General features: G+C 47.8%; 2 protein-coding genes and 1 long non-coding RNA gene across 3 annotated transcripts; all 3 read left to right on the top strand.

Annotated features, from left to right (window-relative positions):
• The first annotated feature begins 29,020 nt into the window (after positions 1-29,020).
• On the top strand, positions 29,021-41,875 carry ATF3 (activating transcription factor 3). Its single transcript, XM_043923934.1, has 4 exons — positions 29,021-29,224; positions 35,413-35,656; positions 38,971-39,078; positions 40,409-41,875. The coding sequence occupies exons 2-4, from the start codon at positions 35,417-35,419 to the stop codon at positions 40,604-40,606; spliced, it is 546 nt and encodes a 181-aa protein (XP_043779869.1). The 5' UTR covers positions 29,021-29,224; positions 35,413-35,416; the 3' UTR covers positions 40,607-41,875.
• Positions 41,876-46,825: 4,950 nt separating this feature from the next.
• Positions 46,826-49,044, top strand: FAM71A (family with sequence similarity 71 member A). Its single transcript, XM_043924484.1, has one exon. It carries the CDS (start codon positions 47,179-47,181, stop codon positions 48,934-48,936), a length of 1,758 nt encoding a protein of 585 aa, XP_043780419.1. The 5' UTR covers positions 46,826-47,178; the 3' UTR covers positions 48,937-49,044.
• A 2,912-nt stretch (positions 49,045-51,956) lies between these two features.
• LOC122708321 lies at positions 51,957-64,654 on the top strand. Its single transcript, XR_006345116.1, has 3 exons — positions 51,957-52,049; positions 54,516-54,678; positions 64,094-64,654. It is a non-coding gene; the product is annotated as an uncharacterized LOC122708321 (long non-coding RNA).
• Positions 64,655-70,981: the final 6,327 nt, after the last annotated feature.

Here is a 70,981-nt window from a genome sequence, read left to right as displayed (position 1 = left end):
TCTTCACTTGGAACATATTCGTTGTCTTCTAGTATCTATTGTTGTCATGAGAAGGCTGCCATCAGACTAGTTTTCATTCCTTTGCAGGTTAATTCATCTTTTATCTCTATTAACTTTGGACTATCTTTTTCCTTAATGTTCTGAAATTTTGCTACCATGTTTTTAGGTATGAATTTATTCTTATTTCCATGCTTGGTACTCAAATGTAATTTTGATTTGAGATCTTCAAGTCTGAATGTGTCTCAGAATGATCTCTTTAAATATTGCTTGACTGTCCCCTCTGTGCTTTTCCTTCAGGATTCCCCTTAGATAATGGTCAATGAGTGTCTCTTAATCAATCCTCCACACCTCTGAATGCTTTCTTTTTCTCTGCCTGGACTCTGGGTGTGTTCCTGGCACCCTTTCCACCTTACTACTGTGCTCTTTAACTTTACTCAGACCATAAATTTTCTCATCCAAGGCATCTTAAATTTCAATGATTGCATTATTCATTTCTGAGATTTCTAGTTGAGTCTTTAAAAATAATAATAAACCTGATATTGTTTTTATCTAGTTTGTTTTATAATTTCCTAATCTTTTTTATCCCTCTCTTTAGATACCTTAGATGTACTTATTCTAAAGTCTTTGTTAGGGTGATTTATAAAGTTTGTTTCAGTGTGGAATAAAATCTTGTCCTGATTATCGACTTCATTGTCTTTCGGAGCACTTTATTTCTCCATGTATTTTGGAATTGAATGTGCAGGCTCATTTCAGGTGGAAGTCATGTTTGTTTTGTTTCCATTTTCTTTCTCTCTCTTCTTCACTCATCCTTCCCTTTTCTTCCACTCTCTCAGTTCTCCCACTCAGTCCTCCACTTCTCGACTTCAAACCAGAGTTTCTGCTGGCATTTCAGGGTCACTGCTATATGGCAATGACAAGGACACAGCAGATCCAATCACTGCCTCATTCCCAAGCAGCAGGCCATGTCTGCATCCTCCTACACCCCTAGGCCTGCAACTTCCAGCAGTTAGAGCCCAGGCAACTCCCTGCAACCTCAGCCTCTCTTCCCAAGTTTGGGAAAGTGAATTCCATTACTTGTTGTTGTTCAATTGCCAGTTGTGTCCGACTCTTTGCAACCTCACGTACGCCAGGTCTCCCTGTCCCTAACCATCTCTGGGTGTTTGCCCAAGTTCATGGCCATTGCATCAATAAGTGATGCCATCCACTTATCTCATCCTCTGACACCCTCTTCTCCTGCCCTCAATCTTTCCCAGCATCAGGGACTCCATGTACTTCCCCATCATAAAATCATAAGCTCCATAAGGAGAGGGACTGTATATATTTTGATCACCACTGTATACCCAGTGCGTGAAATAATGCCAACATCTAGTAAGCTGAATGAATGAATGGTGACTAACATGTTGTGCATGTGTGCATGCTAAGTCACTTCAGTTGCGTCCCACTCTTTTTGACCCTATGCACTGTAGCCTGCCAGGCTCCTCTGTCCATGGGATTCTCCCAGCAAGAATACTCGAGTGGGTTGCCATGTCCTTCTCCAGGGGAACTTCCCAACCCAGGGATCGAACCCACGTATGCCTGTGGCTCCTGCATTACAGGCAGATTCTTTACCCCTTAGCCACTGGGAAAGCCCCAGTATACTGTAAACATGACTAAAATTTTGGAGTTGAACCTGGGACTTTGTTTATTCCCAGTCCCCCTGGAGCATGGTCAATCTAATACAGAGGGTAACTTGCATCTGTTAAGAAGAGAAGGGACACTGGTGTAAGAGTTTAAAGACCTTGGTTTCAGGATGCCTCTGCTCCTTGCCTAGCTAAGTCAGTTAATCATCCTAAGCCCAGAATTCCTCTTTTATAAAAGGAACATCCATGGTTGGATGGCAGCACGCTGCGCAGATGGTGTCCAGCTTCGTCAGCCTGGGTTTCAGAGCGAGAATAATAGAGCGGATCTGCAGTTGATGGATGTGTAGTGTGAACGAGAAACAAAGTCATTGTTTTTAAGGCACCGAGATGTTTAGAGTTGTTTGTTACCTAAGTAACCCAGGCTATCCCAATGACAGAATTACTTACCTGTATCCCTCCTCTCCAAAGATTTTGAACTATTGGGGGGAGGATCCTCTTTTTTTCCCTACTGTTCCCCAGTATGCAGTTTAGTATGTAAATATGATAATTGTACTTCATTTTCACTACTGAGGACAGGCACATTAAAAGCCAGTAATTATCCCACAGTTGCAGTCTTCCAACTTTCTGAGAAAACTGTGACATTTGTCTAGAATCCTTAGGACAGTAATACCATTTTCAGAAGTGTCATGGTGCTCTTCACGGAAACGGGAAGACAGAACTTTTGACCTGAACATAATTTAATTTTTGCATGATGACATGCAACATTATCACATGCCTCGGTGACTCAGTGATGCCAGCAGGGACCAACACAATGTGTGGGCCTGCTGGCCCCGACAGGAAATGCCCTCTGAGGGTGATGCTTGGTCCTGGGTTTCTGGGGCAGATGGTTGTGTGCGGCCTGGGGTGGAGAACCCCTAACTTCCTAACTTGTTCCCCAATGTTCCCTCAAGGTGGAGAACAAGAAAACTAAGAATGCAGGACAATGACTACACAATTCAGTTCTGAGTTGATATCTACAAAAGGTTTAGCAGTGCCCCGAGAAAAGTGCATATGGCCCAAGGCATCTCTTCTGGATGTGGTGGACTTTTGTTTCTTTGTTGTTATTTCCGTTGTTGTTTTTACCAATGGAAGCATGCTTCATTGAATTTAAAAGGCAAAAAGTACTTGTCATTCCATAGATGTTTGCTCTGCTATAAATATTAAACTTCATGATATAATTGTTAATGATTTGAGGGAAATAATCAACAAAAACAAAATATGGCTTGCTTTCCTGTTCAAGTCACAAAAGTCTTCCTCACTGTGATTCTCTGCTTATATGGGCTTCCTAAGTGGCTCAGTGGTAAAGAATCTGCCTGCTAATGCAGAAGACACCAGAGATGGGGGTTCCATCCCTGGGTTGGGGAGATCCCCTGGAGAAGGAATTGGCAACCCACTCCAGTATTCTTGCCTGGTAAATTCTATGGAATTTTGAGATAGTCAAGTGGGAATTTGAGATACTCAGCTAATAAAATGTTACATGGAGTCATCTTTTGATGGAGCAAGTTATAAAAAGCACAGTGATTTTTGAGTAAAAGAGAGCTTCTAGAATGTGTATGAGGAGCCAGAAAACAACGTTCTCTTAGGCCAGTGAAACATCTCTCTTCCCCACCCCACAGGGCTTCCTGATTTAGTGAATAAAAACACACAACACCCACGTAAATGGGAATTTGAGATACAAATGAAGACTTTTTAGTGTATCCCACATAGCACAAGCATGCATGCTGAGTTGCTTAGTCATGTCCGACTCTTTGCAACCCCATGGACCGCAGCCCGCCAGGCTTCTCTGTCCGTGGGGATTATCCAGGCAAGAATACTGGAGTGGGTTGCCATAGCATATAGGATATACTTAAACTAAAACCTTTTTGCTGTTTATCTGAAATTCAGGCTTACTTGGGCATCCTGCGCTTTACCTGGCAGCCCTTACCCACCTCACCTCACTTTTTTTTAAGCCTCGCTTTGCACTGTCACCAGAAAAGAAGTTGGCCAGCCTCTGCCCAAACTCGATACTAGTGAGCTTGCATGAATGTGTTTTCAATTACACATTGTGAGGCTTATAAAGAGAACAGGATCGCCAACCAATGGGTCTCAAACCCACTGCACCCTTGTAAAGCAATGCAACCTCTAGAACTTCTCTGGGGGAGGGCTGTGTGGGCTGGCCCCATAACGCCCTATTTTAGTCACTGTCATTAGTGCTGGAGAAGAAACACACTGGTCATGAGATTCACCTTGGGCCATGTCACAGGAGAGTCAAAGCTAAATGCCTGAAAGAAAGCTTGGGAGAAAAGATCTGTCTCCTGAGCCGGAGTCTCTGGACTCCTCCTTCTGAAACAGGCCCGTATTTTGTTGGCAGTCAAACCCCCTGACAGCTTCCCTGCACAGAGATTGAGCAGCATTTTTTTTTTAACCTAAAAAAGAGACTGAGTGATTTCAGGGACGTGTTCAGGCCACAAGACCGGGACTGGGGAGAGGTAGGAGACACCTACTTTACTGAGCTGGTGGTGTAAGTACCCGGGGGGTGGGGGTCGATTCACTCCTCACTCCCTCCTGCTGTGCATGGCCCCACTTTGCAAATCGGGAAACAGATTTGCAAACAGTTCTCTGAGCTGAAGCCCCCTTGCTCAGAGTCACATAGCTCCTAGCAGAGCTTGGATTCAAATTCAGGCTCCTGGGGCCACAGAAGGCTAAGCCCTACTTCCACACCACCAGTATGCCTCTCTGGGAAGAGGGAGGTCTAAAGAATGCCAGGTTCGAGACTGTTCTAGAAGAGATTACAGGGTGTTATGGGGGTAGGCTCATCCTAATCCATTTCTGAGAGGGGAGTAGAGGTTGTGAGGTAAAACAAAATGAAAACAGGCTTCTGAGCTAGACACACCTGAGTTGAAATACTGCCTCCACCACCTTTTAGTTTTGTTACCTAATTTCTCTTCATCAGTCAGGATCCCAGCAGGAAAATGAATTGCACAGACACGGGGTTTAACAGCAGAGAGTTTAACGAGGGAATATTACCTGAGGCACCGGCAGCATTAAGGCAGGGGAGGCCGAAGGACAGAGAAATGGTACTAGCAGGAAGCTGATCCGCCCTCCCCCGACCCAGGCCTGCTGGGCAAGGGAGGGAAGATTTTATTGGATCCTGTTGAAAGTCGAGACCATAAAGTAGGGGGGCCGCCTGACGAGCCACAGCCCCAGAGGACAGAGTCACTGTCGGAACCATACACTGGAACAGAGGTCTTAACCTTGGCCTCTCCTTCTCTGGCCAGAAGCCCAGGTTATCTCTCGGTAGAGGTCATCTTCACGGGGCCCAGAGCAGGCAGACATGGATGGAAGGGGTGGGGGTGGGGTGTTGTAATCAGAGAGCTCAAGCTGAGCATCGGTTTGCTTTTTTTAAAAATGGAAATCGCAGTCCTGAGCATGTGGCATTGCTGTGAAGATGAGGAATAAATCGACTGACGGAGTCAACAAGTATTTAGCAAGCACCTACTGTGTGCCAGGCTCTCTCTTGCAGACGCAGTGCTGACCGAAACAGTATCTCTGCCCTCGTGGCGATTATACATGCAAGAAAGCCAGACGTTACATAAGCACAAGGGGGAGGAGGTAACACGTTACCAGAGGGTACTCATAAATAGTAGCTGTAATTATTTTTTCAAGTCTCATGTCACATTATACTTTTCAATTTCTCACAACAAAATTTATTAACAAATTTTACCATCAGGCTAGTTTTCCCCACTGTGTTACAAAGTTCTGAGCACCCTGAAAAGAGATAACAGCTGTTACTATCTGTATTAGTTGGGGTTCTCTAGTGAAACAGAACCTATAGGAGGGAGAGAAAGGGAGCAAGAGAGAGAGAGATTTATTATAAGGAATTGACTCGTGCAATCATGGACACTGGCAAGTTCTCAGATCAGCAGTCAACAAGCTGAAGACCCAGGAGAGCTGATGGTATGGTTCCAGTCTGAAGGCCAACAGGCTTGAGACCCAGGAAGAGCTGATGTTTCTGTTCAAGTCTTAACACAAAGGACTTCAACTGATTGGATAAGGCCCACCCAAGTTAGTAGAGCAATCTGCTTTACTCAGTCTGTTGATTAAAATGTTAAGTTCATCTAACAACATCCAGAATAATGTTTTGACCAAATATCTGGGCAGTGTGTAGCCCAGTCATGTTGACACAGAAAATTAACTCTCTCATTGCTCTAGAGTCAAAAATTCTTTAAGTTGCCCCTCTGACTTCTTCCTGCCTAAATCTGACCTCTGTCTTTCACCTGGAGTTTCTCCAGTTGCAGATTCCGGGTCTCCTGCATCAAACTCTTGTAGGAGTTGGTTAATTGTATAGACGGCAGGGCCCCATCCAGGCCTCCTGTATGAGAATGTCTGGGAGGGAGACTGAGGAGTCGGCCCATTTTTAAGCCCTTTGACCATCTAATGGTGTCCCCTCTCTGACCTGCCAGATACCAACAAGGGGAGGTGAAGAAAGCTCTCCAGGGGAAGGTCTGTTCTGAGGACCAGGGAGGCCTCAAAAGGCACAGGGGAGAAGGGCTTCTGTAGTGAGGCAGGCCTGCAAGCAGAGTAGGGAAAGAAGGAGGCTTCTGAATGAAGCCATGGGTTGAAGAAGGACTTCTGTTTGTGGCGGCTTTGGGGCTGCTAACAACAGAAGCACTTGAAGGCCCAGCTGGATCCGCCTGCTTCTCCACAACTCCAAACTCACCTTGCTCCCTCCCTTGCTCACCACCCTCGTCACACTGAACTTCCTGCGGTTCCTCAAATAGCAGACCTCTCTCCTGCCTCAGGACTTGGCTTGTGCTGCTCCCTCTGCCTGGAGCACTCGTACACCTTTCTGTGTGGCTGGCTCCTTCTCATCCTTCATGCTTCGCCTTAAACAGAGCCTTCTTTACAGGGCCCTCAGCATCCCACCCCATCTAGCACGGATGCTCCCTCTCAGCCTCTGCTGTACCACCTGCCTGTTTCCCCCAGAGAATCTATGAAGATGTGTGATTTTTAAAATCTACTTGTTTGTGAAGCAGGAGCAAATTTTATAGGCTACATACTTATAGGTGTAAAATGTAGTCAATTACATTTTGTAATTATTAATTTCTTTGTCACAAGAAACATAATCTAGTCTTCTTGGGATAAACTTGCTCAGCTTAATGATTATGGAACAATTTCAGATTATCCATCCAGTCAAATTTTGCACTCTGCCCTCGTGTCTCTTTCTCAAAATATTGATTTTGCTAAAGGGTAGGATCCCCTTAGCCACTGATCACTGACATTCATCACCCTGGCTTCCTCCCAAAAGATCCAAGTCTTGTTGTGGCCTCCCATGGTCTCTGGCATCTTCCTTTCCCCAAACTTCCTGGTTCTCCAGCCTCTCTCAACTCTCCTGGGTCCTGCCTATGGGCAGGAGGGTCTTGGCGGCTCTTTCTGCACCACTCATGAGTCTGTTCTGGGCCCGTGCTCTATGCATCACTCAGCCACACTTCCTTACCCTCACACACAGGCTTCGCTGGGAAGTTACTTATGGTAGGGGGTGCAAGTCTTCTCTTTTCTGAGGTTACCCAATTTTTCATCGGGTTTCTCTGATTTGCTGAGCCTGGAACCTGACTGGAGATGGAGGGAGACCCACAAGGCAGCATCCCCATTTCTCCGTCTCCTGATTCTTTCTTCTGTCCCGAGCTGGCAGAGTTTTATCTGGGGTACGGGCAGGTCAGTGGGCAGGAATACTCTTCTTGGACTACAGTACATAGTTGATGGTGCAGAGTGGATGATACAGAGTTGGTGGTACAGGGTTTCAGATGGTGCTCATATCAGTATGAATTTTCTATCTTGGAGGATAACTCCTGCCCAGAATAACCTTGGAGAAAGTGCCAAAGAACTTAGTTTGGTGAGAGTTTCAAATGTCCCCTGCGAAGTAGTCATCCCCTCTCCTCCTGAGTGAGAGCACTGCTCTCTGAGAGCCGGGAGTGAAATCAACACACAAAGTGTTGCACTGGCCACAAGCTCCAATCACCTTTGAATTTTATGGGAAGGCAAAAAATAACCATCGGTTATCAGCCATAAGCCTTAAAAAACGGACTCTTTGTTCATGTTAGTGCTAAAGACTCAGAAATCTCAAAGATAGCTGATAAAAAGCTTATTCCCAGTTTCACCCAAGTCCCTGCAATACCCTAGAGAAAGCATGACGATTACTTTCTAGAAGGGCCCTCCCTGGGCACAGGAGCCCTCTGGGTGCAGCGAACATTCTGGGGACCTTCCATCTGACAAATGAACATTTGCACTGACTCTGACTCCGGCTTCGCTTCTTTCTCTTAAGGTGAGGTGGGTGAGTTGGGGGAAGGACAGAGGAAGAGGGTTATGTTTGGGAAAGGGGTGACCATCTGGAAGTTAAGAACAGTGAGAGCCAAAAATTGAGCAAAGCGATATATTTAAAAGACTGTGTTTGACAAGATCTTATGATGATAATATAGTTCTCAAATCACACATAACTGGTGTTCAATAAATTTGGGGCATGAGTACATTAATAAATAATGAATATTCATACCTATGAGCTTAAGAAAGCTGGCCTGGAAGCTAGAATATTCCTTTATTATACTGTTTCTATAGAAAAATATGTTTTGCCTTCCAAACAACTGACTTTAACTGAATTTTTGCAGAAGTTGGGGTTGCTGCCATGGGGGTGGGTTACATGACACAAACCACAGTCTCTAGCCTGGGCCTCTTGTGACCAACCCACATGTTTAGAAGCCTACGGGGTCGGCTCAGGGAAGTAGCCATTGGCTGAGGGACAAAGTATTGCTTATAGGGTAATACCCTAGGATGTAAACTCACAACAGAGAGCAGGAAAATAGTAAATAAAACCCAGCCTTTCTGCTTTAAAGTCAATTGCAACTTAGTTAACCATTAACCATTCATACACTCATTGCTCATTCAAAAATAACTGGGCAATCTCCATTCTCTCTCTCCACAAACACTTTGAAAATAACACCAAAGGGATTTTTAAAAATTGCATTAACTTATAAGGACAGAAAGGACAGAATAATAGATAACAACAGAGATATCAGCAGAATTGTGGAAGACAGAAAGTGGGTGTGGGAAGGGACAATTTTTTGGCACATGTAATTATGTGAGAGTTGGACTATAAAGAAAGCTGAGCGCAGAAGAATTGATGCTTTTGAACTGTGGTGTTGGAGAAGACTCTTGAGAGTCCCTTGGACTGCAAGGAGATCCAACCAGTCCATCCTAAGGGAGATCAGTCCTGGGTGTTCATTGGAAGGACTGATGTTGAAGCTGAAACTCCAATACTTTGGCCACCTGATGTGAGGAGCTGACTCATTGGAAAAGACCCTGATGCTGGGAAAGACTGACGGCAGGAGGAGAAGGGGACGACAGAGGATGAGATGGCTGGATGGCATCACCAACTCAATGGACATGGGTTTGGGTGGACTCTGGGAGTTGGTGATGGACAGGGAGGCCTGGCGGGCTGTGGCTCATGGGATCACAAAGAGTCGGACATGACTGAGCAACTGAACTGAAGTGAATTAACTTAGCAGAGCAGAAGGAGCCCAAGTGAGGTGCTTATTGTAGAGGGTGACAGGGGGCGTGGCGGACGTGGGGGTGGAGGTCTCTCTACAGACCTCTGTGAGGCTCAGCATCTGGGGGCACCAGTTAGCTGGAGTAAGAGTGAGGGGTGAGGCTGAAACCAGGGAGATAACTTACAAATCTGAATCAAGAGGATCACCCCCTAAGTAGCTTATCTGATCCCCAGCAGCCAGGTGACTACCGTCCCACCCTGAGAAGCTTCTTTTAAAGGAAAACTGAAACTCGGGAGGCTCAGGACATGAAGATTCCAGGCAGGGCATGGACTTGGGTGAAAATTAGCAGCTTCAGTGAGGCTACGCACATTCTAAACTTTGGGATGCTTAATACCACTTCCTACCCTGCTCACAGACGGCCCCCATCAGAGGGACGTTGGAGAAAAGACAGAGTTAACATTGAGGTCTTCCAGTGAAGAATCCATCGCATCACCCTGGGGCATCACCACCAGGCCATGCGGCTCCCCCCTACGCAAAAGAGCCCCTACATCCTCTTTTTAGCTCCTCTCTCTCACCTGCTAGATTGGGTCAGCAGTATCTTGAAAGTGAGATGAGAGGGATAATTACTCTTTTTTCAAATTTAATTGTAATTCTTATCAAATTAATACATGTACAAAGTTTTAAAAGTCCAACAATACTACAAGGCTCCAAAATGAAAAATGCAAGTCTCCCAGCTCAGGCAACCCCCATCCCTGACTTCTATTCCCCAAAGGCAATTATTTTCCATTCTTTTAGCCATTTCTTCTCTGTATTTATAAATAATATGCTTATTCTGCTAACTTCCGTATTTTTCCATTTTTTGGATGTTATGTATTGATTCCAACTCTGGACGTTTTGGATGTAGCTCTCTTCCTCCACCATCCACATAATCCCTCCTTCAAATGCTCAAAATAATGCCACATTTTAGTTGTCTTCAAAGTTGATCGATAGCTTCCTTTTCAAAAACGTGTAAACATAGTTATATTTTTTTTTAAAAGAAAGTGATTGTCTGAACTTGAAGCCAGATAAACATAGCATCACTTTGAGCAAAAGAGATAACCCAGGTGACTGGTTTGACTAAGCATTCATGTTTTCCGTTTAGTGGCAGAGAGGTGGTGATTCTGAGCAAGCAGAGAAGGAAATATAATACTAGCAGGTCCCGGGCATCAGTACAGACAGTGTCGGCTTATGATGGTTCTATGTAACAACTGTTCAACTTGATGATGGTTTGACAGTAATATGCATTCCATAGAAACCATATTTCAAAGTTTAAATTGTGATCTTTTCTCCGACTAGTGGTACACAGCATGTACTCTGTCCGAATCCTGGGGAGGGGCAGTGAGAGCCGCAGCTCCTATAGCCACATGATCACCGGGGTGAACAGCTGATACACTTAAAACCATTCCGTTTTTCACTCTCAGTACAGTATTCACTGTATTACACGAGATATTCAACCCTTGATTATAAAATTGGCTTTGTGTTAGACAATTTTGCCCAACTGAAAGCTAATGTATGTGTTCTGATCATTTTTAAGAGTGGCGAGGCTAAGCTATGATGTTTGGTAGGTTAGGTGTATTAAATGCATTTTTGACTTAGGATATTTTCAACTGGTTTATTGGGATGTAACCCCAGCATAAATTAAGGAAGATCTGTAATCTTAATTTACATAGTTGCAATAAACCCTGTCTGTTAGGTTTTCACCCTTGAAGTCAAACTATCCACAAGGCAAGGACGACTTATGATGGTGACAGAGCTGACTATAGATGCTTTCCTTCTGGATGTAAAGGTAAAGGCACAGATAGCAGATAAAGGGAAGGAGAAGAGAGAGGCTGAAAGACGGGAACTGGGCTAATATCCTCAGCTTATGTTGCAGAGGGTTAAAAGGTACTGCATAGGTGGAAGAGAAACTGGAGGAGTAAGCATGTATCAGTGTACAAAGGGGACCAATAGAATTAAATTATAAATCAGAAAGCTGGGGGCAGGGAGTAGGAAGCTTACGTCCTTGTATTTTATGTAGAGGAGTCAACAAGAGTCATGTCTTAAACTGATCAAGAAATCGGCTTTTTTAAAAACCTGAATGATTTTTAAAAATAATTTTTAAGACAGGCAAGTGAAAATAGTAGTCTCTGAAAAATGGCCTGGGTATCAGGGTAAACACTATTGTTTTTCTTTAAAAACACTCCCAAACTATTGGAAAAATTTTTCATCTTGTGCATACCTTACTTCAATGTTAAAAATGTTAAAAGAGGGAAATGCCTTGTAGAAGCACACCTTTTTTAAGGTTTTTAAACCTTTCATTTTATATTGGACTATAGCTGATTAACAATGTTGTAATAGGTTCAGGTGAAGGGACTCAGCCACATATTTACATGTATCTATTCTCCCCCAAATTCCCCTCCCATCCAGCCTACCACATAATATCTAGCAGGGTTCCATGTACTGTACAGTAGGTTCTCGATGGTTACCTATTTTAAATACAGCAGTGTGTACATATCCATCCCAAACTCCCTACCTCTTCCCTCCATCCTTCCCCTTTGGGCAACCATAAGTTCCTTCTCTAAGTCTGTGAATCTGTTTCTGTTTTGTAAGTTCATTTGTATCATTTCTTTTTAGATTCCACATATAAGGGATGTCATGTGATATTTCTCCTTCTCTGAGTACTTCATTCAGCATGACAGCATGGTTTCCATCCATGTTGTTGCAAATGGCATTATTTCACTCTTTTTAATGGAAGAAGCACACATTTTTAAAAGTTGAATTCAGTGTGAACACAGGAGCCCAAACTACAAACGTTCATTTTGCAATGGCCATGTGTCACTATTCCGTCAAAATCCACACACTTTCCAGGCACTTCTTTAAATGGTAATATAAGCTTAATGGGTCTCTTGTTGAGAGGCTTAGGAAGTTGCCATTGGCTATGGGCAACATTCAGGGAGCAGGATAATGATTTTCCTTGCTCTTACTTCTGGCTACAAGAGTTGACCGCTTATATAAGGAGGAGAGGTGTACAGAGTGAGAAACTTCTCTTTATTATGAACCTGGTTCCTTGTATCAGGCTCTATTTATAGTCTGGAATCTTCTTTTAATTTCTAAGCAGGTGTCTCTTACTTGCCCTGGTCCCACCCAAACCTGCAAAGCTGGGTGGAGGAGGATTAGAGAGTCAATGTGTAACATATCACTCTGGACCCTACAGCCAGGTGTCCCAGGTTGTACACTGGGTAATCGCGTCCCTTCATCATCTTTCTTCTCAATCAAACTTCTTAGGAGGAAAGGGGCACAGCTCGTCTTTGCAAAGAATGTGCCCCTTAGTAGGCTCTCAGTTTATTGAAAGGATGAAATTCCTAGCAAGACATATAAAAGCATCCGCCATCTGATACCAGCTAGCTTTTCCAGCCTCTTCTTCCCTCCTGGGTCCCTGCACCTGGAGACATTCTCCTCTGGGCGCCCAGGCCTTGGTAGATCCTGACTCCTCTATCTGGAATGCCTTTCTCCATTGTCTTAAGGGTATGTCTACAAGACTCACTTTCTTTAAAGCAACCTCTCCCATGAAGCCTCTTCAGGGACCTTAGGCAACAAGGGCTCCTCCCAAGTGTTTTTGACAGCTGGTATCATCCTGTTGCTCAATAGAGGTTCTTTATATTCAGCAATCATCACCAGGCCACTATGGCAAGGAAAAATCTAAAGCAATATCTTGGCTTATGCTTGTGGAAAAAATATAATCTAGAAGCTCATCAATCTGGTTGAGAAAGGTATTAGGTGTCCCCCTAAGGGCAGAGGTCAGGAGAACACTGTCACTGAGGGATGCAGCCTTGAAAGAGCCAGCACTCCTTAGAACGATGTCCTATGGAGCATCCCAGGGGATTCGGCAGAAGAGGCTCTCCAGAGCCCTGCTCCCAGTCCGTGGTGGGTGCCTTTCCAATCAAGCTGGGCCCAGTTACATTTGCTGACAGATTTGCACTGTATTCTTTTACTCTTGAGAGCTAGACATTTTAAAAAAATTTTTTAATGGTGTGATTTTTTCAAGCATGTTCTTACAGATCCTTATATATCCCATTACCCAGCCTTAACAATGATTAATATTTTGCCAGTCTTATTTATCTATCCTTCCACATGTTTTTAATGGGAGAGGGGAAGGGAGAGTAGGAGCATCTTAGAACATGGGTATCTCAGGGTGTATCTTTTCTTTTCTTTCTTTTTTTTTAATCTTTTAGCCATGCCGCATGGCATGTGGGATCTTGGTTCCCTGACCAGGGATCAAACCCACGCCCCCTGCAGCAGAAGCACTGGGTCTTAAACATTAGACCACGAAGGAAATCCCTTAGGGTATATCTTTAATAAATAAGTACTTTTTAAAAAATGTGGTAAAGTACACAACCATACCTTTGCCATTTTATCCATTTTAAGCACACAATCCATTGGCATTCACATTGCTGTGGAAACATCACCACCATCCATCTGCAAAACACTATCATCCTACACTGAAATTTCACATCCATTGAACAACAGCTCATTCTCCCTTCTCCAGAGCCCTGGTAACGTCTGTTCTACTTTTTGCCCCTGTGAATTTACCTGTTCTACACAGCTCATATGACTGAAATCAAACACTATTCGTCCTTTTGTGTCAGGCTCATTTCACTTAGCATCATGTTTTCAGGGTTCATCCATGCTATAACATGTATCAGAATTTCATTACTTTTTCAGACTGACAAGGACTTTTAAAATAATAATCACAACATACCTAACAAAATGAACACTGATTTTAAGTCATCTGATGAGCTAGGCTGTGCTATGTTCCTGGCTCCAAAATTATCTCTTGAACTGTTATTTACAGTTTGAATCAGGTGTCAAAAGTCCATGTGTTGCTGATAAGTCTTTCCAGTCTCTTTTAATCTATGATAATTCCTCCTTTTTTTTTTTAATGCTATTTATTTGTTGAAGAAATAAGGTCATTTGATTCATAGAATTTCCTCCATTCTGACTTTTGCCGATTGCATCCTCATAGCATCATTTAATTGTTTCCTCTGTCCCCTATCCTGAAAACCAATGGTCAGATCTAGGGTATTATTAGATTCCAGTTCAGTTCCCTTGATGCGCTGTGTGCTTCCTAGTACATCACAGCAAGAGGTGTGTGGTGTCTGGCGGTCCCACTTCTAGGGATACCCTTAAGATCAGTGGGTTCAGGTGCTGCCAGCCTGACCCTCTCATTGATAATATGGCATTTAAAAATTAGTGTTTCCCCCTCAAAAAAGCTAGTGTTCTCAAGTCTTTGTAAGGGATCGTAAGCATGCGTTATCTATGTCTCTCTGAGTGTGTGGTTTTAGTCACCAGGCTCAGCCTAGAGCTGTAGTTTATTTGTTCTGTAGATCCTCAAAGCTCCCCGTAGTCCTGCTCAGTCTGTGATACTGAATAGCCACTCCTGGGACTCTTGAGCTCTCAGATTACACCCAGGACAGCTCTCTATTTCCCGTTAGTCCTTGAGTTGCCTACAAATGGGTGCACACTCAGAGCCGCACGAGTCCTGAAAACGAGTCCTCTCTCGGCCGTCTTGATAGCCGGTGCTAATGGTTAAGCTCTCATGAGAGTAAACGTTCCTTCTGCCTATTCTAGCCCTCTTCCCGGAGTTGAATTCTGTTTCCTCTAGTTTAGGGCTCAGGGGCACTGACAGCAGACGTTGCAGACGGGAGCTGGGGAAATGATGCCCCAGGCTGAGACCGGTCCCGGGAGCCTACATGCTTCACGAATTCAAGGAAAGATTGGCAAGGATGAGAATATGTTTTATTGTAACTTCCCAGCTTGTGTTTGCTACTTTCCTTTTCAAATTAAATATAGGTTAAGTTATTTTTTCAAAGTAAATGTCCAGAGAATATTCTTTAAAAAAAAAACAAAAAAAAACCTTGATAACTTTTCAAAGTTGATGTAGTGCTTATTCTGTGCCCTTAAAAATTAGTAGAAAGCAACAAGCATCGGGCTTAAAAGTCAGTCTGCCTCTTACACATTCTGTCCCGTTAGGGAGAAAGGATGGAGGATCAAGGAGGGAGAAGGCAGAGGAGGGACAGTGGGGTGGACGAGCCTCAGATGAGGGTGGCCAGAAGGAAGAGGAGAGCTTGAGTCTATAGACAGAAACAGAGCAGGAGCCAGGATGCTAGCTCTCGATCAGCTACCCCAGAGAAATAAAATACGAACCATGAATGTGAGCCGCATAGATGATTTTTAATTTTCTAGTAGCCACATTAATAAAAGTAAAATTGGATGAGTGGCATTCATTTCATCAATGCATTTTATTTCACTCAATGTATTTAAAGTGTCATTTTGATGTGCAATTAACGTAAAAATTAATGTGCTGTTCTACATTCTTTTTTTTTTTTGTCCTAAGTCCTCAAAATCCAGTGTGCATTTTACACTTTTAGCACATCTTTATTTGAATGAGCCACATTCAAGTGGTCGATGGCCACCTGCAGCAGGCGGCTATTGTATTGGACAGCGATGCTCTAGATTTTGACAAAACTGCCCGGACTTCAATTCTAGTCTGTACAACAGAGATAACTCTCCCTTCCCAGATCCGTTCCCAGGGTTGTATGGGATACACAGGGGCTAATGGGTGTAGGTCCTTCACAAGCCCCTACCTGAGGAGAAAGAAAACAGTGTTGTCGGCACCTGTGAGCAGAATTAATCCATCAACTTATCACTGGGTCATCTGGACTCAGCATGCACTAAACTAAGTGGAAGTACACAGTGCCACAAACATAGGCTTCCCGATTCCCAGTAAAGAATCGGCCTGCAATGCAGGAGACCCCGGTTCAATTCCTGGGTCAGGAAGATCCCCTGGAGAAGGGATAAGCTACCCACTCCAGTATTCCTGGGCTTCCCTTGTGGCTCGGCTGGTAAAGAATCTGCTTGCAATGTAGGAGACCTGGGTTCAATCCTTGGATTGGGAAGATCCCCTGGACAAGGGAATGGCTACCCACTCCACTATTCTGGCCTGGAAAATTCCTTGGACTGTACGGTCCATGGAGTCAAAAAGAGTCAGACACGATCGAGTGACTTTCATTTCACTTCGATTTCACAACAAAAATCAGAGGAATAAAGATGAGGTGACCAACTGTGGTTTCTCCATCCACTATCACAATCATTCTATTTGTTTTCAAGTTGAAAGGATATTTCAGTACTATCCCAAGCACCCAGGATTGGTAAGATGAAACCAACGAGCTTCTTGCTCCCAAGGAACTCATAAGCAGTGAGGGAACACATACACAAATGTATAGGAACCAAACAGATGTGTTTCCCTGGGATTCTTGTTTGCAGGTGTCAGAAAACCCAATTCCAATGGCTTAGGCAAAAAGGAGGGCTTTACTGGCTCAGATAACTGAAAAGTGCTCGGTACCGGTGACTGGAGGCCCACCTTGCTGCACAGCCTCTCACATTCTCTATCTCCTGCTCCATGTGACAACCCCAGCAACCTCTGGCTCACAGCAGTCCCCCACGCCCCTCACTGACACACTCAAGTCTGGCAGGAAAGGGAGTGAGTCTCCGAGTTGCCTCAGTCAACCGTTCCCAACAGCTCCTTAGCTCTGATTGGGTCCTGAGCCGGTTCCTGGACCAAGCACCGTGGCCCTTGGCAAGGGGCGTGGCTTTCCCAGAAGAAAACTAGGAAACCTAAATTGGGGTGGATAGATGTTGAATGGCCAAGAAACAACAGTATTAACTAAGAATTATGGGAACACAGAATAAATGTTACCAGGGCTGGCTCCATGAATGTGTGATCTGCCATCCCACTCTTTAAAGGTCCCACGCTTAAAGCTCCGCTGTCACAGTTTGAAATTCTTAATCATTTTTGAACAAGGAGATCCACGCTTTTGTTTAAATTACAAATTCATAGCTCATCCTAGTTGGAACTAAAAATACATACATGAGAAAGTGACTTTGGAACTGGATTTTGAAAGATAAAACACAATAGCAATTTTCCAGGCAGAGAGGGCTGCGTTGTGGGAAAAAGGAGGAAATTCCAGGCAGAAGGGTCAGCATAAGCAACAACTTAGTGATGTGAAAGGCTCAGTGAAAAGCTGAAACTACTAGCACCTCAAGTGGTTGGGATGTATAGTGCTGGTGGGAGTGACCCCAGCTGAGCTGGAAAGAGGGGCAGAGAAGGACCTGGAGTGGCAAGTCAGGAGGTTGGCACTCAATAAGTATTCCTTAAATGAATTAATAGATACAAGCCAAGTGAGTTGCAACCTTAGAGAAAAAGTATTTTTAAAACCTATATTATTCCAAATGATCCTTACAAAATAACTGCCCAATTTTCCACCTTATTCTTCTGCTCCAGAATAAGGCTAACTTTTCACTGTGTAATATTAGCATCTACTGATCCTTATCATCAGCGTGTTAGCAAGGTTAGCATTCCACCTCTGTGACTTCACGATCCAAGTATTTATGAATCAGAGAGATGTTTCTAAGAACGTGTTTTCCAATTGTTTACTTTATAGCAATAGTAGTGTGCTTTAATTACAAAGATGACGTTTTTAAATCTAAATAGAACCAGTCTCAATTGTGTGGGAGTGCATTGCTTTGGTGATAAAGGAGAAACACAGACAGTGACTCAGGTAGAACACTGTTTCATTTTCATTTCGTGTTTCCTTTAGTTCTACATGTCAGGACATGTAGCAGAACCAAAGCAGAGGTGTGCTGTGGGGAATGTGAAAGTTAAAACTAAAGCTTTCTATGGAAGAATGAAAATACACGGTCCCCATTCTCCCAGCCTCTCCCCTTTCGAGGCCAAAATGAAAGGGGAAAAAGAGGTGTTGGCTTCCTTCCAACACATAGACAATGAGCTGGTAAAGGTCAGTATTTTGTTGCCTAATTCTTTTTTAAAAAGTGTGATGGAGACAACATTGGTTCTTCTGAATTGAGAATCCTTTTGAGTTTCCACACTGGCCTTATTTTACTTGAAATTAAATGTAAGAAGATAAATCAATGTTCAGGTATCTGCTAAATGCCAAATGTGGCGCCTTTGTCTGCCTTGTTCTTTCTTGTCTTCCTAGCACCTTGAACAACACATGGTATGAAGCAGGCATTTGAGAAATATTTGATGGATAAGTCAATGAATTTATTGCCCACAGTAATCTTATGTGGCTGTGGCAACTTTTCAGGTCAGAAAACAGAGGCCAAGACTATGAGCTGGAAATTGAGGGAAAGAGAATCTGCCTGGGCAGGGGGTGTGTCCCAGGCTGGCAGAGATAACATGGGGCTTCCTTGATGACTAACTTTTATGCAGTCAGGCAGGCATCTCTTCTGTAGAATCCTCGGTCAACAGAAAATAACATCAGGAGAAAAGGGGCTTTTAAAGTGTCACATCCCCATTGTGGTCATCATCATCATCATTGACTGTAGACATAGAGCTTAAGATCAGAGAATTGAAGAACTGTCAAAAAAATTCAAAATTTATACCACTATATTTATATAAGTGAGGTAAGAGACCTGGGTTCAGTCCCTGGGTGGGGAAGATCCCCTGGAGAAGGAAATGGCAACTCCCTCCAGTATTTTTGCCTGGAGAATCCCCTGGACAGAGGAGCCTGGTGGCTACATGGAGTCCATGGGGTCACAAAGAGTCAGCCAGGACTTAGCGGCTGAGCACAAGCACGTGCAAGTGAGGGACAGCCCTCCAAAGGGGATAAGTCCCACATTCATGAAGGAACTTCAACTTTGCAATGGAAAGAGGGGACTAACAGTGAGTTCACTTTCAGTACACATAAGGGCATTATGGTTCGTGGATAATTTTTATTTCGGATGAACAACACACAACAGCGGGGTACCACCATCTCCTCGGTTCACCTGGCCTTCCATCCTGACCAGTTGCGGCTTTCCGACGCCTCCACCTGCAGCCTCCTCTCCCACCCAGTCCCCCACCCCCCCCGCCCCAGTCCTGTACCAGCTGTTTTCCTAAACAGCATTTGCCATGTCTATCCACTGCCAAAAGACCCTGTGACCCACCTCTCCCCTTCTGTCCTGGGACACAATCCAAACTGATTATTACAACCTTCAAGGCCGGTCACACCGTTCCCCACCCACTGGCTCCCAATCCCCTTCCCCTCCACGCACATGCCTGCTCAACAGCTGCTTCACCATTCTCCAGACCTGCTATGGGTTTTCACAATTCTGTGTTTTCACTCATGGCACGCACATCTACTGTGTGCCAAGTCCGTGTCTGGAACAGTGCAAGGAGCTGGGGATGAACAGACAGACGAGCAGGGCACAGTCTCTGACTTCCTGGCACCCGCCACCTCTGCCTCTGCTTCTCTCTATGCCTGGAATGCTGCCCTCCTCCCCTGCCCAGAAAATGCTCAGCTTCAACATCTGAGCTCAAAAGTCACTTTGTCCATCAGCCTTTGCCAGCTCTCCTGGGCAGAGCTTTCCTGCCCCACTTTAGCCCTTATGACATCAGCTTTACCTGTTGTCCAAGTCTGTCTGTCCATGAGCTGTGGGCATCTTCCAGGCAGGGCAGCAGTACCGGGTATCTGTAGCTCTCATCATACCATCCAGCACATCGTTAAGTACCCATTAAACGTCTGCTGAAATAAACAACTGCCACGTGCTGGATACTGTTTCAGGCATCTTCGTTTGCCACCTAAACAAGATTTTAGACTCCTCAAGGGCAAAGGATACTCTGGCATTGCCCTTGTAATCCCAAGATGTCTAAACATATTGCTGAGCACATGATCTGGCAATAGGACAGAATCTGAAGGATTGACTGGTAGGTATAAAACTCACCGGAGTGACTCACTCCACCCTCAGCCACTCCAGTTTCAAGTACAAGTTCATCATCAGATGATCTCAGTTCATCACATTTTGGGAAACGGAACAAAAGTCCGAAAAGCCCTACTCCGTTTACTCAGTCAATAGCCGGGCTTGTGTTTGTGGTTAAAGCAAATTATGGAATAATTGCAAATTTGGCAGACAGGATAGTATCACGAGGGCACAGGGATCTGGAATTTGTCACGTGGGAGACTTCTGAGACTTTAGGAGTGCGGTAAGGTCAACACTAGAAGGTTCTAGGCATTCAACAAGACTTGGGTGGGTGGGGGGGAAGGTTTTTCAATAAGAGAGGCAAAGCTAAAGGAAAATGAGCACATTCTAAACCTCTCTAAGATTTGGGTGGTAGTGGAACTTAGCAGAAGTTCTGAAGGGAATTAGACCTGTGTTTGAGTCAAGTGCCTAAGATTCAACCTTTCTGAGCTTTGGTTTCCTCATCGATAAAGCTGAAATAATAATACCTGCCTCCCGGGGTTATTACAAGGATGAAATAAGATACTGGATACTTTTTAAAGTGCTTACCATTGTGTCTGGCATGCACAGCATGTGCCCAGTATATAGTAATTGCTAAATATGACCTAGCCTCCCATTGATTTTTTTATTTCTTTTAAAATCAGTCGGTAAGTCAACCTGACAGATGGCATTTTTCATCGGGTTCTAGACATTTCTGATGTATCAGGGTTCTTTATGATGTGTAGGCTTCACGAGTAAGGCAAGGGAAGGAAAACAGTCCCTGCCTCCCACCCATCTACCACTCACCTTTCAGCTCCGGGGACGTTGCACGTGGTCAGTCAGGATGCCCCCAAAAGGTTGCCCATCCCTCTCACAAGCAGCTGTTCTTTACCTTGACCCCATCTTAGCAAATGGAGCATCTTCTGGGGCAAAGGGCAAGCAGGGAGCTCAGAAGTCTTCTGTTAAGCTTCCTTTCGGTGTAAGAATTTATGATTCTGCACACTAAGAGAAATAATTCAGAGAAAGACAAATGCCATATGATATCACTTATATGTGGAATCTAAAATACAACATAAATGAACATGTCTATGGAACAGCAACAGACTCACAGACACAGAGAATAGACTTGTGGTTGCCAAGGGGGTAGGGGGTGGGGGAGGGAAGAATGAGGCGTTTGGGATCAGCAGAGTCAAACTAATATATATAGGATGGATAAACAAGGTCCTACCATATGGTGGCTCAGGTGGTAAAAGAATCTGCCTGCATTGTGGGAGACCAGGGTTCGATCCCTGGGTTGGGAAGATCTCCTGGAGAAGGGAACGGCTCCCCACTCCAGTGTTCTGGCCTGGAGAATTCCATGGATTGTAAAGTCCATGGGGTTGCAAAGAGTCGGACACGACTGAGGGACTTTCACTTTCACTTCACTGCATAGCACAGGGAACTACATTCAATATCCTGTGATAAACCATGATGGGAAAGAATATGAAAAAGAATAGACATAACTGGATCACAGCTGCACAGCAGATATTCACCCAGCACTGTAAATCAATATATTTCAATAAAATAAAAACAATTTATGGTTCGTACGAGAGCCACTTCTCTTCTGTGAGTCCAACATCTCACTGCATCCAATCAGGGCACTGAACCTTGTCAGAGCTCCCCAAGTGTTCCTGTGAGCATTTGCTGAGAGGCAGTAGGTGTCATGGTCAAGCACCCCGACTTGGGAACCAGCCTAAGTTAAGTGGAAGTCTCTCAGTTGTGTCCGACTCTTTGCAACCCATGGACCATACAATCCACAGAATTCTCCATGCCAGGATACTGGAGTGGGTAGCCTTTCCCTTCTCCAGGGGATCTTCCCAACCCAGGGATCAAACCCAGGTCTCCCACATTGCAGGCGGATTCTTTACCAGCTGAGCCACCAGGGAAGCCCACTTGGGAACCAGCCTACTTGAGCTCAAATCCTGCTCTAACATCACTAGCTGTGCAACCTCTGTCAATTATTTACCCTGTCTGTGCTTCAGTTTCCTCATCTGCAAAACGGAGATGTCCACAGTAATTACCTAATAGGGCTGTTATGAGGATGACAGTCATTAACTACAAATAAAGGGCTTAGTCCATAGTCTGGAACACTGTGAACACTACACAACAGCCTTTGCTCATATTACTTTATATTTAAAGGCACTTAAGAGAGGGATCTAATCCCCCCCAGGGTCCTAGGAGTTTAACTTTTGATAGCCCATCCCAAGCCCAAAATGTATTTGATGTCTTCTTCCTTTCCTTAAAAATTCTTGTGCAACATATTTAAATTCAACATACCCACATTTGTTTCATATAAAACAATATTTAAGGCACGTATTAATTAAGACAGATGCCCTCCAGCAAGATGCCTTCTATCTACTGCCTGCTTCTGGTGCCCAACAGTGAAGCCATGACAAGCTCATGCCCGGTTTGATGGAAGCAGATGATTTCCAAGGTCTCTTTGGCGCTGGTGTTTTGTAGTTTGGAAAATCAGTGCCACCAGCCTCCGGGAACCTGCTCCAGTGGCCGCCTACCTGGCATCACCCATGTCTCCCATGCTGCCGAGCTGGCAGAGAGACGCCAGTGCTGAGGTGCGATCTGTGCCACAGGGAGCAATTGCCCGGAAGGCACAGTTGCCCCAGCTGTTCTGCCTCTGTGCCACTCACACGTGCCACAGACCCGACCGTCTATTCTAAGGTGGATACACAGAAAATAGAGGAGGCTGGCAAAGAAGTGAGCCTGCGTGTGTCTCAGGTCGTTTCAGTCGTGTCTGACTCCTTATAACCCTATGGACCATAGCCTGCCGGGCTCCTCTGTCCATGCGATTCTCCAGGCAAGAATATTGGAGTGGGTTGCCATGCCCTCCTCCACGGGATCCTCCCAACCCAGGGATTGAACCTGCGTCTCTTACGTCTCCTGCATTGGCAGCTGGGTTCTTTACCACAAGTACCACCTGGGAAGCCCAATGTAGTGAGTGGAAGGATTAAGGAGATGCTTCATGGGAAAAGTGCCTACAGGAGTTTTTTGTTTGGATGCTTAAGAACCAAGAACAATGCATTGGTAACCACGATCATTCGGGATCCTTCCATCCTCCACTACGCCCCGTGTAGCACTTGAAGATAGAAATGAAGACCCTTCTCTAACTCCATGCAAGCAACCTGGACAATGATGGAATCTGATGCCTCTCCCCGTAATAAAGATTTAAATCTATTGCTAAATGTGTACAGCACTCTAGCAGCACTCTGCTAAAGGTAGGGGAATGGCTAAATAAATCATATCACCACCACCGGCCATTAAAAATTATGGTAACAAGATAGCAGTGACCTCTGGGAAGTAGAGAGAGGCAGGCATAATCAGGAATGGTGGCATGGGGGCTTCTAAGGACTTGATCTGGTGGGCTACTTCTTTACTCAAATGATAGGTCCTTGAAGTTTTACTATTAAAATGAGTATATATGCTCTATAATCATCTGTACGTGTGCTACATTTCACAATAAAATGAACAACACTTTTGAAAAGAAATAATTATGGTAATAAAGACCATATTCAATTTAGCCTAATAAGCAAAAGAGCAAATTTCTACATTGCTTGCAATCCCAATCACAATTCTGTTTTTAAAAATCATATGCATGAGAAAGACCAGAGGGAAACACACCAAAATGCTAATAATGCTGAGATGATGGGTAATCTTTTTCTATTGCTCATTTCCCAAATTTTCATAATTTAAAAAAAAATTATACTAAATCCCCCAAAGGAATCTTTAAAAGTATGATTTTTAAAGTTATTTTCAAATGACTTTCACAGCTATCATCTCACTGCTTCTTTTGTAAAATATTTATTTATTCATTTTTGGCTGTGCTGGGTCTTCATTGCTGTGTGGGCTTTCCTCTAGTTGTGGCAAGAGGGGCTATTCTCTAGTTGAGGTGCAAGGGCTTCTCACTGCGGTGCCTTCTGTGATTGCGAAGCACAGGCTCTAGAGCATCCGGGCTTCAGCGGTTGCAGCACATGGGTTCAGCTGTCCCGCGGTATGTGGGATCTTCCCGGCCCAGGTGTCTCCTGCATTGGCAAGCGGATTCTTTACCACTGTGTCACCAGAGAAGCCCTATCTCACTGCTTCTTACAACAGTTTGGAGGGAGTCAATATTAAAGAGTCAATGAGTGTGTGTTAAGTCGCTTCAGTCATGTCCGACTCTGTACTACCCCATAGACTGTAACCCATCAGGCTCCTCTGTCCATGTGATTCTCCAGGCAAGAATACTGGAGCGGGTTGCCATTTCCTCCTTCAGCTGATAATAAATATGAACTAAATTTTATAGACCAGAACATGGAAGAAGTGTTTATGGTTTGCACTAAGTCACGCCATTGGCTGGAGGGGAAACCTCGACTGGGTCCCGGGTCTCCCGCATCCTGATAATCCTCAGAGTTCGGGGACTCAGGTGTCCCAGGGCTCTAGGATCCCCACTCTTAGGTGCAAAAAGCGGCTACCTAGGCTTTGGTCCTGTGGTCCAAAGTGGGTGTCTATGGCACAGAAGACTACATACCAGAAGTTCCCCAAAGATGCAATCTCTGCCTTGGATACTCCTCTCACAGCCCCTCCTAGCTAGCAAGGCACCAAGTTCGTGGGTAAAACTCCTTGGAAATACTCCTTGGAAATGTTGAGAGAGAGAAGGAGGAGGAAGAGGAGGAGAAAGGAAGGAAAATGTGTGGATGGAAAGCGGGGATTGCTCTCATTGTTTTCTTTGAAGCATCCCAGCCCCGCTCCCCTGAAGATGGTCATTTCCTGGATGTAGCTCAGCTTCATCCACAATTCTGCCACTGACTAGGCAGACAGAAGGGCTTCCCTAGTAGCTCAACTGGTAAAGAATCTGCCTGCAAGGCAGGAGACCCCGGTTCAATTTCTGGGTCGGGAAGATCCCCTGGAGAAGGCATAACATAGGCTACTGTCTCCAGAATTCTTGAGCTTCCCTGGTAGCTCAGATGGTAAAAGAATCTGCCTGCAATGTTGAGACCTGGGTTCGATCCCTCGGTCAGGAAGATCCCCTGGAGGAGGGCATGGCAACCCACTCCAGTACTCTTGCCTGCAGAGTCCCATGGACAGAGGAGCCTGGCAGGCGACAGCCCACGGGGCCGCAAAGACTCGGACACGACTGAAGCGATTGAGCGCACACATAGGGAGACAGAATGGGCTCTGGGAGAAACTCAGGGGTTTCCCCAGAACGCCTCCCTTGATTGGTAATTAATGATACCACTACCGAAGACTGGCTGTGTGTCCCATCCTCAGGGAATCCTTATGTGTTAGATGCTTTTATGAGGGCCGTTTTTCAGCTGACGAAACTTAGGCAGAGAGTGAAATGACTTATCCAAGACGACACGGCTGAAGATGTCCCACAAGATGATGGGCTGAATCCCGAATCAAAGCGCCACCTGCCACATTCCAGAGCCCACGATATGATGCCTCCTCGTGTTTCCTGAGGGAGAAGACTCGTATATTAGTAATTCCCCAGGCAAATCCACTTTATAGGAAGTGTGGGTTTTGGAAAGCAGAAGAGAGAAGAACAGAACTCCCTTCCTGAGGTGCAGAAGTGGGCTGGGCCAGGAGGAGAGGGCTCCGAGTGCTCTTTGCCTCGCCTTTCACTTGGCTCTCTAGAGCTGTGAGCAGATAAAATCTGGAGGTTTGAAGAAGAATAATGGAGGGTGGGGGAAGGAGTGGGAAGGGACTGTTCCCTGGACTAAAGAAACTGCTAAAACCTTTAAATATCTCTTGAGCTTTTTTTCCCTCCTCTCTTTTGGCTCCCTGCAAATGTTTTGATGTTTAGATTTGGTTGCCACAGTGGGCTGTTTTTAGCTGCCTAGTTCCATCCCCTCCCCTTTTAACTTTTTCCCCTTCCTTTTGCACTTGCCCCAACATGAAGTTTCCAATTCTTATCTCACTCAGCAAAACATACTGGGGCTGGTTCTGAATGTGGATTCCCCAGGCGTTTTCTCCAGCGTAAAACCTCAGCAGTATTCAAGTCTCTGCTTAACCCTCTTTCATTTAGGATTAACCCCTGAAATAACTCTACCCAGGCTTCCTTCTCAGGGAGGGGACAGGCATTCTCTGCATTGTGCAGAGAAGCCCTGGGGTCTGAGAATCCTCTCCTGCCCCTCCCCTAGATGATACGCGGGTGGGTTCAAAGTCAGGGTAAACTGAGGACGCAAAGAACTCAGGTATCATCACCCCACTGGGGCACACACCCCGGGGCTGTCGCCTTCCCCGGCTCCTTCCCCGGTGTCTCTCTCCACCCAGGCAGGTTTCACAGTCCTCCTGGGGGCTGGGGGCAGGGAGGCGCGAGGCAGTCGTTTTTGTTTTCCTTGGATAAGAGCTTCATTCACCAGGGGGTGGACGGACTTCTCTGTCAAGATTCTTATCGCTTTTCGAGTTTCCGTGGGAGGGCGACGCTCAGACTTCTGCGAACAGCTGACAGCGTTTCTACCCAGGTGTGACTTGGGTATTCAGAACCAAGAATTATTAGAATGAAGCAGGTTTAGCGAGAGAAGCGGGAGGTACCATGGTAATAAAAATAAACCGACCTGGGGTTGTGGACTTCTCTTGCTTAATTACCCTTCTGTGGTATTGTGTTGCGGAGGCTGGTCTGGCTGTTTGTTTACCTACGCTCCAAGCTGAATTTCCTCCTAACGACAGGACAGAAACCTCCACAAATCTGGCTTGGGTGTATTAATGGATTCCTAGTTTAAAATGTAAACTGGTTAAAGATTTCTGTAGGCATTTCACAAAGGGGAAAAAAACTGGTGGAGGGGGGGGCGGAGGGAGCGGGTAGCTTTCACGGGTTCTCCCCCATCTCCTTGTTTCGCTTTATAAGGGTGGCGTTCACTCGAGGGCAGTGTACGAGCAGCTAGAAAAGATACGTAGAGGCGCTCAAATGGCTTTCATGCGAACTTGCAAACGCCCTTCCTCCTGCTCTCGCGGTGCTCTACGGGCTGTTAGGACACGCCCGGGGTTTACCTGGCCGCCCCGGGTCTACCTGCGGGTGCGTGGGCAGGAGGGAGGGGTGTGGGGGCGTGGAGGTGGGGCCGGGAAGTCCGTTACCAGGGTGAAAAGTAAAGCAAAAACAACGGCCCCACGCTTCCCGCGCGACTTCGCTGGAAATTCGCTGAGGTCCTAGGCGGCATCCCCTAGGACCCTGCGTAGGACCTCCAGGCTACCCGACGGGCCGGGGGCGGGAGTGGGGTTGGGGTTGGGGGGCGACTTCCAAGGCCGCTCTCCGCGGGGTCCTGGGCCCCGAAGCTTGGGGGATGGGTGTGTGTCCCGATGAGGCTCTGGTTCTCGGGAGAGGAATCAGGGTGCTGGGGACTCAGCTTTACCTATAGCTCTGAGGGTATCTATCCCAAGCTGCAGGGCAATCGGAGAGGCTGGGGAGACGAGCCGAGCCCCCTAGGGTGCGGGGCTCTGCGTGTAAGGGAGGGAGACAGACACAGAGAGGCCCTTCCATCACGGCTGTTAACAGCCGAGTGGGGCGGGGCTGTGGGAGCGGTCTGTGCTCCTAGAGCCTTCGAGTTCCTACCCCAAATTGCCACACTCGGACCCTGGACCGTCTCTCTCTCCCTAAAGGCAGGTGCAATCAGGTACCCCTAAACCCCACGGGCGCGCAGATCTCCCTCTCCCGCAGGTACCAAACAGAACTGGCCACATTCGCGTCCACCCACATTCATCCATGAGCAGTTGAGGTCGTCTCTGGTCCTAGACAGCTGGGGTCTGGGAATCAGAACTGGAAACTCGATTTTAAAATTCAGATCCAGTTCTGATGAAGACTTGGCTCGAGTCTGGGCCGCGAGATCCCGCCCTTCCCGCCCCCCCGACTTTAGGGAGAAAAGGATTTCTGCTGCAGGGCCTAATTTGCGATGCGGTTAACGCGTCTCCAGCCCGGGCGGTTGGGTCCCCGCGCGACCCTCTCTGGGCTCAGGAAAACGCGCGAAAGCCGAAGGTGTCTTTCCCCGCAACATTGCCAGAAAGCCGGGCGACCCCCGCATGGCCCGGCCCGAGTAGACCAAAGCACCTTCTCTTTACTTCTCTTCCTAGTCTTTAGGCTTCAGTCTTACTTTTTAGCCCTTCTCTGAGTTGACTCTGATTTTTCCAGGTCGTTCATCTCTTCACGGGCTTGTTCGTTTCACTCTCAATTTCAAACGCTTTCTGGCTGTTAAAAAAAAAAATTCCCTGCCGCTCGCCCCGGCCTCAGCCTCGGGTTCCCAAGCCGCCGGGAGGCGGTTCCGCGTGTGCGCCCATGTGGGCTGTCTGCGAGCCCCGGGCGTGGGCGCACCGTGCCCGCCGGTCGCTGACAAGTCGATCTTCTCACGGTCCCGGCCGCAGAGGTCACCCCCGGCGGGTAACGGTGTGGATTCACCGTAGGGTGCCTCTGAGCTCTTCTCCCACACTGGGGAAATGACACTTCTCTTCGTACCCCGTCCCCTACTTGAAAGGGAGGCTTTTGACGGGGAAGCGGAAGGGGAGGGGGTGTACTTTCCCGAAGCTCCAGAAAATGACCGCGCATTTTAGAGAAAGGTCGTTTCTAGCTTCCCAGTCTCACCTAGTCTGGGCAGCGTCCAGGACCCACCTCTCCAACCTCACCGCCCCCCTCCCCACCTCCCTAGCCTAGCGGAGGGAGAGATGCCAGCGCGGTGGAGTCATGCCGCTGGCTTGGGCACCATTGGCTCATGCCTGGAGTGCGCACATCTGGCGGCCAGCCCGGTCGGCTCCGCTCCTGATATGGAGCGAGAGGGCGGGCGGGTGCGTGCGTCCCAGGAGAACTCGTCGCGGCCGGCTCCTCCCAGAGCTTGCATCACCGGTCCCCCTTCTCCCCTCCTCCCCGTTGGCCCCTCCCCCCGCCCCCCGCTCTCCCCTCCCGCCCTCCAGCCCAGCCTAGTTCTGCTGGTTCGCCGGGGAAGCTATTAATAGCATTACGTCAGCCTGGGATTGCTAACCCAGAGTATACTGGCGCGCCGCCAGCCCGAGGGCTATAAAACGGGTGATGCAACACGCTGCCAGCCACAGTCGCACGCAGAGAGGCGCGCACTGCACAGCGCTCACCGTGCGCCGCCGCCCCAGCGGACCCGCCAGCCCGCGCGCCGGTCTTGAGCCCCGCTGTGCTCGCCAGCCGACCCCGCAGCCAGCCAGCCAGCCAGCCCCCACCCCGACCCTGCCCGCCCTCCGGACCCTGGCCGCCCCGAGTGGATACAGGAGGTGAGCGCGGCGACGATGGCTTGCTTTGATTATCTTTGCGCCCCTCTAGTAACCAGCCCCCGACCCCCGTGCCCCCCCCCCCCCGGCACTTGCCCCTCAGCCTCTAGCTTCGAAAGAACTCTGGCTCAATCTCTCTCCCAGCTACCGCTGCTCCTCCGCGCTTTAGAAACTTTCTCGCAAAGAACTTTCTCTTTTGACTTGGGGCGCGAAACGTTCCTGGCAACTGAGAGGTCGTCCGCTGTCGTCGGAGCACAGCTCCTCGCCGCCCTCGCGTTTACTTACTCCCTGGGCGCGATCGAGGGGCTCAGATCGGTGGGTGCTCAGAGTGGCCGAGCCGATCGGGCTCGCCAGCCGGCTCCATCCCTGGCTCGGTGCGCGGGCACTTGCTACTCCCGAGCCCAGCTTTCCCGAGACGCGCGGAGGCCGGGGCTCGCGGAGCGGCTGACCCAGGGGCGGAACGGAATGAATGGGGAAGGAATGGGCGAGCCGGGGTCGCGGGCGCGGCCGCTGGGGGTCGCCCTGCCCACCCCGGAGCGCGGGGCGGTAGGACCGCGCCGGTAGCCAGCGGCGAAAGTTAGTTGGGATAAGTCTTAAGAGGTGGCGCGCGTTCCTGTCGCTGCCCTGGGGCAGAAGGCGGAGAGCGCGAGCCGGGTACAGGTGCCGGAGACTTCTTGTTCCAAGTTTCTCACACGCTTTTCTCTCGTACCTGTGACTCCAGCTCTGGTCTCTTCCTCTGGCGGCTCGCGGATTTCTCTGCTTTTCGTCCGGAGAGACCCACCGTCGGGGGGAAGGAGGGAAAGCGAGAGTGCGAAGCCAGTTGAGATCTTTGAGGGATGGGATCTGTGATCCAGGGGCCCGGGACCTTGAAACTTGCACTGCCTTTAGTGGCTTGGAGCCTCAGCATCCCCAGCGGGGAGGTGTGGCCATGTAGAGGCTCCTGGCCGCTCCGCCTGTTTGTGGGCACAAGGTGCTGGTTGGACCGGATAACCATTGGTCCTTTCTGGACAAAGGTTTTCAGATTCTAGAGTGTTGTTAACTGAAAGAAAAGCGACCTAGGAGGCGCCAGCCTCTGAGGCAGTGAGGGGAAAAGGGCTTCTGTACGGGGCATCTCTTCCCTTCCCAAGGTGCTTTCCACTGGATGGTTCTCCTTCTCTGCTCCCCCACCCCATTTTCAGATTACTTCCTTTCCTCCTAACCGTTTTCTTTCCCCTAATTTAATTACCAAATCACAGTAGGCTTCCTTTGCTGTGAAGGAGTTGCTCACCCCTTAATAGAGCCAGAAAAAAATAAGCTGGGCACTAGAAAATGTGGGTGCATCTATTTCAGTGTGGCTGACAGTCACATCTGTTCCGGGGCCTCCCTCTCTTTCAGTTTAAATGAAGGAGAAATTGGTATGACTGTCCCCTTGTTTTGCAGTTCCCGTTTGTTGTAGAATAACACTGCAACAGGTAAGCTGTTGCTGTAAGGATTATCTGAATGAAGACCCGGCTGGGTTGCAGTTGTTACTGTCTAAATGGTCTCAGAGACAGCCCTGCAGGAGGCACTCCAGGCACATAGTGTAGATAAAATACAGCACCCAGCACCTGTGGCAGCCTCTGGATCCTTCCTGTCTTAACCCCACCATTCTCTCTCTCCCTGTTGGTCTTTTCTCTCAATTATTCTCCTCCCCCCTCCCCATACTCCTTCCCTGTCTTAATCCTATCAAAGCCTCCTCTCTCGTGGGCACAGGCTCCTCAGACTGTTGACCCTTCATCTACCTGGCCATTGGCTCTCTTCTCCGTTTGCCTTCTTGGTTGATCCTCACGATGCTGAATTTCTGTTGGTGATGGAGCAAAATGAACAGCAGGTCAACAGCTTGACCTGGGCCGGGCCACTCACCAGCTTTATGGTGACCTTGGGCAAGTCACTTCACCTTTCTGGACCCCATTTTACTCAGTTGCAAAATGAATATCTGACTTAAATGACTCTAGTTTTGGGTGTCTATCCCATTGTACAGAGCTCATGATTTCTTCCTTTTTCAGATGGGCTGGGCAGGGGACAGGGTCAGTGGTTCCAAGTGTTACTCGGCCCGGGGAGGAGGAAGTACACAGCCAGGACACCAAACCAGAAATGGCTTCATGTGTGAGAGCTGGCTATTTCTCAAGTACTTAAGACCAGTGGAGACAAGCTGGTGCCAGCAAAGAGTGGGGTGGAATTGATCTGATGTGTCAGAGCCCAGAGGTCAATCAGAGTGCAAAAGAAGCTGTGACTGAGTTGAGTTTCTTAAGGGTTCCAGTTAATTTCTGATTAATAGGACCTAATTTCATTAACAGGAACATTAGGAGCCCCCACCCCCACCCCCCTGAAATGGGGGAAAGTGGATCACATCACAGTAATAATGGCTTCCCAGGATGTGTGTAAATCCACCTTCACGTTTAATCTTCCTGACAGCCCTGTGAAGGGACTGGGGCAGTCAGTACTGGTCTCTCTTTACAGACAAGGTGACTGAGGTCCAGGAAACACATCACTGAGCGCTCAGCCTGTGAGTGGTAGTAGGTAGGCCTGCAAGCATCATCTCTGTCATGATGCCTAGTCTTCCACCTACAGCTGAAGTGTCTATGTACCCACTTCCAGTGGGCTAGGAGAAAGACCAAGATAGGAAGTTAGTGAAAGAACTGGCTCCTTACTATGTTTTACAAGTAGTGCTTAGTGGAAAAAAGATGAAAATTAAAAGTGAAAATTCAATGTAGTCGCAGCTACTAGGAAATAAAATCTGGGAGCTGAATTTCCAGTCAGAGACATAGATGAGTAAAGTTTCACTTTCTTGAAAATGATGAAACTACTGATGATATGACACGATTTTTGACTAGAGATAATGATGCAGAAGCCAAGTGCAGGTTCTTTGTAACAAGTCTGGACAATTTTAAGATCAATATAGAAAGTCAGCTCAGAAAATCCTCTGAAATGTTTTTCTCCAAACGGAGATGTTCAAGGGTCTCAACTTTCTGAAAAACTGAAGCTTTACCTTCATTTTTCTTCTCAGGGACAGGGACACAGCCTGAGTCTAGGCTTATCACACTTTTAAGAGAACGAGGCAACAAAAAACTAGAAAGTATCTCAGTTCAGGTCAGTCGCTCAGTTCTGTCCGACTCTTTGTGACCCCATGGACTGCAGCACGCCAGGCTTCCCTGTCCATCACCAACTCCCGGAGTTTACTCAAACTCATGTCGGTGATGCCATCCAACCATCTCATCCTCTGTCGTCCCCTTCTCCTCACACCTTCGATCTTTCCCAGCATCAGGGCCACCCAAGATGGACGGGTCATGGTGGAGAGTTCTGACAAAATGTGGTCCGCTGGAGAAGGGAATGGCAAACCACGTCAATATTCTTACCTTGAGAACCCCATGAACAGTATGAAAAGGCAAAAAAATAGGACACTGAAAGAAAGTATCTCAAGAAACTGAATATTAACCGAGTGCAGGAAAAGCCCAAATCTCTACAGATACCATTGCTTTACTTTCTGAAAAGCTTTTAAACATTTTCACAACCAATTTGCATCTTCAAGGAAGCCCACCCAATGCTTTTCATAAAGACATTGCATACCACTGGCATTCTTGAGTTTCTTTCGTCAGGACTGCTGACTTTATACTGAGAAGGGGGAAAAAAACCCAAACAGCAAACGTCAAGCCCTGAAAGCTCATTAATAAACTTGGGAGGTAAAATGGAGCCACACTCAACTGCAGTGGAATTCAAACTGCCTGTGTGGAAGCAAGCCGTGCAATTCTCCAGACAAAGGCCAGCCCAGTGGTAGCTCTGAATTCCATTCCTGAACTAATGGGTTTTTAATAAAGTTCTAAAGGTAGGGAAAACACAAACGCCTGGGAGGATCTTAAGTCTTTCTGGCTTTGGAAAGCTGGCTTCTCAGAGTTTAGTACCTGCCAGAAAAGTCTCCTCCCAACATCCTAAGATTATGGGATTAAATTGATAGGAGAGCATCAGTTCTGATTCATGACATATGGCTTTGGGGAGAGAATTAGTCAATTCATACATTTCCTGGGTTTCTTTGGAAAGTCAACAATGGTGGTATTTGTTGACCTGGAATTCTTGCCTCCATCAGTGGATCTTGGATCCACTGGGGGATGTAGAGGTCAGGGTGTTCTATTCACTAAGTGTTTGAGATCAGAGAGAGTGACCAGCCACCCATCTACCTGGACCCCCTCAGAGCCAGCCCTGGGTTGGAAAGATCCCTGGGAGGCCCGGTAATAACATATTTCCTAGTTGCATTATGTTTTCCCAGAGCATATTCAGGTATTCTTTCGTCAACGCCTTGCCCAATTCTCTGGGAAAATAGGGTGATTGTTACTAGCCTTCTTTCTCACAGAGGAGAGAGAAGGCTCTAGGAGGTATAATGATGACAGAGGAGGAAATGGGCCTCTAGTCTTGACGTTCTGACCCCAGTCTGGGAATTTTGCGGATAAAAGATGCCCTAACACATACTCCCTGAATGCAGGGGGCAGCCCGAGTGTGCACCCAGGCAGAGAAAGCTCAGGAATTCATCTCAGAGTTCAAGCTTTCCATAGCTCTTTGTTTCATCTCCTTGTCCATCCCTTCAGCTCCAGGCCCCCCCCCCACCCCCGTCCCCACACCTGCTGTCAACCCCCGAGAAAACTGTGCTCTGGTTTTTTGTTTGCTTTTGCAACATAAAGAATCATATTCTATATCTGTAAAGTGGGAGCATAAGTTCTGGAGTCAGACTTCATTCTAAATCCTGATGCTGCCGCCTACTAGCTCTGTGACTTTGGCCAAATTATTTAGCTTGTCTAAATGTTAGTCACCGTCTCTACAGTGGGACTGGGACCTAAGTGGGTTCTCACGAAGGTGAAGTGAGATAGCGCACGTAAGGTTTCTGGTATGAAGGAGGCACTTGTGAAACATTAGCAGCTTGCCAAAGGGCTTCTCGTCTGGTGGGATGTGGCTAATGACCGTAGGTTCCCACACGGAGAGGGGTACTCCAAGGGCACCGCCCACCCTGACAATTCCCACATTCATTGCCCCTGCAGAAGTGACTGCAGGGATGAGGGGCTTGGGCACTCCTGGAGGGAGTATACGGCAGGGAGAGATTTACGGAGGGCTGTTGCAAACTGGAACTCTGGACCCATTATTTCTGTCCCTTTCCCGTACCTTTTCCCTTGGGGTTCCCTGGGCTGTAGAATGATGGAGATAGATGGGACCTCAGAGGCCATTTGATTTGACCTTGACCGCCTCTCACCCATTTCACGTATTCAGTCGGATAGTCTCCAGCGGTCGGCAGGCATTGGGAACAGCCAGAGCCAGGGTCGGGTTCTGGAAAGATCCATAGCGGGACTCTGCGCCGATGCAGCAGGGGCTCCCAGACGATTGTCAGATGGAGGCTGAGCTCAGGTCTCACACTGCTCCCTAATGCCAGATCCAGTCCCAGCCCCCTGTGCCCCCAGCCACACCCCTCCAACCATCGCAGGGCTGAACACTTCCTCAAAAAAAGTCCACATTCTGAGTGCCTCACTTTTCTTTGCTCTGAGGTCTTTTGCTTCCCCAACGCTAACCTTGAGGGGTGACCTGAATTCCCACGCCCCGGTCCCTCTTCAGCTGGGGTGAAACAGCACACCCGCTCCCGTGACTGTCCTCACTCACGAACTCGGATCCGACTGCCCAGGGAGAGGTTTCAGAGGTTTCCTGAACTCAAGGCTCCTCGTTCGTTGCTTTTACTTACCACTCACAAATAGATTCTACTTGGTTTCAGATACCCTCCGAGTTTCTTTTTGAAAAAACAGACTGTACATGGGGTTACATAAGAGTCTCTCTGATTTTTTTTTTTTTTTAATGCTCTTCCTCTTTCAGGACTGTTTGAGGCTACATTTGCATATATGCACACCAGCCAACACTAACAGCTCCTGTGAATTCAGAATAGCCTGAAACGCCACCCCTCATAAACTTCAACCAGGCATTTTATCCACGTCCCTGAACTGCGTATTTTAAGAACCTGTTTTACTTAAGACAGGCTGGTGTGAATGAAAACAAAGCAGAAGCCCGAGGGCTAATGGGACCTTCCCCTGGCGGTGGGAGGTGGGACTTGGGTATTGGAGGTCGCAGGTGTGGAGGTGAGGGTGGGGGGACTTGATCCCAAGCCCCCAGATCCCTGAAGTAGTTTGGGTTTCCATGTGTCTTTTCAGCAAAATGATGCTTCAACACCCAGGCCAGGTCTCTGCCTCGGAAGTCAGTGCCTCTGCCATCGTCCCCTGCCTGTCCCCTCCTGGGTCACTGGTGTTTGAGGATTTTGCTAATCTGACACCCTTTGTCAAGGAAGAGCTGAGGTTCGCCATCCAGAACAAGCACCTCTGCCACCGGATGTCCTCGGCGCTGGACTCGGTCACCGTCAGCGGCAGGCCCCTCGAGATGTCAGTCACCAAGGCCGAGGTGGGTTCTCCCAGGGGTGCCCGTTCTTCCTGCGCTTGTCACACAGCTCACCTGCGCCAGGCATGCTGTAGGCAGGGGGCCACGCTTGGCTATTGGGCCTGGAGTTTAGAGGAGAGTCAGAGTTAGAGATAGTGTTGGAAGCCAGCAGTGTAGAGGGTATGGAAAGCCATGAATCTGTAGGAGATCACCTTCTGTGCCCAGTTGTTCTGAAGAAGCAGAGAGTGCGGTGATGGTTTTCAACACCACAAGAACTCAGGCTGTCGAGCAAGGACCAGCCAGCCATGCTCACCGCCTTGGTACAGGTTCTGACTGAAGTTCACTTCTGTCTCTGACACCTGTGCGGTTCTCCACTTGGCAACTTTTATAAGACGCCTGGGGTAATAGCCATGCTGAGAAGTTTGGGAGGTGGTTGCTGGCGATGCTGGGGTGGCTCTCAAGGACTTCAGGGCTGAGGTTTCCGCTGTCCTGTTGGCCTTGCCCTCCTGGATGCAAGATGGGAATGTTTCTGGCTCACTTATCTGCAGTGATCACTGCCTTTGGGCAAGAGGTAGCCAGAAAAGAACTGAGTTTAAAAGGAAGTTGGGGGGGGAATCTTTTATGATTCTAAAAAGGGAGGTGGAGGGGGTAATAATGTCTCCTCCATAGAATTGATCCAAGGGGTTAAATAAGATGGCATTTGTTAAGAGTCTAGCAGAGGGCCTGGCTGAGAGTTAGCATCCAGTGAATGATAGACAGGATGATGCTATATGATGCTGTATCCATAAGACATTATTAGGGGCATTGGCTGTACCCTAATTAACCTCAGAGGAGGTCACTGGTGCCCAGTTCAACACTGGACAGTGTAGGGTGAAACATGGGACCCTCAAGGAAAAAATTTAAAAAAATTTTTTTTCTAATTAAATATCTTGAGATAACAGAAGCGGCTTTATTCCAACAAAAATTAATTTTAAAAAATACCTTGGGATAACAGGATGCCATGGAAGTAGTGGGGCCCATGGAAAGAAAGAAAGCATTTTGGAAGGATATGTGGAGGGCTGTCCCAAGGAAGAAGCAGGCCTCTTCCTTCGTGGAAACACTCCTTAAAGCCTCTCATCCACTCTGCTTCTGTGTTCATCCAGTCATCTTCTGATCTTAGGTCAGTTTAACAAGTAGACTTTTCTATAGGGAAGGGGATGCACCTAGTGGCCTAGTTGAGTGTTCTGGTCTCCTTGATGGTGACTGTAATTCACAACCCTGTCGGCATCCTGTGTGTCTGGACAGTGAGAGCCTCCTCCCCAGGTCCTGGTCGCCTCTGGGAAGGCAGCTTGGGGTGACCAGGCAGCTGTGACCCAGAGAGGATGTGGGATAAAGAGACACACGCCTGGGTTTACATCCAGTTTTGCAGCCTGCTAGTCTGGTCACCATGAGCTGGTGACTCCTGGGCCTCCTTGAGCACAATGCTCTTGGCCACTCTTTGCCTTACTTCCGTGTCCATAAAGTGAGGGGATTGGGACTTGCCTGGTGGTCTAGTGGTTAGGAAGTCACCTGCCAATGCAGGGCACATGAGTTCGAACCCTGGTCTGGGAGGATGCCACACGCCGGGGAGCAACTCAGCTTGAAAGCGGAGTGCCTGGAGCCCCTGCTCTGCAACAAGAGTAGCCCACACACTGCAACAAACAGTAACCCCTGCTCTCTGCAACTAGATAAAGCCTGCTGGCAGCAACCAAGACCCAGCACAGCCAAAATAAACAAATTCATAAATAAATTCTTCTTAAAAAGTGACGGGGTTGAACTAAATGGCCCTTAGAAAGGCTTTTCCACGTCTGACAGTGTGTGACTCTTGAGATTTGCTCTACTTTCAAGTACTTCCTCTTATGAGAAAACTTTGAATCCTCCCCCTACAAAAATATCTGTAGAGTTAGTTGCAAAGGAGATACTAGAGTTGCTGATTTCTTGATGAAGACATCTATGATGAAGTTACTGATGATAACTGAAGTTTCCATAGCACTGACCATAAGCTAAACCTTGTGCAGGGGGCTTTATTGACATTAATTTGACCCTCATCACAACCCTATGAGGTAGGTAAGATGGTTGATCCCATTTTACAAATGAGGAAACTGAAGCTCAGAAGAGCGTAATAACTTGCACAAGGTCTCACACCTGATAGGCGGTGAAGCTGAGATTCAAAGGGAGTTTGGTCTAAACCCAGTGTCTGCCTGTGTTGTTCTAGGATCTGAAATATAAAGGGTAGAAATGCCTCTCGTTGTGTTTCCCCTTTGGGCTTGGTTTCCTTATGTTCTGAAGCCTCCGTCTCAGCCTAAGCTAAGTTAGCATCATCTAACCCAGAGTCAGATAGGAGGTGATCATTATGGTCCAGGGTCTCTTCCGTTTGAGGTGAGGCTCCCATGCCCTTTCCAGCTGTCTGGAGCAGTGACAAGCGACATGACATGCCAAGGCCGACATTAGTGGCCTAAACCATCGCCCACTCTGCCCGCTGTGAGTTCACTCCAGCTGGACTCCAGTCTCTGAGTCAGTCCAGAAACTGGACTTTGCTGGTTCACCATCAGTCCTCAGACAGAGTCGGAGTGATCGTCCCATGGAGGACCAGATCCTAAAGCCAGACGGGGTTTTCTTCTCTGAGGATCCCAGGGCTGACTCAGGGTGGGGCTCCAAGGGAGAGATCAATATCATCAATGCTTGTTGGATGAGTCAGTGGATAGTTCTAGTTCTCCACCCCCAGGTGGCACCAAGCCATGGGCTCTTGATTGAGGAATAGGCTTGGGTTCCTATTCTCTAGGAGCTGCATGGGCTTCCTCTGAACTTAGGAAGTAGGTGCTATGATGATGCTCCAGGTGACGATGGAGATGAATGGAATATGAATAAAAGAGGCAGGGGGAATGGGTGGCGAAGTGATGCTCCTGAGGTCATTCTGGGGGAAAGGTCATACTTACTGAACAAAATCTGTTTCTTGCTCTAGTTGATTACAGTTATTACCAGTCGTTATCACCTTGAGTATCAAACTCCTACTTAAAAATCCAAATAAATGCTTTTTAAAGGTAAAATTTTAGTTTGCTAGTATTGACAATATAATTTTAACAGATCTTTGATTTCCACTGTTCATTCTTAAGTGCGAGTGTGTGCATGTGCATGCATGTGCTTGAGTATGTGCGCATGTGTGAAGGACTGGACTTTCATGCAAAAGTCCAGAGCTTTACTTCTGAATTCTTCAGGGCTACCCCCGGTCTGTCAGTTTTAGCTGGAAATAAAAGGCAGTGTATTTGAGGTGGGTTGGATTTCTGGCCTTCCTTTAAGCTTGTGCCTCTTGAATTTTACAGGTAGCCCCTGAAGAAGATGAAAGGAAAAAGAGGCGACGGGAAAGAAATAAGATTGCAGCTGCCAAGTGCCGAAACAAGAAGAAGGAGAAGACAGAGTGCCTGCAGAAGGTGAGTGCCCGTCCGCCGTGCCCGCCCCGTCGCTCACACCTGGCCCCTCCGACCTCACGTCCCATGAGCGAGAGGGGTTTGCGAGACTCCACCCAGAAGTGCTTTCCCAGGAAGGACACTGTAGCTGGTGGCAGAAATGCCCGTTACAGAACGAGGAAGTAGTGAAGCTGTTAGTAAGATAAATGTATCTGGATGTATGAGATGCCGGTGTATGAATTAAACACAAAGAGATCGTCTGATGCCCACATTCGTCCTCAGCCAGTCCATATGTGTCCAGAAGCTTCCAGGCTGTCAGATATGTCTGTCCAGTTCAAGGGGCTTTGCTCGCCCATTTTCCTGAGAAAAGGAAGCTGCCAGCTTTCATTTGGCTCACTGTGGAAAGCCTTTAATTAACCTCTTCAAACAAGTTATTTCCTTGATCCGCAGGCAGAGGTTACACTCTCTCTGCATTCTTATCTGGTTCTTAACTCTGCAGTCCTTCTTGGCGCAGCCGATAGTCTCTGCTTCCAGCTGCGTTCTCCCCTTCCAGAAGGGAGAAACACCGGTGGGAGGGGTATCTCCAGGCAGGTGGAGCAGATCTCTGGGGCAGTCTTTGCAGCGGCTGTGTCCCCTTCCCCAAGTGAGGACAGGCCAGGGCAGAGTCTTCACTTGGGTTCCACAGGTTGCAAGGAGGGGGAGGGGGTCAATGAAAATTAAGACATTTTGTTTATTTCTATGTACATTCTTTCTGTGGAGATGAGCTTCTCAGTGAAATCAGAGACTCATATAAGACTATAAACACCGTGAGTCTGGATTTCCTTCCAGCCCCCAAGGTCCTTTCAGGTCCAGATGACCTGCCTATGGGCTATTTCATTCTTACAAAGGAGGTCTCTGCTGTTGGTTCTACAGCTGTTCCATTACTGTTAGGGTCACAGCCTGCCTCCACCTTGAGTGGAAACTCAAGGGTTTCTCTGAAGGAGCTCTAAGTTCAAAGGCTTCTCCAAGCTCTGGACTCTCTCAAACCTAACGCTGCTCTCCCAGCTTTGTGGGGCTTCATAGCAGGGCACCAACAGCATTCCCCTGCAGGCCATTCCCTACTTAATGAGCCCTGATGTGTTCCAGCCATTGCCCCTGCCATTCAGGGGCCACCAGCAGGCCACCCCTTCCTCACTGGACCTTGGTTCCTTTCCTTGTTTTTTTTTTTTGGCTGCACCAGGCAGCTTGTGGGACTTTTGTTCCCCAACCAGGGATCGAACCCGGGCCCCAGCAGTGGAAGCAGAGTCCTAACCACTGGGCCGCCAGGGAAGTTCCCTTGGCTCCTTTACTAATACCGCTATTGCTTGTGCCCCAGGAGTCGGAGAAGCTGGAGAGTGTGAATGCTGAGCTGAAGGCGCAAATTGAGGAGCTCAAAAACGAGAAGCAGCATTTGATATACATGCTCAACCTGCACCGGCCCACGTGTATTGTCCGGGCTCAGAACGGGCGGACTCCAGAAGATGAGAGGAACCTTTTTATCCAACAGATAAAGGAGGGAACATTGCAGAGCTAAGCAGCTGTGGTATGGAGCAACTGGGGAGTCCTCATCAAATCCTCCTTTTACATCCGAAACCCTGAAGCCATTGGAGATCTGACTTCCTATGCACCTCTTGAATCCCAGCAGCTAAGAACCATCAAGGCAGGAGTGCCCTCCATGACTCAGCCAGGCCTTTCCACTCCACTCCAGGGTGGACTTTGGACCGGGGCAAGGGCATCTTTTGCCTCCACTCCAGGATTTAAGCCTTAACATCCCGGCCATCCTTGGATTCTCCAGATGACCCTCAGTTGGGGTCCTGCCTCCCTCGCGTCTGGATTCTGCAAAATTCAGGACTCCCACCATTAGGATCCATGCAGAAGAAGTGTCTGTAACCTCGGGTGGATGGGGTGGGGCCACCTCCTCCTCTGCTGCTGCCACTGTCACTTGTAGGGGACGTGGAGTGAGAATGGCATCTCGTGAAGTTGTGCAATGGCCAGGGTTGCGCTTTCTAGCAAATACGCTGTTCTGTACAGGAATTGCTGTGTGCAAGGCGTTCGTTTCAAAACTAGGCGTTGTGCTCTACTGATGTTTGTGCTGCACGACACCGCTGTGACTTTTTCATGACTTAGCTCAGACCTGGTTTCTGAGAGTTTGGGGGGCTGTCGCCACGTGCCTTGCTAAGTCTTGCTAAGTGTTCAGGTGGCCAGAAGGGCTCGCCAGCCCTAGGAGGAGAGAATTGGGCCAGGCAGCACTGAGTACAGTTTTGTGCCAACAGAAAAGACCTTTTCCGCTTGGCTCTCAGGCATTAATGCAGGCCCTCTATTGCAAACTCAGTTATAAAGTCACAGGAAGAAAGCAGAAACAAGAGTCCAGCTTCCAAAGGCTTAGGAGTCTCTGCTCGGTGACTTAGTTCAGGAATTTTTTTCTAGGCTGGAAGAGCCAAAGAATATTCCACTTTTCCTGTTCTTGCGATTGAGAACCACATTCAGTGGACACACATTTGAAGCCAGGTGATGCCTAGGCTTTAGCATTATTAGATGTTAATGGCATCGTTTCTGTCATGCAGATGTTTGTAGAAATCTGGCCCAGAGCATTTATAGCTGTGAGAAAGTCTACTCACACTGGCCAGGAGGTCTCTGGCTACTATCTGTTTAAATTCTGACGTTTCTGTGAAATCCTCAGAGTGTTTAATCCTACTCAGTAGTATCATTACAATTTTCTGTAAGAGAAAATATTACTTATTTATCCTAGTATTCTTAACTTGTCAATATAATAAATATTGGAACCAAGACATGGTGAACTAAAGTGTGGTGCAGTTTCTGTTCTTTTAAATCAGTTGTTCATTGACCTCTAACCATTCTCCTCTCCTCCCCTTTGGAGATGGTGATGTAGGGGGTGATCAGAGCTTTGACTGTTCTTCAAGTGTTCTTTGTTCTCTGGGGTGCCACCAGGTGGGCTTTTTGACTTTCCACCCTATTCCTCAATTTCTGGTTTCTAATGCTCAATCTCTCATTGACAAACACTGGGACACAGCAGCAAGTATATCCTTTAGACTTTTGGTACAAAGGTAGAAATTTTATATCAAATCTGAATACCTGAACTACCTGTTTCTCTGAATATACAAAGGCCTAACATGTACACCTGTTGTTCAACTTGAACCTTACAATCTGTGGCAGAACTCTTCATGAAGGCTTCACTTGGATTACATCTCTTATAATGTCCAAATATGTGTCTCAGTGTTGCAAATAAGCATTTCAAATTTTGGAAAAGGACAGTGAGGAGGAAGAGAGAGTATAATTTCAGACAGGACTGGTGTGATAATTCAGAGGAAATAGTCCACCTAATTTTCTGGAATCTCTGGAGCATGCGATTCCTTTAGGTCTCCAACAGAATCACCGCCCCTTGCTCTTGCCCTGTGCACACACCTGACACTCACAGGCTGGGAATGAAAATTGGCTCCTCTGACGTCAGTGCCGTTTTACACAGCGATCCTGACTTTGTTGACTGTTCATACATGTGGATGGAGCCTGCTCCTTTGAACTCATTTTATTTCCTTTAAACTATCACCTGAGACACAGGTATCCTAATTTTGTTGTCTTGATTACATCTCAGGGGCAGCTCCTTATCTGTACAGAGCATCTGGTGGAAGTACCATTCACTGCTTCTTTCAGGAGATAATCTGTTTTCTTTATCTTGGTGGAGGGGGAAGAATTTCCTTCCATTAACCTTCTGCTTGTGCCACCAATCAGCCGTTAGGAAACTCAAGACAGTTTTAAAGCTGCCATGGACAACAATGAATTAGAGCGGAAGGAAGGGGGAGGTGGCTTTTGCAAGAAAAAGTGATCTGAGAAACCCACTGTAAATCATCAGTGGAGCTGCAAGTTCTTTGAACAAATGCATTAAAAATAGTTTTGTTGTCAGTCACCAAGTTTATGTTTCCACTTAAAAAAAAGGGGTGGGGGTTAATATGTATTTACCATCAAGTTGCTTAGTTCATCTTGTTTCACACTCAGCAGCAAGGGGAGATGAGTGTTCTGAGAGGATAAACTCGGATGGGACCTCTGCTGGAGTCAGACGCCTGGCTGACAAGGCCTTTTCCTCGGGCTGTCACCTGCAGGGGTGGTAATGTCACCCTGGCTGGACATGGAGAGCACACCCTACCCCCTGTCTCCTGCCCTCATCCTGTCCCCGTGTCTTTTCCTGAGATCTGGCCTGACACTTGCTTCTGAGTATAACAGCCATAGGGGGAGCCCAGGACAGGGTTTCTGGGATCAAAGCTTCCACTTTCTGCCAGAAGCTAAAATGCTGTTTTCCATCTTTATCCTAATTTCTCCCAAGGGCTTTGAATAAACCTGAAATCCAAACCCACAGTAAGCTTCTCCTGTCTTCTCCATCCCGTGCTCTTCAGTGGAGTTCTAGCAGTTTCTCGATGAAGTAGTGTGTTTTTTTTTTTTCCCATGTATTTTTATTAGTTGGAGGCTAATTACTTTACAATATTGTAGTGATTCATGGATGTGCCTGAGGAAAAACCTCCGAGGAGGCCAGGTTTGCCCAGTGAGAATCCTTCTCAGTTCTCACCATGGCTCTAACCCACAGAAGCTTCTCTGTCTCACCGAAAACTGCTGTCAGGAAGGAAATCACACCGAGGCTTAAAGGGCCAGCTGAGACTGACGTTAATAATAGCTGATATTTACTGAGAAATGCTACTCAATACTTTACATTATCTCATTTAATCCTCACAGCAACAATTACCCCCATTTTACAGATGAGGAAGTGGAGAGCTAAGTAGTGTGCCCAAGGTCACACAGGTGACCTTTCTAAACATAGGTGACCTATGTTTTTTAACTATAAAGCTTCTGAGCAGAAATGTTTGTGTGTATGTGGTAAAATACACATGAAATTCACAACTGTAATTTTAAAGTGTACAGTTCAGTGACATTCACAATACCATGTAGCCATCACCACTATCAAGTTCCAGAAGTGTTCATCAACCCCCCCCAAAAAACCTAGTACTTCTCATTCTCCCCTCCTTCCAGCCCTAGGGAACCACTGACCTAATATCTGTCTCTATGGATTTGTCCCTCCTGGATATGTCATAGAAATAGAATCATTTTAATATGTGGCCTCTTTCACTGAGCATGTTTTCAAGGTTCATCCGTGTCATAAAATGTATCAGTACTTCATTCCTTTCTTTAGCTGAATAGTATTCCACGGCATAGATAGATTAATTTTGTTTATCTAATCATCTTTTGATGGGCATCTGTGTGTATTTAATGGAAAGATAGCCCTTTTCCTCAAGGTATGACTCCCTAAGGCGGGAGTTCAGGCATAGCATCAAACTGCGGATTAGAGAATTTGGAGCAGGGGCCTTTCTCAGAACTTTCAAGTCACAATTTAGAAATCACTTATTCTGTGATTAGCTCTGTGAGAGTGGCAGTGAGGCAGGGTGTCTAACAGTACGTGTTCCCTATAGGTATCAAGGCTTCCAAACAATTTCTGCCCAGTAGAGAGATATTACCCTCCAGGAGGGCACCAACAGACTCTTGGAACTGGAGCTTACATTTCAGGCTACCCATCCCCCAACTCACCATGGGAGGATCTGTGCTGAGAGCAAAGAGGTAGGTTTCCACGCAGGGGCTGTTTGCACAAGCATAAAGCAAGAAGGGCAATGCCAAAGAATGTTTCAATTCCTGCACAATTGCATTCATCTCACATGCTAGCAAAGTAATGCTCAAAATTCTCCAAGCCAGGCTTCAACAGTTCATGAACCGTGAACGTCCTGATGTTCAAGCTGGATTTAGAAAAGGCAGAGGAACCAGAGATCAAATTGCCAACATCCGTTGGGTCATCAAAAAAGCAAGAGAATTCCAGGAAAACATCTGCTTTATTGATTACGCCAAAACCCTTAACTGTGTAGATCACAACAAACTGTGGAAAATTCTGAAAGAGATGGGAATACCAGACCACCTTACCTGCCTCCTGAGAAATCTGTATGCAGGTCAAGAAGCAACAGTTAGAACTGGACATGGAACAACAGACTGATTCCAAATCGGGAAAGGAGTACGTCAGGCTGTGTATTGTCACTGTGCTTATTGACTTATATGCAGAGTACATCATGTGAAATTCTGGGCTGGATGAAGCACAGACTGGAATCAAGATTGCTGGGAGAAATATCAATAACCTCAGATATACAGATGACACCACCCTTACGGCAGAAAGTAAAGAGGAACTAAAGAGCCTCTTGATGAAAGTGAAAGAGGAGAGTGAAAAATCTGGCTTAAAACTCAACATTCGAAAAACTAAGGTCATGTCATCCGGTTCCATCACTTCATGGAAAATAGATGGGGAAACCATGGAAACAGTGACAGACTTGATTTTCTTGCGCTCCAAAATCACTGCAGAGGGGGACTCCAGCCATGAAATTAAAAGACGCTTGCTCCTTAGAAGAAAAGCTATGACCAAGCTAGACAGTATGTTTAAAAGCAGGGACATTACTTTGCCAACAAAGGTCCATCTAGTCAAAGCTATGGTTTTCCCAGTGGTCATGTATGGATGTGAGAGTTGGACTATAAAGAAAGCTGAGCACTGAAGAATTGACGCTTTTGAACTGTGGTGTTGGAAAAGACTCTTGAGAGTCCTTTGGGCTGCAAGGAGATCAAACCAGTCAATCCTCAAGGAAATCAGTCCTGAATATTCATTGGAAGTACTGATGCTGAAGCTGAAAACCCAATACTTTGGCCACCTGATGTGAAGAACTGACTCACTGGAAAAGACCCTGATGCTGGGAAAGATTGAAAGCAGAAGAAGGGGACGACAGAGGATGAGATGGTTGGATGGCATCATTGACTCTATGGGCATGAGTTTGAGTAAGCTCTGGGAGCTGGTGATGGACAAGGAGGCCTGGTGTGCTGCAGTCCATGGCGTCACAATGAGTCAGACACGACCTAGCAACTCAACTGAAATTGGGGAGGATCTGAGGCGATCTCCCGGATAATTCAATCCCCAGTCCAGCCCATATGCTGCCTTGAGTTCTTTCCAAAACATATATACACACATAGAATTATGCAAATTCTAAAAACAGGTCTTCTTGTGAAGGTAGTTAAACCAGTCCAGTGTGAATACATTTGGTGGGCCCAAGCTTTCTTTGTGAGGCTAAGTACTGTAGCATTCAGAACAAAGGCTTAAGAATCAGGTAGACCTACATTCAAACACTGCCTCTGCTAACATCAGATCTAAGAGATAGCACCTCAGTTTCTTCACCTGTGAACTGGGAACAGTAGCAGCAATACCACATTCAATGGACTCTTACGATCATACGTGAAGAACACTACATGGGTCTGGAGAAGCAATTTTTAATATTAGTATTAAAATCACCTCCAAGTTTACTGAGATTTTATTAATGGATAGACTAAGGACTGTGACTGCCAATTCTACATTGTTCGATACAATTAAACCATGAGCTCAAATGGCTCAAATGCATCCCATCCTCTGACATTCCTATAGGCTTCATCCAGTTGCTGAATTGGGGGGGGGGGGGTTAAAAGAGAACCAGATAAAACTTTCCCATTTGAAGACATTTTTATTTTGGTACCTGCCTGAGTCCCTGGCAGGATGGACCTGTCCTCTGTGGGGGCAATGGGGTGGCCCTGCCTGGAGGGGGTGGTTGAGGGATGGGACAAAGGTGTGTGTGACTGTGACAGGTCACAAAGGACAGCGAGGATAAATATGGCCGCACAGGGGCTTTAGGCTGAGAGAGTGGTCACTTCTTTCACTAGGACTGCAGTTTCACAGCCTCTCGCAGAGACAAAAAGCCAGAAGCAGAAGTGAGGTGAGGCTGAGGGGGAGCCTACCATACCTCTGCAACACCCTTGAAGAGACTCAGCCTGGGGTCCAGGCGCCCTGCAGCATCCTCACGGCGATCACCCGTGCCCGTACCCCCACCGCGGCCTCTGGGAGGCTCTGTGGGGTGTGGTGGGGTTGGGGAACCTGCTGTGGAGCCGCCTGCGTGACACAGGAGACCGCGGCTCCCTCTTCTGCCCAGAAGGCCAAGGAAAGGAAGACCCAGGGGCCCACCTCACCAGGACGGCTTGTCGTGATCACAGCCAGCCATGAGCCGGGAGTCTCTGCTACCGTATCACACGGCCCAGAGTGGCGCCGGAGCAGGCCTGTTCAACACCACCAGGGGCAAACTGCAGCGGCAACTGCGCAAGGGTGAGTACGACATATTCAAGTACGCCCCGATCTTCGAGAGCGACTTTATCCAGATCACCAAGAGGGGAGAAGTGATCGACGTGCACAACCGTGTCCGCATGGTGACCGTGGGCATCGCATCCACCAGCCCCCTCCTCCCCCTCCCAGACGTCATGCTACTGGCCCGGCCGGCCACCGGCTGCGATGACCACGCGGGCCGCGGCCAGACCACCAAGGCCAAGAGCCGCAAGGCTGCAAAGACCTTAGAGCTCACCAGGCTCCTTCCCTTGAAGTTCGTGAGGATCTCCATTCACGACCGCGAGAAACAACAGCTGCGCCTGAAGTTCGCCACCGGCCGCTCCTGCTACCTGCATCTGTGCCCCCCGCTGGACTCTCGGGAAGACCTATTCACCTACTGGGAGAAGCTGGTCTACCTCCTGCGGCCGCCGGTGGACTCCCAGAGCAGCACCTACGCCATTCCAGCGGGGGACATGATCTGCATGCCCGTGTTCGAGGAGGACAGGAGAAGCCCGGCGGCCGTGGATTTCCAAGGCCGGGGCGATCAGGACCAGGTAAGCGTCAGGAGCCTCCACGCGGGCTCCGAGGTGGCCGGGGCCACCTCTGCAGCTTTTGCCGGAGGGGAGGGCCTCCAGCTGGACTTCTACAATCCCAATCCTGTGCCCGACGGGGCCAAGGCAAACACCAAACCCAGCGAGTTTGACAAAGAGTCAGCAGTGGGGGTAATGACGCAGGTGGCCGCAGCAGACGCCACAGAAGGCGACCTGAACGTGACCAAGTCCCATGCCTCTGAAGAGCGGAGCATGGCCCTTGAAGTCACTGTCACCAAGGGCCCAGGAGGAAGCAAAAGCAACATCGCTGTGGCAGGCGCTGCCAAAACCTCCCTGAGGACCAGGAAAACGGCCTTGGCACATGCTGCCAAAAACTTGGAGTACGCTTCCAGCACATCCACCAGCCTCTCCCCGGAAGCCAGCATGACTATGGTTGGAGTGGAGGCCACCAGGAAGACCGCCAAAGGAAAAGCCGATCAGGAGGACGAGGGGACCCTCATCTCAGCCTTGCCGCAGGAAGACCAAGAGAGTGAGCAGGAAGACAGGCCCCGGAGAGTGTCGCAGGCCCGCAGGGGAAGAAGGGAGAGGAGGGAACACCGGGAGAAGGAGCGTGCTCTCAGGGGCTCGCGTCCCCGCGGGGCAGCCGAAAGCCGCCACAAGACCGCGGGGGACAAGGCGATGCGGAAGACAGCCGGCAGGTCCTCAGGTGGCCGGAGAGCCATGAGGGACGACAAAAAGGAGAAAGGCCAAGGCAGCCTGGGGGACAGCAAGCGGGGCGCCGCGCACAAAGGCATCAGCCACGCTCCCATCACCAAGGAGTCCAGGACCTCGCACAAATCGGCCAGGAGCTTATCTACTGGGAGTTCACTTTCCAACAAGAAGAGACTCAGCAGGATCAGCTCTTTCTTGAGGAATGTCCGAGCCAGTCTCACTATAAAGACAGTGGCCTTGTCACACAATAAAGATGTGGACATCCTGGAGGAGGTGGTGGAAAGGAAAAGAATGGAGGCCATCATAGAGACAACAGAGAGTGGCCAGGGGCTGGAAATCGCTGGGAGTGCGACATCCGAGGCCACGGAGACAGTGACCGTTGAAGCTCATCAATAGGACCTAGAGCTGGAAGCTGCAAAGGGGACCAGGGCTCAGGGAAATATCCCTGGTGAGTGTATGCCAGCTTCCTTACTGCAGTTTAAATAAAAGAACCATACAACCTGAGAATGGCCTGCAGCGTTCTCTCTGCATTTCCAGGTCCCACAGACCGGCCGTGACGTCACAGTGGGTTCTGTGATGTCAGCAGAGCCGCAGCCTGAGACTGGTCCAGTCGAGGGCAGCCCCACCTCACACACATGCCCAGCGCCAACAGTGGTGCCCCATCCCGCCTCCACTCCTTTCTGGCTTTGCTGCTCAGGGCCGTGGCTGAAAGTCAGACTGTGGCCTGGAAAACTCTCCTTCACCACCTCCCAATCCTTTCTATCAATGTTTATTACCCCTGCAGGTCTGTAATCAAAGTGAGACAGAACTCCCATCCCCTCGGGCTGTTCAGTGGACAGAAATAAGGTGCAGCAGTGTTTGCTGGCCGTCAGAACAGCGAGCGATCTCATCTAGACTTAGCCATTCCCCTCCCAGGTATATACCCAGGAGAAACACACGTGTTCTAAGAAACCACTATGAGCATGTTTATAGCAAAAGAATTTAATAACAAAACACTGGAAACAGCCCAAATTTCCATCAACAGGATTAACACAGTAGGATAGGAAGAGAGTGGGATATTCAATAGTGAGAATTGGAGCTATACACACTATCACAGATCAACTTCTCATGATTTTTAAAGACATCAAAGAATGGGATGTAATCTACTTACAGAACCATTCAGAAATAATATCAATGTATTGCACAGGGGGTGGTGGTGGTGGTGGTTTAGTCGCTAAGTTATGTCCGACTCTTGCAGCCCCGTGGACTATGGCCCGCCAGGCTCCTCTGTCCATGGGATTTTCCAGGCAAGAATACTGCAGTGGATTGCCATTTCCTTCTCCAGGGAATTTTCCCGACCCAGGAATCGAACCCAGGTCTCCTGCATTGCAGGCAGATTCTTTACCAACTGAGCTACGAGGAAAGTCCTGCATAGGGGGTAGGTTTCATAAAACTGTACCAAAAGTGAGGGAATAGTAAACACAAAATTCAGGACAGTTTTCTCTAGGGCGGACAGGCTAGATCAAGGAGGTGGGTCCAAGGCTGTCAGTGTTTCTGGGAACTGTTCTGTCTTAGGCAAGACAGTGGGTACACAGGTGTGTTTCTCACATTGTACTATCTCTGAAATCTGATGGTCCTATGATCGCTGTGGCAGTTGTGAAATTATTGCCAATGCCTTTCCCTCATGTTTTCACTATTATATATGCACAAAAGTGATCTGTCAGAAATGCCTGGTCTCTTCACGTTGCATTTATTTAAGGTAAATTACAAGAACTCTGGTTATTAGGAAAAGAAGGAACGATATGTCTATTTTACAGATGAGACCACTGAGGCTCAGAGAAGGTAACCTGCTCCAGTCGCACAAAAGGATCTTTGCAGAACAGTGATCTACCAGCCCACTTTTTTATGCAAAGTCCTGTCTGAAGTATGGGAAGGAGGCAAGCAAACATGCCTTAGACAGGACCAGCTCAGGAACCTGAGGCACCAGCATTAACGCTGTGTTCCAAAACCACGGAGAGGAGCATCAGTTTTACTGGACTGAGAAGTGGGAGCTGGGGACACGCTGTGAATCAGTTTTTGAACTTCAGTGAACCCACAGCACTTAGCTGGCCTTATCTCCACGGCTGTGTCTCACTCCCAAGCTTCTAGCCTCTGGCGTGACCTGCGTTGCAGCCGTAAACAGGCTCCTGCCTGGAATTCCAGGGTCCACTCCTGAATGGAGCTGCCTCTTTCTGCAATCCAGTCCTCCTGAGCTGCTAATTAAACTCTTGAATGCCAGGCTCAGAAGGGTTTCTCCCTACACAAGCTTCAGGGACTTTTTTCTTCCTGGGGTTCCAACACCAGATCCTTAAATCTCATATGAGGGAGATTATTTGTTAGGTGACGGCTTCCTCGTTGACTAGACCTTCAGTCTGTGACTTCCACAGATCGCAGTGTGGGGAGTGGGGGAAGGGGAGGTCTCTTCTGTTTGTGGGGGGATGGTGGGCTCTTGGTGATGGTGGGGCCACCGATGAGAAAGGGAGATAGCCTGAGACCTACACACACACACACTGCGTTCCCCAGCAAAACAAGTTTCCTGACCCCAGGATGAGTCAAGTTTCTCTTAAGAAAGAAAGGACATGCCATGCCAAAGATTAGATACGAGTTGACCCTGTGAGGAAAACAACCTCGGAATCATTAACCCAGGGCTTCTGAGAAGACTAGGAGCTGCTGGAGGGGACAGAATTAATGGTTTACCCTTCACCAGCTTTCCCCTGGACTCAAGGTGGAGAAACTACAAAAAAGATCACATCCACATTCCTTTGATCTTATGATTTCCACACAGGCAAGTGCAGGTAAACACTAGTCTGGAGGAAGAAAACGCAACAAAACCACGTGCGTAGCCCTTAACTGTTTATTAAGTTCTTTCATGTACGTGCCCCCTTCCGAAGCTCACATCTCTTTGTTTTGCAGATCAGTTAAGGGGAAGTTCAGGAGCATTTAAAGGACTTGGTTCAAGGTGGGAGGTGATGGTGCAGAGAGTCAGCTACCTAGGTGCAACAGCTTTCAGGCAGCGTGCCACCCCGGGTCCCATAGGGAGGTCCAGAGACGGGGAAGGAGGCCGGATAAGCTACAAGGAATTATCACGACTCTGAGAGACAGGCACGAGGAGAGATGTGTGTTTGGGGGACAGGATCTACTCAGAGGAGGGGTGCTGGGGCACAGGAAGGAGCTGGGGCTTAGGAGCACTGGCAGCTTTGAGGATGAACAGGGCTCTGCCAGGTGGAAGAAGGATGAGGAGCAAAGGTGAAGGTGGGGGAGGCTGGCAGAGAGAGGTGGGTAGACCATCAGGCCACAGGAAAGATTGCGGGCAAAGTACAAAGGCTTAAAACGTCACATGTGTTGAGCAACGGCAAGTATTTCAGTGCAGCTTGTTGGAGGGCGAGAGAGGAGGGCGGTGAGGCTGGAGAATCGGGCAGCTGGGTCTTGGGGAGCCCTGGGGTACTATCTGAGTGGCCGGGACTTGCGGGACCATTGAAAAGCAGTGCCTGGTGAGAGTTAGATCTCTCTGGCTCCAGGGTGGAAAGCGGATGGGCAGGGGGAGTCTGGAGACAGGAAATCCTCCAGAAAGCCACTGAATTCATCCTGGCCCGAGTCAGGGAGCCCCAGACTTGGGGGGCAGAAGCGGGCAGTGTGGGCAGAAGCAGACAGGTGGGAGGTGTTGAAGAGACGGAACGGGACAATTTCCTAGCCCACATCCTGAAAGACAGGGAGCTCATGGTGTAGGTCTGGCCCTCATTTAAAGGAAGAGGAACTACAAAAGTGGAGGTGACTTCCCCCTGTGGCTGCGATCAGTAGAGGGGGTGCCCAGAAGAGAGGCTCACGGGAAAGCAAGGAGTACTGGGTTAAGATAAAAACAACAGCTTCCAGATGGCTGCAGGTAAAACATCAGGATGAGGCCGCCAAGAGGGATGGTGGGGCTTCAGCCCTTGGAGACCCTGGAGCGGGGAGACCCCCCAGGCCTTCATCAGGGCAGAGCTGCCCACCAGTGACCTCCTCCCCTGGGCAAAGAGGCACCTCCAGAGAGCCCCTTGTGGCCACATGCTGGTACTGCAGGCTGGTTCTTGAACAGGGGAGCGGGGACTGAGGTTGAGTCACTGGGACCATTACCCTTTGTACACCACAATGAGCCTAATGCCAAGCCCCGAGCTGCGAGCAGGGGAGGTGAGGGGGCCTGGGCAATGAAGGTGTGTCTCATCCAGGGGCCACGTCTCCAGGCCCCCGGCAGTGGGCGGGGCGGGGCTGTGCTGTGTACTTGGTCACTCAGTCGTGTCCGACTCTGTGCGACCCCATGGACTGTAGCCCGCCAGGCTCCTCTGTCCATAGGATTCTCCAGGCAAGAATACTGGAGTGGATTGCCATTCCCTTTCTCCAGGGAATCTTCCCGACCCAAGGATCGAACCCAGGTCTCCCACACTGCAGGCGGATTCCTTACCCTCTGAGCCACCAGGGAAGCCCAAGAATACTGGAGTGGGTAGCCTATCCCTTCTTCAGGGGATCTTCCTGACCCAGGAACAACCCGGGGTCTCCTACAGTGCAGGCGGATTCTTTACCAGCTGAGCTACCCGGGAAGCCCAGTGGAGGGGCAGAGTGTGAAATGGCTGAAAGACAGATCCGAGAGGCTGGGAGTTTGGACTCATCGTCATGGGGACGATGAGTGACCACCAAAAACAGGGCTGGAGTTAGTGTCTGTGTCATTTGAGAAGTGATTGTTGATCACCTACTGTGGGCAAGACAGGAAATCAGAGACTACAAGGATATTCACAAACACACACACACACACACTTATAAACACAAATCACAGCATGGTAGGGACCCCAATGGATAGAACGAGGCTTTGTGAGAACCTACTGTATAGCACAGGGACCTCTACTCAATGTTCTGTGGCGACCTAAAGGGGAAGGACATCCAGAAAAGAGGGGACATGTGTACAGGCATAGGTGATTCACTGCGCTGTACAGCTGAAACTAACACGACATTGTAAAGCAAGCATCAGTTCAGTCGCTCAGTCGTGTCCAACTCTTTGCCACCCCACAGACTGCAGCATGCCAGGCTTCCCTGTCCATCACCAACTCCCGGAGCTTGCTCAAACTCACATCCATCAAGTCGGTGATTCCATCCAACCATCTCATCCTCTCTCGTCCCCTTCTCCTCCTGCCTTCCATCTTTCCCAGCATCAGGGCAACTGTACTCCAGTAAAAACTAAAAAAAAAAAAAAGAGTGAAAGAAAGAGGCTTCATAGAGAAGGGGAGGACTTTCCAGAGAGATGACAGGCTGAGCACACTGGTGGAGAGAATAGTATGATGGAGAGAGAGAATCCTAAAGGAAATCAGTCCTGAAGCTGAAATTCTAATACTTTGGCTACCTGATGTGAAGAACTGACTCATTGGAAAAGACCCTGATGCTGGAAAAGATTGAAGGCGGGAGGAGAAGGGGATGACAGAGGATAAGATGGTTGGATGGCCTCACCGACATGATGACATGAATTTGAGTAGGCTCTGGGAGTTGGTGATGGACAGGGAAGCCTAGCATGCTGCAGTCCATGGGGTCAGAAAGAGTCGGACATGACTGAGTGATTGAACTGAACTGAGAGAGGAGGACTAAGGAGATGTTCACAGATGACAGACAAATACAGTGTGCCCAGGGTGTGATGTGCTTGGGATAGAGAGTGAGATGTGGGATGAGGGTGCAGTGGGAAATGAGGCTGGGAATAGAAGTGAGGTCACAACATAAAGGAGAACCCAGAATGTTGCTCCACCCCTCTGAACCCCATGATATTCATTACTGCAAATAGGACCTGAAGTCCAGGGGTGAGGGCTGTGCAGATCTGGTTTCTCCAGGAGCAGAAGGGCCAGGGAAGCCCAGATCTCCCCCTTTGCCAGTTCAGAGCATGTGAAATGAATAATGGAAGCCAATGGCTCCCCACACACTCTCTAGAGGATGTTACCCGCCCGCAGGTGTGCCGAGGTATTGATACCCCTCCTCCTGGGAGCACGTGGAGGACCAGGCCAGTTGGCTTTGGCTGCCAGGAGCCCCACCTGCTACCCCGGTGTGCCATTCCAATGTTGTCATCTTCTACACAAGCCATGGCCTGTGAAAGGCTGGGAGACATCTTTCTAGGTAAGCACACACGTGTAAGTGATGCAGCTTGAGTGTGGAGTGTGAGTGCAACAGCCAGGAGCTGCTGAGACGTACCTTCCCTGAGAGTTCGCCTGCTCCCCGCAGCTTCAAATGATGTTCACCATGTCACCCCTCTTCCCTCTTCCTACTGACACTGTCACATTCCTAGGACCCTGCCATAACACAATAGATGCTGGTTCAAGGAGAAATTAAAGAAACAGGAACAAATACAGTGCTTCTCATAAAACTTCTTATAAAGCTAAATTAGCTTTTTGGAGATCTATCCTTTGCTTTGAGATCATGTCCTGCCTCCTTGTTTTTTAACATTTTATTTTGAAGTGCAGTTGAGCTTTACACAACATGAGTTTGAATTGCCCGGGTGAACTCAATTTTTTACTGAATACATACTATAGTACAACACGATCCACAGTTGGTTGAACCTGCAGATAAGTAACTGTGGATTCAGAGGGCTGACTGTAAAGTTATATGTGGATTTTCACCTGGAAATGGAGAGTGGGATTCCTAACCCATATTGTTCAAGGATCAATTTATAACATTCATACAAAAAAGTGTGTCATTGTAAGCATTCCACTGGATGAGGCTTCATAGATGAACAATCCCATGAAACTAGCACCTGGTGAAGAATCAGAGCATCTCCCTAACCCTGGACATGCTACCTTGCAGTCACTCAAGGGTAACCACTACCCTAGCTTCTAACACTGTAGATGAGTGTCATTTGCTTTTCAACTTTACATAAGTGGAATCATATACTATGTACTCTTTGGTCCTAGTTTCCTTCCCTTAACATCACATTTATGAGGTTTGTCCATGACTTTGCTGGCAATCATCCATTTATTTTCGCTGCTATACAGTATTCCATTGTGTGACCATAATTCACTATTTCTGTGTTGATTTGAGTTATGATCAGTTTCGAGCTATTGAAAATAGTGCTACTATGAACATTTATATACAGATCTTTTGGTAAAAATATAAACTTCCGTTGGGCATAAACTTAGGAGCAGCATTGAATATATGCATACGTTCAGCTTTTGATTATACTGCCAAGCTATTTTCCTTCCAAAATGACTGTGAAAATAACAATTTCCACCAGAAATGTATGAAAATCCTGGTTGTTCCATATCTTTGCCAATATTGGATACTTTTTTTTGCTTTCATTTTAGGCATTCAGGTGGGATATAATGCCTTTTCTCCCTTTTTCATGATAAAAATATACTTAAAAATATATAATATGGTGACTTACAGAAAATGGTAGTTTTGTTGTAATGTCCTTAATAGGCAAAATTCAAAGTTGGTTTACAAATTAATTTTGAAATTTCACACATCTCTGGACTCTTAAAAGTCTTGTATAAACATGTCAAAGGGTTTTTCATTTTGAGGGAGTTTATTTATTATCTATTTATTTACATTTGGCTGCGCTGGGTCTTCATTGCCGCTTGCGGGCTTTCTCTAGTTGCAGCGAGCAGGGCTACTCTTCACTGTGGTGCAGCTAGTCTTCTCACTGTGGTGGCTTCCCTTGTTGCAGAGCACAGGCTCTAGGGTGCACGGGCTTCAGTAGCTGTGACTCGTGGGCTCAGAAGTTGCAGTATGCAGGCTCTGGAGTGCAGGCTCAATAGTTGCTCCATGGCATGTGGCATCTTCCCGGACCAGGGATTGACCCTATGTCCCATGTGTTGGCAGGTGGATTCTTAACCACTGGACCACCAGGAAGTCCGGGAGTTTGCATTTTTAAACATCTCCTATCATCTCATTCTAGTACCTTTTGCCTTATAACAAACTACCCCAAATCTTTGTGGCTTGAAACAACAGTCATTTTCTTATATCTCATAGATTCTTCTACATGAGGAATATGGGCAGGGCTCAGCAGGGTGAATCTCCCACTCCTTGTGGTATCAAGCGAGGTTGACAAGTAGTCTGGCCTGGAGAATCAAAGGTAGCACCACTCACAAGTCTGGTGACTTGAGGAATATGCTAGAAGGTGGGATTCAGCTGGAACTGGTCAATGGGAATGCCTACATGTGGCCTCTCCAGCATGATGGTCTCAGGTAGTCAGATGGCTTCCCTCAGATCAAGTGCCCAAGATAACCAAGTGGAAGCTACTTCTGAATGAGCCTCAGAAGTCACCCAGCCTAACTTCTACTGCATTCTGTGGTTACAACCAAGTCATAAGGCCAGGCCAGATTTAAAGGGAGAGCAACTAGACTCCACCTCTTGACAGGGAAATTGGAAGCTCACAGTGAAAAAGAACATGAGGGTGGCAATATCACCATGGCCCTCTTTGGAAATTAGAGTTTGCCACTCCCACCCCACGCCCATCCTAACAATGTAAACCTGCTCCTCAGGCACATCCTGCCTGAGGAGCCCTGAGGTAACTGTGGTGAGACCACCTATCCCCTTCTTTTATGCTCTTCCCCCTGCCCCATTTTCACGTTATTGTCTTACTCCCCTCTCTTCCTTTCCCCTTTCAGTTAATGAAACTCACAAGGACTCCTGCTGGACCTTTCTTAGTCCCTTCCTCCCTATCTCTCTTCACATACCTTCAAGCTCTTTGACCTCTGAGGGACAGATTACTGGAACACCTAGAACCACAGCAGGTCAAGCCCAGAAGGATCTTGCCTAATCCCATGTGCACTTTACAGATGAGGAAGTTGAGGCCTAGAAAGGAAAGGGACTTTCCCAAGATCCAACTTCAAGTAAATAGTGGAGTTCTGGCTAGCACAGCACAAAAGATAGCCTACAGTGGGTCTCAAAGAATGTCAACACTTGCTTTCCATTTCGGACTTCCTGAAACTAAAGTCACTGGTTTCTGTTTCAGGTTCAGTGCCTTACCATCACAATGTAAGGCCTCTTGGTTCAGGAGTGAAATCAATGCTGGCAGATTTCTGTGCCCAGAGAGATCTGTCCCAGCCCTGGCCTGGGTCTCAGTCTCTAGAGATGAATGGGGAAGGGGGGATCACAGATACTGCAAGTTGGGATTCACACAACCAGCCTCCCTCCAACCACCACCTTGTATTCCCGACATAAGTAGCTCCTTTCGATCCCAAAGTCCAAGAATTCCCTGAATCAAGAATAAACTAGCAGCCCGTTTTGAAATTTTCTAGGCACCTGGGATCTAACTTAGGCTGACGATGACTGAAGTCAGGCCGAGGATAAACCAGAAGTGACATAAAACAAGAAGACACAATTCTTAAGGCCAGGCCCTAGAGATAAAAACTCTGTTACATTAAAGTCAATTTCCTCTGTTCACTCCAAACAAGAGGAGTCTGGGGCCTGGAGTAGGGATCCCAGGCAGGACCACCAGACATCCCATAGCATATTAGCAGCTGGACATTGAGAGAAGAGCAAGAACTGGGGAAAAAAAGGGGCTGGCACACTGCTCTGGGTTCTGACTAGTAATGACACGGAGAACAGCCAGCTAGGGACTTTTTGTAACCCACCAGTCCAGTGCTTTTGGCCACAGTGAGCAGGTCTGTGAGTCGGTGAGAAACTGAGAGTGATAATGGGTGTGCTGTCAGGGAAGTCACCTTAGGCAACACCTAATGACCTAAGTCACTTTAGGTCAACAGTGAGTCACCCCCAAGACCATCTGTGTGCCTGGAACGGAGGGAGAAATCGTATCTGTGCAGTATTCTGTCAAGAAAAAGTGTCAGTCGCTCAGTCGTGTCTGACTCTTTGCAACCCCATGGACTGTAGCCTGCCGCGCTCCGCCATCCATGGAATTCTCCAGGCAAGAGTACTGGAGTGGGTTGCATTTCCTTCTCCAGGGGATCTTCCCAACTCAGGAGTTGAACCCGGGTTTTCCACATTCCAGGTAGATTCTTTAATGTCTGAGCCACCAGGAAAGCCCATTGAGAAGAAGGGATTAAACTAATTCTTTTAATTGGTACAGCCTGTAACCTCCTTTAGGGGAGTGGCCAGTCTTACCATTTCTGGGTTCCCAGGTACAGCACAGAGTTTGGTTCATATGAAGGGCTCCAGAAATGTTTGTTATAAAGATTTACAGTCACCAGTCCATTCATTTATTGTTGTTGTTCAGTCACCCAGTCATGTCCAACTCTTTGCAGCATGCCAGGCTTCCCTGTCCATCACCAGCTACCAGAGGTTGCTCAAACTCATGTCCATTGAGTTGGTGATGCCATCTAACCATCTCATCCTTTGTTGTCCCCTTCTCTTCCCGCCTTCAATCTTTCCCAGCATCAGGGTCTTTTCCAACGATTCAGCTCTTTGCAATCAGGTGGCCAAAGTATTAGAGCTTCAGCTTCAGCATCAGTCCTTTCAGTGAATATTCCGGGCTGATTTTCTTTAGGATGGATTGGTTTGACCTCCTCGTTGTCCAAGGGACTCTCAAGAGTCTTCTCCATCACTACATTTTAAAATCATTCATTATTTTAACCTGCATCCAAGCACAACGATGACCTTCCATAGTCCCTTCATCCCTCCTCCCAGCAGCTCTCTGCCAACTCTCACTGATGGGAAGCCCAGGACATGGAGAGATACCACTAATATTGTGGTGTCTGCCTGTGATGCCAGACCCTCCCCAGGGGCCCTCTACTAAGAGTGGCAGACACAAGTCATGGAGGATCCCGTGTCTTTCTTTTTTGCTGGGGTCCCTTTCTCCAGTCCATGTCTCCTTCCTGCCAAACAAATAAAGGAACAGTTTCCTTTCCTCCACACCCACCTCCTGGAGAGAGAAAAAAAAGGGAAACACCGTCAGCTAACAGTGTCATTTCCAAGCCCGTGGTTGACCAGAGCCCGTGCCTGGCCCGCATCCACACAGTCTGCTGCTGTGGCTGGGCAGAACTTTTAGGAGCAGCTGCTGCCCTGGGCATAGGGCCAAGAAATTGGGAACCCACTCCATGTTTCCCTCCAAGTTCTGCAATCTTTCTCGTTGTGTCTTACTTGGGGCTTCCACAGATAATAATGGTAGGATCGATTGAGTGCTTCCTCTAAGGCAGCTGCTGTTTGAAGGACCCTGGGGATTATTGTGTTTAGTTCTTTATCCACAACTCTATGAAGTAGGCAGTATTATTCCCATTCTTCAGATGAAGAAACTGAAGCACAGATGGGTTCAAATAACTTACCCAAGACCCCCAGAGGTGGAGCCAGGCTTAAGTTCCCAGGGGTCTGATTCTGGACTCCACCATGGGCTAACTCCATGGACTGTATGGCCTTAGAAGCTACCAGACCCTCCACTGTGGAGTGGCCAGCCTAGAGCCAGCAGTCAATGAGCTTTGTGGCTTAGAACCATCCATGGTGCTTAGAACCGTGGGTACTACACCAGGGACCAGCCTCCCCCGGGCTTTGGGGACACTTCATCTCCTTCATTCCTCTGCCACAGGCAGCACCCTTCACTCGGGCTCAGGAGTGTTGGGGCCACTGGGGAAGTGAGTGGGTGGGGTAGCATGTTCCTTCTTCTAGAAAAACAACCCAAAGTCCTGTCCTGCTGTCATCTGCATATTCAGGCTGTGACACTTCAGACACTCAAGGGATGGCTTTCCAGACCCCAACAAGAAACCCCAGTCAAATGAGAAGACTCTTGAGAGTCCCTTGAACTGCAAGGAGATCAAACCAGCCAATCCTAAAGGAAATTAGTCCTGAATATCCATTGGAAGGACTGATGCTGAAGCTGAAACTCCAATATTTTGGCCACCTGATGTGAAGAACTGACTGGTTGGAAAACACCCTGATGCTGGGAAAGATTGAAGGCGGGAGAAGTGGACAACAGAGGATGAGATGGTTGGATGGCATCACTGACTCAATGGACATGAGTTTGAGTAAGCTCCAAGAGTTGGTGATGGACAGGGAGGCCTGGCGTGCTGCAGTCCATGGGGTGGCAAAGAATCGGGCACGACTGAGCGACTGAAACGAACTGAACACCTTTCTAGCAAGATAGGAGGGAAATGGCCCTTGGGAAAGCCACTCAGCCACATGCTCTTAGGACCATTCACTTGCTAGATAACAAATGTCCGCTGTGCACCATTCTGACTGGCCAGGCAGTACTTGCCACTCACTCACCCGCTCTTGCTCCTTCTTCCTCTCCTCTTCATCCCCTCCCCGTGGGCTGGCTCCAACTCCACTGAGAAGCTTTGTCTCTCTGCTCCCAAGTCCTGCCTCCAGCTTTGTTCCCTTCTGCCTTGACTCATATCTGAGAATCCCTCCTCCCACTGGCCAGCCACCCCCTTAACGTGACTTGAATCCCCTCCCTTGGACCCCAATACATTTGAGGATGAAGCTTCAAGGTCCAGGAAACAAGAAAAACACTGATAGATCTTTCAGTGGGCCTAAGATGAGGATCTGCAGACCTGAGGGATGACAGGAATTCCCACTACAAGGCAGGGCTGCTGCGCTCTCTCAGGGGAGGTGGCTGCCTTTGCCCTCCTCCACTCCAGAGTGGGAGTCCTTCTGCGTTTAATTCCCTGGGTTGCTTTTGGTGGCATGCTAATATATGCAAACCAAATGCAAATGAATATAAAAAGCTATGTGGTTTACTGGAAATCAGTGGCTCCCTGACAAGAAGACGAGAAGACTGTAGGGAAATTTTGGAATCTACTTCCCAAGAGAAATTTAAAAATAGAGTGTCCTAAGTTGGGGTTTGGGGAGGGGTGCGGCTGGAAGTCATTCGGAGGAAGGAGCAGTCTGGTTCTATGTCATTACTAAGTGACCCAGCAAAAGTCAGTGGAAGAGAAAGCATCTAGCTGCCAAGCCTTCCCCACTTCTCCTCTCTTGGCTGCAAGCTCTGGTTCAGCCCCATGCCCTGCCAAAGCCACTTGATGCTGGAGGGCAGGGCACCCAGGGCATTACAGCATCTTTGAAATGAGGTATTATTTACATCCCACTCCCCCTGACAGCACTCTGATATCCTCCTCTCTTTTTGCATCTCCTACGTTGACCCTCTTCTACTTGTCCTCGTTGGGTATGGCTGGTCAAGTGAACAGAATGTTCTGGAATCTGGCCAAGGGGGTTAGGCAGCAGTCTGGACGTTCCTATAAAAAAGGGCTTCAGAGGATAGCTCTGGGATAGGTCAACTCAAGCACAAACCCTTAGGTGCCTCATTTGCAGGGAGAGGGAGACCCCTCCAAGAAAGACAGGAGAGAAGAGAGTGGCCCCAGAAGCAACAGCTCCCACTCTTCTGCCCCAGGCTGGGATGTGCTGAGTAACTCCAAAAGGGAGAGACTGACGTCTTCTTGAAGATTAAAATCTTTCCACCAGTCTACTAAGCTTCATGAGAATGTTTTCCCGTATATTAACATAACTGTTTGATGCTGCCATAGAGGTCATTTTCTTCTGGTTCTTTCCTCCAGGTAACTAGAGCACAGATGCTTCTGGTTGTGAAGGTAATACTCCAGCAAACTCTTAACACATGTTCTGAAAAGATTTTAAAACAAACTTCCCCAAGATTCAGGAACCACCTCACTGCTTCCCTGAAAGGAGGTAACCCAAACTGAACCCTCCACTCCAGGAGAGAGGAGCTGTGTTCTCTGTCTGCTCCTAACTAGGTAGGAAGTGTGCTGAAGGCCAGCTTTCAACCATTCAGTATTTGGGGTTACTCAGAGAAAAGAAAACATGCTCTTCAATATATTTAAAAGAGAAGGGTACACTGTGTATCAAGCATGTTCTGTGCATCTTTTAAGTCTTCAACTGTCCCAGTGGACATGTATCACTCCCATTGTACAGATGAAGAAACTAAGGCTAAGAGTTCAAGGCATTTGCCTAAGGTCACACAGCTGATGAATGGTTTTGGCAGAACTTTCTACTGCTTGTGAGTATCCATTTTCTCTTTTTCTTTCTAGGTATGTCTTAAACTATTTTCCTTGGTCATCTTGCAATTAGGCTAACCACATCACTGAATTCTGGCCAGTGAAATAGGGGACAGAAATGATTTTGCCACTTCTGGTCCTTGGTCTATCATGCCTTTTCCCATCACTATCTGGATGACCCAGGGCACTGGGAAGCTGTGAAAATGGGAGGAACTTGCTCCCTGAGTGACTACATGGAGCAGAGCACCCCTCACCCTGCCCTCTGACTTGGGTGAGGTAAACATTCACTGTGTTAATCCACTGAGAGCTTAGTTTGTCCTAAGAGCATGGGGAAGGTAAGATCTGAAGCCCAATCCATCAGGCTCTAAAGGCTCTTCTCTCTCATTAAGCCATACTGCCACAAGTTCTGAAGAAACAACAAAAATCCAACTCTAAAATATTGCCTAATCCCACAGCTCACCTCTCTCCTGCCATGTCTCTCCCACAACCAAGAACAAGATTCTTGTTTTGTTTGTTTATTATTATTCAACTCTTTGCTTATTATTATTCTTGTCTGTTTATTATTCAACTGTGCCAGGTCTTGGATGTAGCACATGGCATCTTTTGTTGCAGCCCACAGACTCTCTGGTTGCGGCATGTGGGGCCTTAGTTCCTTGACCCGGGATCAAACCCGAGTCCCCTGCATTGCAAAGGAGATTCTCAACCACTGGACCACCGGCGGAAGTCCCAAGAACTAGATTCTTAAAGACTTTAGAGGAAACTGGGAAGGCCAATACATAAAATCAAGCAGACAATTGGCAAATATTTGTTGATGGCATACTACCTGCCAAGCCTAGACAAAATTATTGAGGTCATGAGCTCATCCGTGCTCTCCTGGATGGGAGCGGGTCAGAGGATAGGGTGGGAGGTAGGCATAAGCCTATTCTTTTGTAGCAATGATGAGGTTATTGAATCCTTGATTCTCCCTTTGTGTTCATGAGCTGCCTGGGGAGTGTCTGATTTTATATTTGAGAATAGACTTTCAACTAAGAAACATCTTTCAAATTCGAAGTACATTATTTTCCTGAAGTTTCACATTTTACAGATGGGCAGACTGAGACTCAGAGAAGCTTAGGTAGGGCCCCAGGCCACAGCGGAAGCAGTTAAATTTGAACTCGGCTTTGTCTGATTCCAAAGTCCTTGCTCATTGCACTCTGCCTGTGTTTCTTAAGCCGGACCGCTCTTCAGAATCACCAGGGGAACAGTTCAAATACAGATTCCTCGGCCTGGTGCCAGACTCCCAAGTCACTGACCCGGGGCTGGCCTCAGCATTCTCTCTTCACACGCACATCCCAGACAAAAGCAAAGACCAGCCAAGTTGGGGTCCAGTCCTTGCAATGGGGAAGACTAAGAGGATACATGGATACTGAGGGAGTGGGCGGAAGGAAACAAGAAGGGCCTTCTACAGCTTCGTCCAGGGCTGGCCCTGCTCACAGTCAAGATCCTGGCCGGGAGACCCAGAGAACAATTAAACGAAATCAAGAAAAGGCCTTTCTTCCCAGCTGTTCTCCTTACATCTTTACTGTGGGAAGAGGGTATCTTGCCTGTGGAATGCTGCTGCACAGTCAACTCTAGACCTATTTTTTTTTAAACTTCGCCAGGGATGAAGAAAGAAAGGTCTGTCAAGGTTCAGAAGATGCTAGTCATTCTCCTGATTCACCAGACTGCCTTGATTTAGTGCTCACTGCGTCCAAGACTGTCCTCTGAGAGGTGCTGGAATGAAACTGATTGCCACGCCATTGTGGAAGCCAATTCATGAAGAAAGGAGCCAAGAACGGCTGGCAGGTATTGTTTAGCCATGAGGAACTGAAACGTTGCTTGAAGAAACACTTTAGCATATTTGCACATCAATAGGCACTACAGGAGCTCTACTGCCATTTTTTGAGAGCTTAGTCTGTACGGGTTCGCAATCCCCTATCCACAGGTTGACCCTATCATTTACCATCTAAACTGGGCAGTTGTAACAGTGAAACCTGGGAGAGCTATTAAAAATTTCACCAGGACAAGGGTAAACCAGAATGTCCCAAGCACACTGGAATGTATCCAAAACCCTGAGGACAAGTGGGTCTCAGATTCACTTTTCAAAGATTTTATAGATAATATTGTACATCTCTGTGTCCTGTGTGTGAGTGTGCATGCTAAGTCGCTTCAGTCATGTCTGACTCTTTGCAACCCTATGAACTGTAGCCCGCCAGGCTCCACTGTCCATGGGATTCTCCAGGCAAGAGTTCTGGACCACTTCAGGCCCTCTTCCAGGGGATTTTCCCAACCCAGGGATCGAACCCGCATTTCTTATGTCTCCTGCACTGGCAAGCGGGTTCTTTACCACTAGCGCCACCTAGGAAGCCCCTACATATACAAACACCCTAGAGGGGTCTTGGGCAGCTCCTCATGCTCAAACATTATTTTCCTGCAGCAAATGTATGAATGTTACAAGTGGGATAAATAGATATGGATACTTGAGGTCAAATTTTGCCATCTAATGATGTATGAAAAATGCTTGTTTTCAAATTGTGGAAATGGCTTGTGGACCTGTACCAGGAGCTCTAAGTACTTTCCATGGTGTGACAAAGATGCTAGCTGCTCCAGTGTAAAGATCCTCCCCTTCGTTGATAGTGGATAAGCGGACCCCTAGCCATCTGGAATTTCCCAGTGTTCCTTGCAGCTAGGTGTGGTCCTGTGACTGAGATCTGGCTGATGAGGTTTACAGGTGGAAAGATGTGATCAGGACTTGAGGCACATGTACAGGTACAGATGCTCCGGTTGTTGATAGAGGGCATCCATTCTGATTAGTCAAAATCCGTGTTGTAAACACTTTGAAAATTACTTCTGGCGTGAAACTTCTAGGAAGTCTCTTTAAAGAGATGGGTGCACTCTTCTCCCCTCCTCCCTCCTGGCTGGAGTGTGGACATGATGGTCAGACCATGAGTATCCACTCCACTTTGGACCTCGAAGCTGAAGGCCACACTCTGGAAAGGATGAACTAGAAAGTTGGAAGGATCTTGGGTTCGGATAACTCCCTGGATGGCCTACTACTGGAATTTTTATGTGAGAGAATAAAATCTTATTGACTTGTCACAATTTCTTTATATTTTCTTGTTTATTTACTAAGTCGTGTCAGACTCTCTGTGATCCCATGGACTGCAGCATGCCAGGCTTCCCTGTCCTTCACTATTTCCCAGAGTTTGCTCAAGTTCATGCCCATCAAGTTAATGATGCTATCTAACCATCTCATCCTCTGCCACCCTTTTCTCCTTTGGCCTCTGATCTTCCCCAGAGTCAGGGTCTTTTCCAATGAGTTGGCTCTTCGCATCAGGTAGCTGAAGTATTGGAGCTTCAGCTTCAACATCAGTCCTTCCACTGAATATTCAGGGTTGATTTCCTTTAGGATTGACTAGTTTGACCTTCTTGCTGTCCAAGGGACTCTCAAGAATCTTCCCTGCACCACAATTCGAAAGCATCAGTTCTTTGGCTGTCAGCCTTCTTTGGGGTACAACTCTCACAACCGTACATGAATACTGGAAAAACCATAGCTTTGACTATATGGACCTTTGTCAGCAACGTGATGTCTTTGCTTTTCAATACACTGGCTAGGTTTACCATAGCTTTCCTTTCAAGGAGCAAGCATCTTATAATTTCATGGCTCCTCTGTCCATGGAATTCTCCAGGCAAGAATACCAGAGTGGGTAGCCATCCCCTTCTCCAGGGCATCTTCCCAATGCAGGGATCGAACCCAGGTCTCCCTCGTTGCAGGCAGATTCTTTACCGTCCAAGTCACCAGGGAAGCCCAGCTTTCAGAGAGGCTTTTAAATCCCTGTATCTTAGCTGGGCGGCCTGGTTTTGTGTTGGCTGCAGCCTGCAACTCCTCTTTCCTATTGGATGAGCATCTCCCATTGTACAAGGTCTTGGTAAATGGCTGCTTTGGAGACTGAACAGGCCAGGTGGTCCTTCTCTGTACCCAGGGGTCCCGGTTGAATCCCAGCTTGATTCAATATGATCCTTCAGCTAAGGCTTCAGTTTTGAACAAGTGATGCAAAGCACAGAGGTGCTAGAATTCTTTTCCAGGCATGAAGGGTCCAAACTAGACTGTTCTGACTGACAAGCATTTATTTCAAAAGTCTTCTGCTATTTTCGGCCTATTTCCTCAAGGCCCCACCCTACAGTTTGCTCCCAATAAATTCCCCTTTTGGTTACGGCAACCAGACAACTGTTTCTTGCTGCTGAAAGCCTTCCCCCAGTTGTGACAGGCTACAACCATCAGTAGCCTGCCAAACAGCTGCTCCAACCCTTTCTTGCTAAAGAATCCCATGTTTCCATTTGTTCACCCACCAGGCTCAAGCGGACAAATCATGATTGGTCAGTCCCATTCCTTTGTCCGGTGATTGGTTTAGTATTAGACCTGGGACCTAGGTCTGACCAGGGAACCAAGAAGAAGTTGCTAGTAGCTTCTGAGAAAGATTTTCCTCACCGACTGCATTGTTGCCCCTTTTCTTCCTGCTTGAGAAGCTGCTACATGGGAAAGGAAGCTTGGAGCCACTGTAGCCATCTTACCACCATGAGGGAAGATAGTGGCAGCCATGAAGAAGACAGAGAGAGAGGTGGAGGAGCTTGGTCCTCGATGATCTCTCAGAGACATCACCCCAACCCCAGAACCACCTCATCTGATCTGCTGCTTTGTCATGATGAATGCGTCCCATCATTTAGTCCTTTATTTCAAAAGTTTTGTTATTTGCAACCAAAGGATCCTGATCTACTGATTCACTGAATTTCACTGTTTTCAAAATTATTAATCACATGTTGTTGAAGTTAGAAGAAAACCTGGGCAATCAACTAGCTTTGAGTTGCTTTGAGCTGCTTTGTGATAGAAGAACCTGAAGCAGATATAGAGACAGAACCAGAAAGAGAAGCCAGGCCACCTGAGTCTTACCTCTTAGCAGGTGCTCCAGCACCCTGAGGAGACTGAGTGTTCACGGCAGGACAGTGGTAGGGAGCATCTTTTCTGTACAAACTTAAAGCAATTATATTTAAAATTTATGACTTTAAAAGGTTTGAATACTAAATCAGATTCTCTGGATTTTTTTCCCCCTTTGTTCAGTTTTGTAGTTTTTACTCTCAGAAAATAAAATTCTCAAAATCATATAGCTTCTTGTTTTGTGTTTGAGTGATTCATTCCTGTTTGACCTACTTTCTGATCAGTTGTGTATTTGTTGTGTAATAAACCACATAGAACTTACTGTCTTTAAAAAAAAAATAGCTTACTAGCGACAGTGCAGGGTTGAGCCGTGTTACCTTCCATTCTCTGACTCAAATTCCCAGCTTCTTTTTATTTTCTAATCAAGACTTCTTTTCTGGTTGAGTCACAGGCAGATCTTTGAAGCAAAGTCAGGACGTCAGGTGCAGAGGTGGGGACAGGTCAGGGAGCCACTTTGCGGGTCACTGTTCTTTGCTGGAAACAGAGAAACAGGGAAGAAAGGCTCGAGGGAGCTGGGGCCAAGAAAGCACTTGCCCTTCCTACATCCTTGCTTTTATCTCCCAGTGTCCCCACACTGGGCTTCTTGACTCTTTCCATCTTCTCAAAGAAAAGAAACTCAAGAAAACACTTAAGCTGAAACCAAAATGATCTCCGCCCCATTCAAGACAACTCTATGGTCACAACTGTCAGTGGTACCCATCTCTCGGTCTCCAAGCACTATTTTCCATGCCTCCTCCTTCCTCATCCCACGTTCCAGCAGGAGCCAAGTCCAACCCTCAAACTTATCCTTCATTAGGCCTTTCCTGAGACGTCCCCTGAGACTTGATTTTCTTGGGCTCCAAAATCACTGCAGATGGTGACTTCAGTCCTGTAGTTAAAAGACGCTTTCTCCTTGGAAGAAAAGCTATGACAAACCTAGAGAGCATATTAAAAAGCAGAGACGTTACTTTGCCAACAAAGGTCCGTCTCATCAAGGCTATGGTTTTTCCAGTAGTCATGTATGGATGTGAGAGTTGGACCATGAAGAAAGCTGAGCGCTGAAGAATTGATGCTTTTGAACTGTGGTGTTGGAGAAGACTCTTGAGAGCCCCTTGGACTGCAAGAAGATCCAACCAGTCCATCCTAAAGGAAATCAGTCCTGAATATTCATTGAAAGGACTGATGCTGAAGCTGAAGTTCCCACAATTTGGCCACTTGATATGAAGAACTGACTCATTGGGAAAGACCCTGATGCTGGGAAAGATTGAAGATGGGAGGAGAAGGGGACAGACAAAGGATGAGATGATTGAATGGCATCACCAACTCAATGGACATGAGTTTGAGTCAACTCTGGGAGATGGTGATGCACAGGGAAGCCTGGTGTGCTGCAGTCCATGGGGTCGCAAAGAGTCGGACACAACTGAGCAACTGAACTGAACTGAGACCCCCCCCCCCCCAAGAAAGGAAGTGAGCTTTGAGAGCCTGGAGGAAAGCTCTGACTCATCAACCCCCAGCCTCACTCGGAACCTGACTGGGGTGGATGGGGGGCTCACCCACCTTCAAGTCTCTCCCCCTTTAAATCTGTCTCCCTCACCTGGTCCTGTGTTCCCAGGGCCCAGCACATCCTGGGTTCCTAAAAAGTGTTTGCAGAATGAATTTATGCAAATTCATTCAAATATGCAAATTAATTCATTGCAAATGAATGAATAAATGAAGGAAGGATCATGAAGCCGAGCAGAGACCGCTGGACGGAAGAGCCTCCAGTCTATCGAGCTGGCAGGGCAGTGAGTCACACAGCTCTCCACACCTCTAAGGCAACGCTCTGAAAACCATTAGCAGGCCATTAGCTCTGACTCAGGCCCAGCTGGCAGAGAGTGGGCTTTAGTCACTCAGCTGCAGGGTTCACACACGGGGTGCCCATCCCTTGGACCAAAAGCCTTGCCTCCCGAACCCAGCGCCTCTGGCCAGACCCGGGCTCAGGCCTCCTGCCATCGTCCTGCCTGGGCAAAGCCGCAGGGTGGAAGCTCCTGGCAGGCGGGGGCTTTGTCTCACGGCCTGTGTATCCCCAGGAACAGGCTCACCAAAGGGATTATTAGGTGCTCATTAGGTGCCAGCAGCTTGAACACACAGATATCTTTCAGGCCACACAGTGGTTCTGTGAGGCGGGTCCTCTTCAGCCCTTTGCAGATGAGGAAACCAATGTAGGCGAAGAAGCTGTGACTTCCTTGAGACCACGCAGGCATTTTGGTAGCAGAGACCCAGGGCTGGGTTTAAATCACATCCTTTCGCTCTCAAGGCCTGTTCCTTCCAGCAACCATAAAAACTCAAACGCATCTGGGGCCTGGAGGAGAGAAGCTGGCATCCCGGAGTCCAGGCTGTTAGTGCCCCTTCCCTGACCCACGCTGAGCAGGGGAGAGGTCCCCCCTGAGGGTCCCATGGTTGGGTCCCTGCAGCATCTCGGTGCCCCAGATGGGGAAGGGAGGACTCCTTCTGAGACCCACAGGGCCTGGGTGGGGTCTGACGGCCAAGGGTGGTCCTCCTGGTTCTATCCCAAACCCCGAGGACTTCCTCCTTTGCTGAGAGTCTTGGGCCCACAGCAAAGGGCCAGGGGTCAGGACACAAGCCACACTCTGGCAGGACTGAGTGTCCTGGGGGTGAGAGGAGAGTCAGAGCCCATGAACCCAGCAAGGGTGAAATGATTCAGTGCTTGACCCCAGAGCAGGACGATTGATTAAGAAAGTGCGCTCGTGACGGGAATTCAGACAGGACAGAAGCCATCCGAGGGCAAGGTGTAAGGCAGGTTCCCAGGGACCACCTGGGAGTGGGCTTAAAAGGCCCCTGTCACAGTCAGCTGACTCCAACCACCTGGGCTCTGCCTTCCAGAGCTCTGCGCCCTTAGCAGTCACTGGACATCTCTGAGAACCCCAGGCTCCTGATCATCACACACTTCAGAAGCCTAAGATGAGCATCAAATGAGATCACGCAAGTGAGCAAGACACAGCCCAACAGAGCACATGGAAGAAATGGAGAGAAGATATTCAATTAATCTCTGTTAAATGAAGCTCTTCTTGAAAAAAGTGTTAGTCATTCAGTCTTGTCCGACTTCTTGTGACCTCATGGACTGTTGCCCACCAGGCTCCTCTATCCATGGAATTCTCCAGGCAAGAAGACTGACGTCAGTAGCTATTCCCTTTTCCAAGAGATCTTCCCAACCCAGCAATCAAACCCAGGTCTCTTGCATTGCAGGCAGATTCTTTACCATCTGAGCCACCAGGGAAGCCAGAACCATTCTTATTACTAGCTAGATGTTGGGTTTGCAGCTTTTGCTTGATTGAATTTGGGTTCATATTCCCCCATATCTCCTCATTCTCCCTTTTGATTTGTACTTTGGGTGGTTGGGAAGTCACAGTGATCATTAATTGCAGGTCTAGAATATGCTAGATGAGTCTTCAAAGTTTGGTCCCTGGACAGATTGTGGCACCATTTCATGAAATGCAAATCAGAAATGCAAATTCTGAGCCTCACCCCAGACACACTG

The sequence above is a fragment of the Cervus elaphus genome, chromosome 14 (genome assembly GCF_910594005.1).
Source record: "Cervus elaphus chromosome 14, mCerEla1.1, whole genome shotgun sequence".
Lineage (NCBI taxonomy): Eukaryota > Metazoa > Chordata > Mammalia > Artiodactyla > Cervidae > Cervus > Cervus elaphus.
This window is presented reverse-complemented; position numbering and strand designations above follow the sequence as displayed.

Excerpts from the sequence above, each read along its gene's own strand:
- ATF3 (XM_043923934.1), top strand. The coding sequence starts at position 35,417 with ATGATGCTTCAACACCCAGGCCAGGTCTCTGCCTCGGAAGTCAGTGCC. Across the intron at positions 35,657-38,970 it reads TGTCAGTCACCAAGGCCGAG|GTAGCCCCTGAAGAAGATGA; the intron begins GTGGGTTCTCCC and ends TGAATTTTACAG. Across the intron at positions 39,079-40,408 it reads AGACAGAGTGCCTGCAGAAG|GAGTCGGAGAAGCTGGAGAG; the intron begins GTGAGTGCCCGT and ends CTTGTGCCCCAG.
- FAM71A (XM_043924484.1), top strand. The coding sequence starts at position 47,179 with ATGAGCCGGGAGTCTCTGCTACCGTATCACACGGCCCAGAGTGGCGCC.